We start from the raw sequence: 60,948 nt of genomic DNA, 5'->3' as shown, positions 1-60,948 counted from the left end.
GTGTGCGAGAGAGCGCGTGTGTGAGAGCGATTGAGAGCATGCATGTGCACGTGTGTGTGTGTGTGTGTGTGTGTGTGTGTGTGATTGAGAGAGTCCATGTGCACGAGAGAGTGTGTGTGCGCGAGCGATTGAGAGAGTGCGTGTGTGTGAGTGAGTGTGGCTGTGAGTGTAGGATGGGGCCAGAGAGAAAGTGCGGGACAGTGGGATTAGTTTCGAGGTTGAATTAGGGCTGCAATGCAATGTGTACAATTTCAGTGTAACATTCACTGCCGTGTTTTATTTCAATCCGCGTCTGTTTAACAATCTTTCATTCACTGCCCCTCCCCCAAAAACTGTGGGTCCCCTCACTTCGTTCCCCCTGAAACCATGGGAGTTTTGAGTGACCCCGAAGAATTGTATCCAGGAGATTTATTGCCCAACTGTCCCGGTTGGCTGTTTAAATCGCGGATAGGTCCGTCCCATTGAGTTCCCAGATCCTGGGGAGGGTCCCACGGGTTTTGAGGGAGGTCGGAGCGGGCGAAGTCTGCTCTGGGCTATCAAACTGGCCCCTGTTTCCACCACCTCCACTCCCCTCCTCCGTTACCAGCATCCTTCCTCCACTCTTCCCGCTACACCTCTGTCTCCATCACACTGTTCGAGGTTTGAGTCGGGGCTTGGACTTCACAGAAGTCAGTTTCTGCATCGTTGAGCTGGGAGGGTGAGTCGGGAGGGACTGTGGGCTCAGTCTGCTCAGTCGCAACCTGTAATATTGAGTCCGGAATGAGTGTTTGGAGAGGGGGAGAGAGAGAGAGAGAGAGGGAGAGACGGAGGGAGAGAGGGGGAGAGAGAGAGAGAGATAGAGAGACAGAGAGGGAGAGACAGAGGGAGAGAGAGAGGGAGACAGAGAGAGAGAGATGGAGACATACAGAGAGAGACAGAGTCAGAGAGAGAGAGAGATGGAGAGAGACAGAGAGAGAGAGAGAGATTTGGAGGGAGAGAGACAGACAGAGATAGAGAGACAGAGAGGGAGCGAGAGAGACGGAAACATACAGAGAGAGACAGACAGAGTCAGAGAGAGTGAGAGAGATGGAGAGAGACAGGGAGAGAGACAGAGAGAGAGAGACAGAGAGAGAGAGACAGAGAGAGAGAGAGAGACAGACAGGGGGAGAGAGAGAGAGACAGAGAGAGAGGGAGAGAGAGAGATGGAGAGACAGAGACAGACAGAGAGAGAGAGACAGAGACAGAGAGAGAGAGAGAGACACTTAGACTCCATACAAGAGAGTGGCGCTGTACAATCTCACGTGTGGGAGTGAGGAGACATGGTTGAATTTGAATGAGGCTTTTGATGGGTCAGGTCTCAAAATCACGTCGCAACTTGATAGAAACTGTTCTCCGAATGTTTAAAAACCTCAAAGCATGAGCAAGCATACATTCCGAGAGACTTGCAAACAAAGTGAGGGATGAAGAACCCCAGAATGAAGGGTCTGACAATGACCATCTGTCATCGATTGGTCAGAAAACCCTAACAGGCCAATCGGCCCAAAGAGTCTGTACTGATCCTCCCACCCTGCAATTCCCATGGGCAATTTAGCCTGGCCAATCCACCCTAGCCTGCACATCTTTGGACTGTGGGAGTAAAACGGAGCACCCGGAGGAAACCCACGCAGGCACAGGGAGAACGTGCAAACTCCTCACAGTCACCCTGAGGCTGGAATCGAACCCAGGTCCCTGGCACTGTGAGGCAGCAGAGCTAACCACTGAGCTACAATGGCTGCCTAATGTCTTTTAGAGAAGGAAACTGCCATCCATCCCTGGGCGTGGCCCTCATTTTGGGGATAAATAAGTAAAATTACAAAAAACCCACATCTTTTACAGAGATAATGGGAACTGCAGATGCTGGAGAATCCATGATAACAAAGTGTGGGGCTGGAGGGACACAGCAGGCCCAGCAGCATCTTAGGAGCACGAGCCTCTGATGAAGGGTCCAGGCCCGAAACGTCAGCTTTTGTGCTCCTGAGATGCTGCTGGGCCTGCTATGTTCATCTAGCTCCACACTTTGTATTCTTTTACAGTGAGCCTGGGCTGCAGGATCGAGGCGGACGATGACGGAGGCTACTTTAGATGGGCACTGGATTGATTCCGTGCCAGGTTACGGGAAAAGGCAGGAGATGGGCACTTGGGAATGGAAGTAGTTCAGGGCCGAAGAGCCTCTTTCTGCTGCGTGACAGTTCAGTGACTGTGGGACCTGGAGGTGGAAACGGAGAGATAAGGGCCCAGTGGCCTCGGGGCTAATGATTTGCCCAGGAAGCCGCAGCTTTCGGGCACTCTGGGAAGGAGATTGGATGCTGGTCATGGGCAGGTAGCAATAAATACATAAAGCACAGGATGAACACGGGAACAGACCCTTCAGGTCCATCCAGCCCATGCCGACCCAATATCCTAAATTAATCTAGTCCTATGTGCCAGCATTTGGCCCATGTCCCTCTAAACCCTTGCTATCCATATCCCCATCCAGATGCCTTTTAAATGCTGTAACTGTACCAGCCCCCACCACTTCCTCTGGCAGCTCGTTCCATACACGCACCACCCTCTGTGTGAAAAAGTTACCCCTCAGGTCCCTTTTAAATCTTTCCCCTCTCACCTTAAACCTATGCCCCTCCAGGTTTTAGATCCTTGTCTATTCACCCTATCCATGCCCCTCATGGTTTTATAAACCTCTATAAGGTCGCCCCCTCAGCCTCCAACGCTCCGGGGAAAATAGTCCCAGCCTCTCCCTGTAGTTCAAACCCTCCGACCCTGGCAACATCCTCGTAAATCTTTTCTGACCCTTTCAAGTTTCACAACATCCTTCCTGTAGCAGGGAGACCGGGATTACACACAGTATTCCAGAAGTGGCCCTAACCAATGTCCTGTACAGCCGCAACATGACCCTCCCAGCTCCCTGTACTCAATGCACTGACCAATAAAGGCCAGTGTCCCGAACACCTCCCTCACCGCCCTGTCGACCTGCGACTCCACTTTCAAGGAGCTATGAACCTGCCGCCCCCCCCCCCCCCCCACCCCCCCAGGTCTCTTTGTTCAGTAACACTCCCTAGGACCTTCCCATTAAGTGTATAAGTCCTGCCCTGATGTCCCTTTCCAAAGTGCAGCCCCTCATATTTACCTAAATTCATCTCCATCTGCCACCCCTCGGCCCATCTGATCGAGGTCCTGCTGTACTCTGAGGTAACCTTCTTCGCTGCCCACTATAACACCAATCTCACTGACATCTGCAAATTACTAACCATCCCTCCTATCTTCCCATCCAAGTCATTTATATAAATGACGGAAAGCAGTGGGGCCAGTGCCGATCCCTGTGGCACACCGCCGGTCACAGGCCTCTTGTCTGAAATGCAGCCCCCCGCCCGCCGGTCTCCCACCTTCCAGCCAGTTCTGTATCCAATTGGCTGGCTCTCCCTTTATTCCAGGGAATCTAACCGTGTCAACCAGTCTACCATGAGGTCCTGAATTTAGAAAGTTCCATCAACCTTCATAACCTATCAGTTTCCCCAAGCTAGGCTTCAGCCTGGTGTAGGCCGAATGCACAACAGGGTGTGATCAGGGTGAGGCCCCAAGCCTAGCTCCAGCAGATCAAGGGCCCTCGAGCAGGTAGAGCACTCGCAGCATTGATCACAGAATGGTTCCATCGAGGTCAACTTGAAGGGAAATCCTCCAGAGACTTGGGGGTGGGGGTGTTGGGTCGTGAGGGGGCACATCGAGGTGCATAGGAAGAGCCCGGTAATCAGCGTGATGGCTGGGAATTTCCAAACCCGCACTCGATCTGATGCGTCAAATGTATCCCAGACACGGGCCATTGGGAGGCAATGATTGGCTCCAACTCTTTAGAAAGGCCTTGGGGAACGATAGTGATGGATTGGATTGGTTTCAGAGGGAAGGTGTGATGTGCATTAGTGTGAGGCGTTAGTGATCGGAGAGAATTGACACCCTTCCTTACGATACGCTGTGTTCCGGTGTCAGACAATGGACTTCGGATTGTGAATGAGGATTTAGGGAAAGTCAGGGACTAACTGGGGGACACCATCTCCCCTCCATCGTCAGTCGAAAGAGAGGAGCAGACCAGACTGTGAGGTGATGGATCACTCAGAATCTAGAACGGGGTTCCATCTCATTCCGAGACAGAGCCAGTACCACAAAGGAGCTCAGGATTAGCAACAGCCTCTGAGATAAACAGAGAGCTTGATACTTCATCTCCCAGGGGAACTGCGTGTGGGAAGGACATAGAACATAGAACATTACAGCACAGTACAGGCCCTTCGGCCCTTGATGTTGTGCCGACCTGTCATACCGATCTCAAGCCCATCTAACCTACACTATTCCATGTACGTCCATATGCTTATCCATTGACGACTTAAATGTACCTAAAGTTGGTGAATCTACTACCGTTGCAGGCAAAGCGTTCCATTCCCTTACTACTCTCTGAGTAAAGAAACTACCTCTGACATCTGTCCTATATCTTTCACCCCTCAATTTAAAGCTATGCCCCTTCGTGCTCGCCGTCACCATCCTAGGAAAAAGGCTCTCCCTATCCACCCTATCTAACCCTCTGATTATTTTATATGTTTCAATTAAGTCACCTCTGAACCTTCTTCTCTCTAATGAAAACAGCCTCAAGTCCCTCAGCCTTTCCTCGTAAGACCTTTCTTCCCCTTCCGTAAAGGATGCCGTAAATACTCGCACCCTGTGGCCTAGAACACAACCTGGGGCGAACATAACCTTCTCAAGACTGTGAGAAGATAAAGCAATGAGCGAAAATCAACAGAGGTAAGCAGCAGGAGGTACGTGAGTCTAGACATGGGTTTAAACTCTGTCAGGCTAAATCCCAAGCAGAAAATGCAGTGGAGGGACTTCAGGAGGTGAAGGGACAGTGATCAGAGAGACTGAGTTCTGGAGAAGGGTCCAGGCCTGAAACGTCAGCCTTCCTGCTCCTCTGATGCTGCTTGGCCTTCTGCATTCATCCAGCTCCACACCTTGTTCCAGGATTGACATTCTACTTCCTCAGACCGCGGTCAAAACTGAGACTGATGAAGGTGCAGTGTAGTTTCCAGCAAAAAGATGTGGTTTACTTGGATTTTCACAAGTTTGGGGTTGGGGTTCCGCACTGACCTGGAAAAGCGAACTGACTGGCAAACAGGGAACACAAAACAGATGGGGGAGTCTTCATCTGAGCGGGACTCACTGACCAGTGGGATTACCGCAGGGATCAGTGCGGGGACCCCCAGCCAGTCACATGGTACACACTCACCATTTGGATGTGGGAACGAAATGCGATATCTGCGAGTGTGCAGGGGACACAGAGCTGGGTGGGAGGGCGAGCTGTGGGGAAGATGCTGCCGAGATGTCACAGTGCGATGTGAACAGGCTGAGTGAATGGACTAATGCAGTATAATGTGGATTGCTGGGAGTGAATGCAGGAAGGCAGATCATTATCTGAATGGAGATAGATTGGGGGCGGGGTGCGGAGGTACAATGAGAGCTGGGCGTCCCTTGTACACCAGGTGCTGAAAGTAAGCATTGCAGCTGGAGCAGACGTTGAAGGAGATAAATGGTGTGTTAGTGTTCCTAACGAGAGAATTGGCGTACAGGAGCAGGAATGTCTTCCTGCAATTGTACAGGGCCCTTGGTGACACCACACTGGGAGGATTGCACGCTGTTTCAACCTTCTTATTTGAGAAAAAACATTCTGGTGATGGAGGGAGTGCAGCAAATGTTCACCAAACTGTATCCTGGGATGGCAGGACTGACCTATGAAGAGAGACTGGGGTCGGTTATATTCACTGGAGGTTCGAAGAATGAGGGGGGATTCTCATAGAAACCTGTAAAATTCTGACAGGACGAGGCAGGGTCAACACACTAAGGATGTTCCCGATGACTGGGGAGTCCAGAACCAGGGAGTTACAATCTAAGGATACACGGTAGGCCATTTCAGACTGTAAAGGGGAGAAATGTCTTCACCCAGAGAGTGGGGAGCCTGTGGAATTCTCTGTCACAGAACAGAGCTGAGGCCAAAACCTTGAATGTTTTCAGGAAAGTTTTCCTATTTCTGAAGAGATTGGAGATTATGGACAAAATGGGAACAGGGGACGATGTTCGATGATCAGTCATGAAATGGGACAGCAGGCTCGAAGGGCAGAATGGCCTCCTCTTGCTCCTATTTTCTATGTTTTATACCTCTGAGTTGTACTCATTCTTGCATCCCCTTTATCTCCATTTGACTGACTCACCCTCTTACTCTATCTCCTTACCTCTGTCTCTCTAAGATATAATCCCTCAGTTACACCCACTCCCTTCACCCCATCCAGGACAAAGCAGCCCCTGCTCAATTGGCACCACATCCACAAACATCCCACTCCCTTCCACCCCCCGCCGATGCTCAGTCGCAGCAGTGTGTACCATCTACAAGACGCTCTGCAGAGATTCACCAAAGATCCTCAGGCAGCACCTTCCAAACCCCACAACCCACTTCCATCCAGAAGGACAAGGGGCAGCAGGTACATGGGACCCCCACCCCCTGCACGTTCCCCTCCGAGCCCCTCCCTATCCCGACTTGGAAATATATCCCTGTTCCTTCAGTGTCGCTGGGTCAGAATCCCTGGAATTCCCTCCCGAAGGGGACACTGTGGTCAACCCACAGCACATGGACTGCAGGGGTTCAAGAAGGCAGCTCATCCCCCACCTTCTCAAAGCGGGGCAACTAGGGACAGGGGACAATAAATGTTGGGCCCACATCCCAGAAAAGATTAAACTAAGAGAACGCACTTCCTTACACACATTCACACACACAGGCAGTCTCACACTCACCTGGGGAACATGGTCTTTGTCTTCCTGATGTTGTCCCTCCATCCTCTTCTTCTGGCTACTAACTAACACTGTCAGATCAAGGCGAAAGGTCAGATTTCAATCAGATTCCTGTCCATAGCCACCTACCCATCCTCTGTGACAACGTCTGTGAGTATGCTACTGGAGTCTATCTCTGACCCTCTCTCTCTCCCTGTCTCTGAATCTTTCTCTCCCTCTCTGAGTCTCTCTCACTCCCTCTCTATCTCTGACTCTCTCTCTCTCTCTCTGTATCTCTGACGCTATCTCTCTCTCTTTCTCTCTCTCTGTATCTCTGACGCTCTCCCTCTCTCTGTATCTCTGACTCTCTCTCTCTCTGTATCTCTGACGCTCTCTCTCTCTCTCTCTCTCTCTCTCTCCCTCTCTCTGACTTTGACTCTTTGTCTCTTGGTCCCTCTCTCTGTCCCAATCTCCATCTCTCTCTCTCTCTGTCCCAATCTCCATCTCTCTCTCTCTCTGTCCCAATCTCCATCTCTCTCTCTCTCTGTCCCAATCTCCATCTCTCTCTCTCTCTGTTTGTCTGACTCTGTCTGTATCTCAGTATTCCCCCTTCCCTCTCCCTATATCTCATTTTCCTTCTGTCTGCCTCTCTCTCTGTTTCTGTCTCTCTCTGTTTCTCTATTTTTCTTTCCCAGTTTCTCTCTCTCTCTCTGTCTCTCTCTTCCTAAATCTGTCTCTCTTGAACCCCTCTTTCTGTCTCTCCCTCTTTCTGTCTCTCCCTTTTTCTGTCTCCCCACCCACACTCTCTCTCCTTCTCTCTGTCTCTGTCTCCCTGTATCTCTCTCACCACCTCTCTGTGTGTCTCTATCTCTCTCTGCATCTCTTGCTCTCTCTCTATCTCCTTCTCTCCACCTCTCTCTCTGTCTCTCTCACTCTGTTTGTCTCTCTTTCCCCCTCTCTCCCACCTCCTCCTCTCCCCCTTTTCTGTCTACCCACCTTCTACCCTCTCTTTCTCCCCCATCCTCCTCCCTCTCTCTTTCGCTCCCTTTCTCTCTCCCCCCTCTCTCCCCATCTCTCTCCCTCACCCCCCTCTTCTTCTCCCTCTCCTCACTCTCCTCCTCACTCTCTCCCTCCCTCTCTCCCCCCAAGTCCTCTCTCTCTCTTCCTCCCTCCCCTCCTACCTCCCTTCCCCCTCCCTTTCACTCTCTTTCCCCCTCCTTCTCCCTCCATGCTCTCTCTCTCTCTCTCTGTCTCTCCCTGCCTCCGCCTCTCTCTACCCCTGTCTCACCAGCAACCCCCCCCTCCTGATCCCTCTGAGAGAGAGAGAGAGAGAGAGAGAGAGAAGTCGGAGGGCATGTTACTTGAGCAGGAACAGTCCCTGGAGACTGTGGGCCGCAGGAAGGAACATCTCCCACACCACCCAAAGCACAATATAACAGAATACTCCCCTGGATGGGGGCAGCCCCAGCAACGCTCAAGAAGCTCGACACCATCCAGGACAGAGCAGCCCCCGCTCGATTAGCACCACATCCACAAACATCCCACTCCCTGCCCCCCCCCCCCCCACCCCCGACGCTCAGCCACAGCAGTGTGTACCATCTACAAGACGCTCTGCAGAGATTCACCAAAGATCCTCAGGCAGCACCTTCCAAACCCACCACCCACTTCCATCCAGAAGGACAAGGGGCAGCAGGTACATGGGACCCCCAACCCCTGCACATTCCCCTCCGAGCCCCTCAGAAAGTGAGATACGGAGCAAAAGTGAGACAGGTGAAGAGCAAAGAGCAGTGAGAGAAAGTAAGAAATAGATGGGCAAGTGAGTGACAGAGACATAGAGAGAGAGATAGAGACAGCAACAGAATGCAAGGGGGGAGTGATTGAGAGAAAGTGACAGTGAGAGACAGAGAGGGGAGTGAGAAACAGAAAGAAAGGGAGAGTGAGATGGAGAAGGAAACAGAGATGCACTAGAGTAATATAGCACAGAAACAGACCCTTCGGTCCAACCTGTCCCGATATCCTATATTAATCGAGTCCCATTTTCCAGCATTTGGCCCATGTCCCTCTAAACCCTTCCTATCCATGTCCCCATCCAGGTGCCTTTTAAATGCTGTAACTGTACCAGCCCCCACCACTTCCTCTGGCAGCTCATTCCATACACACACCACCCTCTGTGTGAAACAGTTACCCCTCAGGTCCCTTTTAAATCTTTCCCCTCTCACCTTAAACCTATGCCCCTCTAGTTTCAGACTCCCCCTACCCCTGGGGTAAAGGACCTTGTCTATTCACCCTATCCCTGCCCCTCATGGTTTTATAAACCTCTATAAGGTCCCCCCCCTCAGCCTCCGACGCTCCGGGGAAAGTAGCCCCAGCCTCTCCCTGTAGCTCACACCCTCCGACCCTGGCAACATCTTCGTAAATCCGTTCTGACCCCTTTCAAGTTTCACAACATCCTTCCTGTAGCAGGGAGACCGGGATTACACACGGTATTCCAGAAGTGGCCCTAACCAATGTCCTGTACAGCCGCAACATGACCCTCCCAGCTCCCTGTACTCAATGCACTGACCCATAAAGGCCAGTGTCCCAAACACCTCCCTCACCGCCCTGTCTACCTGCGACTCCACTCTCAGGGAGCTATGAACCTGCCCCCCCCCACCAAGGTCTCTGTGTTCAGGAAAACTCCCCAGGACCTTCCCATTAAGTGTATAAGTCCTGCCCTGATGTGCCTTTCCACAATAGGGAGAGAGTGAAAAGTGGAGACAGTGAGACAGCTGCAGAATGAGATCCAGCGTGATGGAGAAAGAGAGACAGTGAGAGAACGAAAGAGAGAGATATGAAGTCTGACAGAGGGCAGGAGAGAGATGGAGAGTGGAAGAACAAGAGATGGAGAGTGAGAGAGAGCGAGAGACAAAAGACTCACAGACAGTGAGTGGAAAATGGAGAGAGAGTAAGGGACAGCAAGAACGACAGAGGGAAAGGCAGAGGGCGAGAGAGAGAGAAATGGAAAGGGAGAGGCTGAGTGAGGTTTAGAGGGCGAGAAGCAGGAGAGAGAGTCAGAGAGAATGGGAACTGCAGATGCTGGAGATTCCAAGATAATAAAGTGTGAAGCTGGATGAACACAGCAGGCCCAGCAGCATCTCAGGAGCACAAAAGCTGACGTTTCGGGCCTAGACCCTTCACCAGAGAGAGTCAGAGAGGGTGGGAGGAGGGGGTGGAGAGTGACTGAGTTGGGGAAGGCTGGCGGTAGCTAGTGCAATGAAAGGAAGGCTCCCATCGCCTCTCACCTGGGGCTCTGTTCACCCAGCGGCCCCTCCGGCTCCGGTGTGTCCAATAGACAATGCTGGCTGCCAACAAGAGGAAAAAACATCCTCCGAAACTCACAATCGAGATGGAAAATGGTCCCGAGCTCAGCAGGGCAGTCTCTGAAAGGCAAGGGTGAGAGAAATGCAGTGAGGGAAGCTCCCAGTTGATGGTGGATTGTGTGGCCTGCGATAGGAAACGCTGTGATGTTGTGATAAATCGAGACCATCTCTCGCACACAAACAGAATAAATCGAGTCCCCGTCGCAGGAAGATGATCGAGCGTTTGTAAAACCATCGTTCGCTCACATGGACCGTGAAAGGTTCTGGTTCCTCACACCATCAGATGAGGTGCCTGGACTGGAAGAGGGTGGGGAGGAGATTCACTGGGACACACTGGCTCTCTACAGCTGATCTTCCACATGGTTTCTCCCACAACTGCTGCTTTCTCCCTTCCCTCCCGTCTAAAGCATTTGATCTTTATTTTTTTTAAGAAAAGGGAGTACTTTGGAAAATAATTATTACTTCTGCACGGAAAACAGCTCCGACACTGAAACGAAACCCCAAATGAAAAAGCAGGTCCAACAGAACGTCTCTCTCCGGCCAACCATTTATCACAGGTCGACAGGGCGGTGAGGGAGGTGTTTGGGACACTGGCCTTTATGGGTCAGTGCATTGAGTACAGGGAGCTGGGAGGGTCATGTTGCGGCTGTACAGGACATTGGTTAGGGCCACTTCTGGAATACTGTGTGTAATCCCGGTCTCCCTGCTACAGGAAGGATGCTGTGAAAATTTTGTGTATCTCTGGGAAATCTACCCCAGTGTGTCCAATCTTTCTCCATCGCTAAAATGGAAGTTAGAGAGGGAGAGGAGAGAGTATAGGGAGGGAATTCGGCAGCTCAGAGCCAAGGGAGGTGTAAACACCGGCCCAGAGGGATGTGAATCAGAGCGTGGTCAAGGGATTGGAATCGGACAAGATCACAAAGGGGTGTAGGGGCTGTAAGAGGTTATAGAGATAGGGAGGGGGTGTAGGGGCTGGAGGGGGTTACAGAGATAGGGAGGGGGTGTAGGGGCTGTAAGAGGTTATAGAGATAGGGAGGGGGTGTAGGGGCTGGAGGGGGTTACAGTGATAGGGAGGGGGTGTAGGGGCTGGCGGGGGTTACAGACATAGGGAGGGGGTGTGGGGGCTGGAGGGGGTTACAGAGATAGGGAGGGGGTGTAGGGGCTGGAGGGGGTTACAGAGATAGGGAAGGGGTGTAGGGGATGGAGGGGGTTACAGAGATAGGGAGGGGGTGTAGGGGCTGGAGGGGGTTACAGAGATAGGGAAGGGGTGTAGGGGATGGAGGGGGTTACAGAGATAGGGAGGGGTGTAGGGGCTGGAGGGGGTTACAGAGATAGGGAGGGGGTGTAGGGACTGGAGGGCGTTACAGAGATAGGGAGGGGGTGTAGGGGCTGGAGGGGGTGTAGGGGCTGGAGGGGGTGTAGGGGCTGGATGGGGTTACAGAGATAGGGAGGGGGTGTAGGGGATGGAGGGGGTTACAGAGATAGGGAGGGGGTGTAGGGGCCGGAGGGGGTTACAGAGAGAGGGAGGGGGTGTAGGGGATGGAGGGGGTTACAGAGATAGGGAGGGGGTGTAGGGGCTGGAGGGGGTTACAGAGATAGGGAGGGGGTGTAGGGGCCGGAGGGGGTTACAGAGAGAGGGAGGGGGTGTAGGGGATGGAGGGGGTTACAGAGATAGGGAGGGGGTGTAGGGGATGGAGGGGGTTACAGAGATAGGGAGGGGGTGTAGGGGCCGGAGGGGGTTACAGAGAGAGGGAGGGGGTGCAGGGGATGGAGGGGGTTACAGAGATAGGGAGGGGGTGTAGGGGCTGGAGGGGGTTACAGAGATAGGGAGGGGGTGTAGGGGATGGAGGGGGTTACAGAGATAGGGAGGGGGTGTAGGGGCCGGAGGGGGTTACAGAGATAGGGAGGGGGTGTAGGGGATGGAGGGGGTTACAGAGATAGGGAGGGGGTGTAGGGGCCGGAGGGGGTTACAGAGATAGGGAGGGGGTGTAGGGGATGGAGGGGGTTACAGAGATAGGGAGGGGGTGTAGGGGATGGAGGGGGTTACAGAGATAGGGAGGGGGTTACGGAGATAGGGAGGGGGTGTAGGGGGATGGAGGGGGTGTAGGGGGATGGAGGGGGTTACAGAGATAGGGAGGGGGTTACGGAGATAGGGAGGGGGTGTAGGGGGATGGAGGGGGTGTAGGGGGATGGAGGGGGTGTAGGGGCTGGAGGGGGTTACAGAGATAGGGAGGGGGTTACAGAGATAGGGAGGGGGTGTAGGGGGATGGAGGGGGTGTAGGGGGATGGAGGGGGTGTAGGGGGATGGAGGGGGTGTAGGGGGATGGAGGGGGTGTAGGGGGATGGAGGGGGTGTAGGGGGATGGAGGGGTAATTTGGTTTTGAAGTGACTGTGTTGATGTGGTGAATCGGTCGAGTTTCTGGTCAATGATGAGCCCGAGGGTGTGGATAATGAGCGACAGTCTGTGATGGTGATGGCACTGACCATGAAGGGGCTGTGGGCACAGATGGTCAGAGCCTGGTCATTGTCTGGCCTGTATGTTCCTTCCGAGGGGTCAGCACGGACCTGGGGATTGTCCAGATCCTGCAGCAACGGGACAGGGACAGCTTTGGGATCTGGGGAGCTTGTGATGCTGTTGGACATTGCACAGTCTTCGTCTCGTCTGTGATTGAATAAATTCCTGTTTTCCATCAGTTTCCAGAGAGGGCACAGGGACACGTGGTTTCCAACGGGAATACATGGTTCCTAACGGGAATAGGTGGTTTCTAATGGGAATACGCGGTTTCTAATGGGGATACGTGGTTTCTAACGGGAATACGTGGTTTCTAATGGGAATACACGGTTTCTAACGGGAATACGCGGTTTCTAATGGGAATACGCGGTTTCTAACGGGAATACATGGTTTCTAACGGGAATACGTGGTTTCTAACGGGGATACGTGGTTTCTAACAGGGATACGCGGTTTCTAATGGGAATACGCGGTTTCTAACGGGGATTCCCGGTTTCTAATGGGGATACGCGGTTTCTAACGGGAATATGCGGTTTCTAACGGGAATACGCGGTTTCTAACGGGGATACGCGGTTTCTAACGGGGATACATGGTTTCTAAAGGGAATACACGGTTTCTAACGGGGATACGTGGTTTCTAACGGGGATACGCGGTTTCTAACAGGAATACGTGGTTTCTAACAGGAATACGCAGTTTCTAATGGGGATACGCGGTTTCTAACGGGGATACGTGGTTTCTAACGGGAATACGCAGTTTCTAAAGGGAATACACGGTTTCTAACGGGAATACGTGGTTTCTAACGGGGATACGCGGCTTCTAACAGGCATGTGCGGTTTCTATTGGGGAATACGCGGTTTCTAACGGAGATACGCGGTTTCTAACGGGGATACGCAGTTTCTAACGGGGATATGCGGTTTCTAGCGGAAATACATGGTTTCTAATGGGGATACGTGGTTTCTAAGGGGGATACACAGTTTCTAAGGGGGATACACGGTTTCTAACGGGGATACGCGGCTTCTAACAGGCATATGCGGTTTCTATTGGGGAATACGCGGTTTCTAACGGAGATACGCGGTTTCTAACGGGGATACGCAGTTTCTAACGGGGATATGCGGTTTCTAGCGGAAGTACATGGTTTCTAATGGGGATACGTGGTTTCTAAGGGGGATACACGGTTTCTAAGGGGGATACACGGTTTCTAACGGGGAATACGCGGTTTCTAACGGCGAATACGCGGTTTCTAACAGGGATACGCGGATTGTAATGGGTATACGCGGTTTCTAACGGGGATACGCGGTTTCTAATGGGGATACGCGGTTTCTAACGGGGAATACATGGTTTCTAACAGGGATACGCGGTTTCTCACATGAATATATGGTTTCCAGCGGGGATACATGGTTTCTAGCGGGAATACACGGTTTCTAACGGGAATATGTGGTGTCTAATGGGAATACGCAGTTTCCAACAGGGATACATGGTTTCTGTCGGGAATGTTGGAGCTATTCTCTGGAATAGGGAGTGTGTGGAGAGTGGGGTGAGGTGGAAAACCCGGCTCTGTATCTCAATGTCGAAGGGAATGGATTCAGTCAATGTTGTGACTGTGTTGAACAGCAAGTCCAGACTTTCTGTCTGTGGGATCAGCTCTGGCTTATACTGGGACAGTTTGTACCTGGATATTCGACTACACAAGTCGTCGTCAGGTCGACCGTGGCATTTTGCGAGCTGACAGGGTTCGAGGCGATGCACACCAGAGCTGACAGGTTGGAGCTTCCATTCAGTGAAACCTGGAGATGCTCCTTCGACCCCAACACAGTCTCCCACTGGACCCCTGTCCTCCAGGTGTAACTCACTGTGCTTCCCCCCTCAGTCAAACAGCTGAAGGAGGCGACACAGCTCTGGTTGGTGAAGATGGCATTCTCCGTTCGGATCACAGTCCGTCTGATTGGCTCTGAGGAGGGAGGGACGGAAAGTAACAGGTCAGTAACCCCTCCCTCAGCACTGACCCTCCGATAGTGCCCGCTCCCTCAGCACTGACCCTCCGACAGTGCTCGCTCCCTCAGCACTGACTGTCTGACAGTGCCCACTCCCTCAGCACTGACACTCTGACAGTGCCCACTCCCTCAGCACTGACCCTCTGACAGTGCCCACTCCCTCAGCACTGACCCTCCGAAAGTGCAGCGCTCCCTCAGCACTGACCCTCCGACAGTGCCCCCTCCCTCAGCACTGACCCTATGACAGTGCCCACTCCCTCAGCACTGACCCTCCGACAGTGCCTGCTCCCTCAGCACTGACCCTCCGACAGTGCCCGCTCACTCAGCACTGACCCTCCGACAGTGCCCACTCCTTCAGCACTGACCCCCTGACAGTGCCCACTCCCTCAGCATTGACCCTCCGACAGTGCGGCACGCCCTCAGCACTGACCCTCCGACAGTGCCCACCCCCTCAGCACTGACCCTCCGACAGTGCCGTGCTCCCACAGCACTGACCCTCCGACAGTGCCCACTCCCCTGGCACTGACCCTCTGACAGTGCCCGCTCACTCAGCACTGACCCTCTGACAGTGCCCACTCCCTCAGCACTGACCCTCCGACAGTGCCCCCTCCCTCAGCACTGACCCTCCGACAGTGCCCACTCCCTCAGCACTGACCCTCCGACAACGCCCGCTCCCTCAGCACTGACCCTCCGACAGTGCCCACTCCTTCAGCACTGACCCTCTGACAGTGCCCACTCCCTCGGCACTGACCCTCTGACAGTGCCCGCTCCCTCAGCACTGACCGTCCGACAGTGCCCACTCCTTCAGCACTGACCCTCTGACAGTGCCCACTCCCTCGGCACTGACCCTCTGACAGTGCCCACTCCCTCGGCACTGACCCTCTGACAGTGCCCGCTCCCTCAGCACTGACCCTCTGACAGTGCCCGCTCCCTCAGCACTGACCCTCCAACAGCACCCACTCCCTCAGCACTGACCCTCCAACAGTGCGGCACTCCCTCAGCACTGACCCTCCGCATGTGTGTTGCGTATGACATTCTTGGTGTCACGTCATTAGCCTTCAACCCAGCCACCATCTCTGAACCTCCCCCCTCCTTTGCCGCTGTGCTATTTGAACCGTGTGAGGTGCAGCTCTTTGGCATCATCACACCCACCCGCTGCGGGGACCCGGAGCTCTTGCGCACTGAACTGCCGGTGCACCTGGTGGGTGGACGATGCTGACCCTGTGTCTGTGAGGCGACCGCACTGAAGGATCGTCCCTCGTCACCCCCCCCCGTATCTCCTCTCTCCCCCTCCCCGGGTCCTCCGGCTGCTCCATCCAGGTGGGGAATGGGATTGTACTCACCGAAGATGAACAGGTGGGTGGATCCTGTCAACTCCCAGGGCCCTTCGCTCAGCGTCACCGTATATTCTCCCGCGTCCTTCGATGTCAGGTTCTCGACCTCCAGGCTGTAGTCTGGGAAGACGTGACTCCTTCCCGAAAATGGTGTTGCTGGGTGGATAAGTGATTTGTTGGCGTCCAGCCTGAGCTCTGCAATTTTCACTGTGATGCTGCCCTTGTGCCTCCAGGTGATGGTGCCCTTGCTCGGGGCTGGGGTCATGCTAACCGCCCACCGCACTCTCCCTCCCAATGTGGCAATGGAGTGTCCCTGGTCAATAGTCACATTCACAATCTCACTTCCTCCCAGGCTCCTGGCTGAAGGGCAGAGGGTCACAGTGAGATCGCTACCAGTAGGAGATGGGGTGAATGGCCTGAGAGGGAGGGAGAGAGGCTGAGGGAGGGAGACAGTGAGAGTGAGAGGGGTCCTGGGAGAGAGAGGGAGAAAGAGAGATGTGAGGGAGAGAGAATGAGGAAGAGAGCGAGAGAGAGTGAAGGAGAGACAGTGAGGGAGAGAGAGTGTGAAGGAGAGAGGCCGAGAGAGAGTGAGGGAGCAGTAGTGTTGGGAGAGAGAGAGTGAGGGAGAGAGTGAGAGAGCGAGCGAGGGTGTGAGGGAGAGAGAATGTGAGGGAAAAAGGCCGAGAGAGAGTGAGGGAGCAATTGTATGGGGGAGAAAGAGAGAGTCAGGGAGAAAGTGAGGGAGCGAGATTGTGGGGGAGAGAGAGAGAGTGAGGGAGACAGTGAGGAAGAGAGAGTGAGGTCGAGTGAAGAATAGTCAGTGAGGGAGAGACAGTGAGGGAGGCTGAGAATGAGGGACATGGAGAGTGAGGGAGGGAGAGGGACTGAGAGAGAGAGACAGAGTGAGAGAGAATGTGAGAGACAGTGAGTGTGGAAGCAAGAGAGACAGAGAGAGATTGAGTGAGACGGTGAGGGGGAGAGTGTGTGTGGGAGGGGGAGCGAGCAATAGAGACTGAGAATGAGTCAGAAAGTGAGAGCATGAGAGTGTGGGATGATAGAGAGCAAGACAGACTGAAAGTGTCATTGAGTCATAGAATCATAGAAACAGAACCTTTATCCAACCTGTCCATGCTAACCCAGTATCCTGTATTAATCTGGTCCCACGTCCCAGCACATGGCCCATGTCCCTCTAAACCCTTCCTATCCATGTCCCCATCCAGATGCCTTTTAAATGCTGTAACTGTACCGGCCCCCACCACTTCCTCTGGCAGCTCATTCCATACACAAACTGTGTGAAAAAGTTACCCCTCAGCTCCCTTCCCCCTCTCACCTTTAACCTATGCCCCTCTAGTTTTGGACTCCCCCACCTCTGGGGGAAACACCTTGTCTATTCACCCTATCCATGCCCCTCCTGCTTTTATAAACCTCTATAACGTCCCCCCCTCAGCCTCCGACGCTCCGGGGAAAATAGCCCCAGCCTCTCCCTGTAGCTCACACCCTCCGACCCTGGCAACATCTTCGTAAATCTTTTCTGAACCCTTTCAAGTTTCACAACATCCTTCCTGTAGCAGGGAGACCGGGATTACACACAGTATTCCAGAAGTGGCCCTAACCAATGCCCTGTACAGCCGCAACATGACCCTCCCAGCTCCCTGTACTCAATGCACTGGCCAATAAAGGCCAGTGTCCCAAACACCTCCCTCACCGCCCTGTTGACCTGCGACTCCACTCTCAGGGAGCTATGAACCTGCACCCTCCCGCCAGGTCTCTTTGTTCAGTAACACTCCCCAGGACCTTCCCATTAAGTGTATAAGTCCTGCCCTGATGTCCCTTTCCAAAGTGCAGCCCCTCATATTTATCTAAATTAATCTCCATCTGCCACCCCTCGGCCCATCTGATCGAGATCCTTCTGTACTCTGAGGGTAACCTTCTTCTCTGCCCACTATAACACCAATCTCACTGCCATCTGCAAATTACTAACCACCCCTCCTATCTTCCCATCCAAATCATTTATGTAGAAGATGAAAAGCAGTGGACCCAGCACCGATCCCTGTAGCACACGGCTGGTCACAGGCCTCCAGTCTGAAAAGCAACCCTCCCCCACCACCCTCTGTCTCCTACCTTCCAGCCAGTTCTGTATCTAAGTGGTTACTTCTCCCTGTATTCTGTGTGATCTAACTTTGCGAACCAGTCTACCGTGAGCAACCTTGTCGAATGCCATACTGAAGTCCATATCAACAACAACCAAATTTGCTGGAATATCTCAGCAGGCCTGGCAGCTTCTGGGAAGAGAAATCAGAGTTACTGTTTTGGGCCCGGTGACCCCTCCCCAGAACTAATGGTAGCTGGGAAAACGTCAGATTATGTGCAGTAGATAGGGAGGAGGGAGGGGTTTCGGAGTAAATGATAGGTCTGAATGATTGGGCTTAAACAAGGCCTGGTGTGTGGGGTTGAAGGTCAGGGCATGGGAGAGTTCAGGCCCTGAAATTATTACACTCCATCCCATTCTCTCAGTTTCCCCGTCTCCGTCGCATCTGTTCAGATGAGGCCAACTTCGACAAGGAAGCCTCTGAAATGTCCACATTCTTTCTCAACCGAGGGTTCCCCAGCTCCGTTGTCAACAGGACCCTCAATTGGGTCCAACCTATCTCCCGCACTTCTGCCCTCACCCCTTCTCTTCCCTCCCACAACAGCGATAGGGTCCCCCTTGTCCTCACAGACCATCCCACCAGCATCCACATCCAGAAGACCATCAGACGCCATTTCTGCTTCCTCCAGCAAGTTGCCACCACCAGACACATATTCCCCTCCCCTCGCTTGTCCGCCTTCCGCAGGGACCGTTCCCTCTGAGACACCCTTCTTTCACACTTCCTTCAACCCAAACACCTCCACATAGTCCTACGGCACCTTCCCCTGTAACCAGCAAAGGTGCAACATCTGCCCATTCTCCTCCTCCCTCCCCAGTATCCAAGGGCCCAAACATACCTCACAGGTGAAGCAACACTTCACCTGCACTTCCCAGAATCTAGTCTACTGTATTCACTGCTCACAGTGTGGTCTCCTCTACACTGGAGAAACGAAGCATAGACTTGGCGACCACCTCGCAGGACATCTACATTCTACTTGCAAAAAAAAAGACCCTAAACTACCTGTGGAGCTGGATGAACACAGCAGGCCAAGCAGCATCTCAGGAGCACAAAAGCTGACTTTTTGGGCCTAAACCCTGCTCCTGAGATGCTGCTTGGCCTGCTGTGTTCATCCAGCTCCACACTTTGTTATCTTGGATTCTCCAGCATCTGCAGTTCCCATTATCACTGACCCTAAACTACCTGTTGCCTGCCACTTCAATGCATCACCGTGCTCCCTGGCCAACATGTCCGTCTCTGGCTTGCTACAATGTTCCAGTGAAGCCCAACGCAAGCTGGAGGAACAACACCTCATTTTCCACTTGGGGACCCTACAGCCGTCCAGACTCAATATTGAGTTCAATAATTTTAGGGCCTAAACTCTCCCATGTCCCAGCCACCAACCCCACACACCAGGCCTTGTTACCACATAGCCTGCCACTACACACCCCCTGTTATTAGTCACTAACAGTCCCCATTAACAGCTACTCACCCTCCCAGCCTCATCGTTAGCAACTCCTTTGTCTGTCCAACTCTTTTTCTCCCTGTTTGGGATCTATCCTATCGTTTACTCCCCATCCCTCCCACCTCCCTATTTTCTGCATGTAAACTGACATTTTCCCAGGCACCATCACTTCTGAGGAAGGCTCACTGGACCCGAAATGTTAACTCTGATTTTTTTCTTCACAGAAGCTGCCAGACCCGCTGAGCTTTTCCAGCAACTTTGTTTTTGCTCCTGATTTACAGTATCCGCAGTTCTTTTTCGGTTTTAATTCCATGTACACAACATCCACCACTCTGCTTTCAACAATTTTCTTTGTCACAACCTCAAAAAATTTAGTGTCTACAAAATTACACCTAAATTGTACCAACGCTGATGTTTATTTCGTCTCGTGTCTGAAATGTTTACTAGGCCAGTACAAAATTTCTTCCAATCTACTGAAAATATAATCCCCGTTGGAAAATAACTCAAGTCTGGATTTGATACCAAGATGATATCTCCAGTGTTTTAGTCGCTCCTTACATTATTGCATTAACAAGTATTTCTGTGACTCACGTACATCTGCGACAGGTTTGGAGTAAGGTTAATTTGAACAGAAAGCTGACCTCCAGCTCATTTCCCGTGATTCATTCATGAAATGAGGGCATCGTTGGTTAGTTATTGCCCCATCCCTAATTGCCCAGAGGGCAGTTTGGAGGTAACCACATTGCTGTGGGTCTGGAGTCAAATGTAGGCCCAGACCAGGTAAGGATGGCAGTTTCCTTCCCTAAAGGACATTAGTAGCCAGATGGGTTTTTCCCCTGATAATTGGAAATGGTTTCATGGCCATCACTAGATCTTTAATTCCCGATTTATCTTTTAAAACTGAACTCGAATTCCACCACCTGCTCTGGCAGGATTTGAGCCCAGGTCCCCCAGAATGTTGTTGAGTTCCTGGATTAACTGTCCAGTGATAATACCACTGGGCCATCGCATCCCCAGTGAGTAGGTCATCGAGTGAAGACAAAAGATGCTGCTCACACGCACTAACACACACGCACGCACACGCACACTCGTTCCCACTCTCTCGCACACGCACACACACACACTCTCTATCACAAACACACACACACACGCACACACACACTCGTTCCCACTCTCTCGCACACGCACACACACACACTCTCTATCACAAACACACACACACACGCACGCACACACACACTCGTTCCCACTCTCTCGCACACGCACACGCACGTACACACACACTCGTTCCCACTCTCTCGCACACGCACACGCACGCACACACACTCGTTCCCACTCTCTCGCACACGCACACACACACACTCTCTATCACAAACACACGCACACACACACTCGTTCCCACTCTCTCGCACACGCACACACACACACTCTCTATCACAAACACACACACACACGCACACGCACGCACACACACACACTCACATATACTCTCTCTCTCACAAAGTCACACGCACTCACACAGACATACACACACACACAGACACACACTCTCACACACACTCTGTCACACATACACACACACACTCTCACACACACTTTCTCACACATACACACACACACTCTCACACACACACTCACACATACACACAGACACACTCTCACACACTCTCTCACACACACAGACACACACTCACACACACAGACACACACACACTCTCTCACACACACACACACACTCACACACTCTCTCACACACACACACACACATACACACACACACACTCACACACTCTCACACACATACACAGACACACACACACACTCTCACACATACACAGACACACACTCTCTCACACACAGACACACACTCTCACACACACAGACACACACTCTCTCACACACACTCACACACACAGACACACACACACCCACACACACTCACTCATACTCACCCACACACACACACACACACACATACAAACACACACACACATACTCTCACACACATACACAGACACAAACACACTCACACTCACACACACACTCACCCATACACACACACTCTCACACACACTCTCACACATACACACACACACACACACTCTCACACATACACACACACACACACACACACACACACACTCTCACACACACTCTCACACCCTCTCACACCCACTCTCACATATACACACACACACATACACACACACACTCACACACACATGCTACTGGATTAATAGTGATTTTAACATCTTCACAGATGTGCGCCAATCATCATTCCTCATCACTGATAGATAGGCAAGCCTGAGCCACTCACATTTATAGGTTTAAGAATTCTTGCCATGCCCAGCACCTCAAATCCTACCTCAGTCTTTGTTCTGTAAGGCAGTTCTCTAGCCTCGCATCATGGCACTCGATTCTCACCCTGGGTTTTCAATTTGAACAGAGATCTGTTTCCATGCTTCTCAGATCCCCACTGAAAACCACTGGGCGTTAGTTTAGAATTTGAGATAGATCTGCCTCAGAATGCCCTTCAGCCCTACCTGTGTGGTGGCTCAGTGGTTAGCACTGCTATGTCAGGGTGCTGGGGACTTGGGTTCAATCCAGACTTCGGGTGGCATTTTCATGCTTTTGCCCATGTCTGTGTGGGTGCCCCAGTTCCCTCCCACGGGCCAAAGATGTTCAGGTTAGGTGCTAAAAATTGCCCCGTAGTATCCAGGGATATGCAGACCAGGTGGGGTTATATGGATCCTTCAGAGGGCCGGTACAAACCTGACGGGCCGCTTTCTACGATTCTGTGTTCTTCCTGATTAAACCTGGGGAATTCCCAGTGTCCGGACCATTCTTCAGACTGTATACCAGAGCAAACACTGAAGCATTGCTCTGCCTGGACAATTCCTGCGGGTTGCAGCACAGTGTGACTTGGCTGCTTGTGATCCACTCGTGATCCACTGTCGTTTCCTGGTTTCCCGTTCAGTAAAGGAGTGATCACCCAGTAGGGGTTGGTTTCGTCGGCAATGGTCGGTCGGTATGTTTAATAACAGCCCAGCTTTCCTCCTGTTGACCACTTCTCCTATACTTCAGTTTCGGTATGTTGCCCATTCCCCTTCCTCAAACACGCCTGTTTCACGCCACCTTTTTGATGCATACCAGCAATTCTCTCCCAAAGTGTGGCAGTTGGAGTTTAATTTGAATAAATGCAAGGTATTATGTTTTGGAAAAACAAAGGCATGGCTTATACAGTTAAAAGTGGGGACCCTGGGCGGTGCTGAATGACAGCGGGACCTCAGAGGGCAGGTACATAGTTATTTGAAGTTTGTGTCACATGTAGACAGGGGGGTTAAAAAGGTGGTTAGCACACTTGCCTTCCTTACTCAGACCCTTGATTATAGGAGTTGGGGACGTTGGTGAGGCCTCTCCTGGAGCACTGTGCCCAGTTCTGGTACCCGTGTTACAGGAAGGATATTATTAAACTGGAGAGGGTTTGGAAGGGATTTACCAGGATGTTGCCAGGAATGCAGCAGGACAAGCGGCATTGTAGGAGCACAAAAGCTGATGTTTTGGGCCTAGACCCTTCCTAGGCCTGAAGCGTCAGCTTTCCTGCTCCTGAGATGCTGCTTGGCCTGCTGTGTTCATCGAGCTCCACACCTTGTTATCTCGGATTCTCCAGCATCTGCAGTTCCCAGTATCCCTGTTGCCAGGAATGGAGGGTCTGAGTAAAAAGGAGGGGCTGGGACTTATTTCAGTAGATTGTAGGAGGCTGAGGGGGTGGACTTACAGAGGTTTATAAAAGCACGAGGGGGAAAGATTAGGTGACTAGCAGGTGTCCTTTCCCTAGGGTGGGGGACTCCAAGTCTATGGGAGCATTTTTTTTTCAGGTGAGAGGAGAAAAATTTAACAAAACTGTGAGGGACAAATTTTCTTAAACAAAGAGGGTGTTTCCCGTGTGGAATGAGCTTCCTGAGGAAGTGGGGACAATTACAACATTTAAAAAACATTTGGATAAGCCCATGAATAGGGAAAGGTCTGGAGGGATATGGGCCAGGAGCAGGTAGGTGGGACTAGTTTAGTTTGGGATTAGGGTTAGCATGGGCTGGTTGGGCCGAAGGGTCTGTTTCCCTTTGACTCTATGACTATTTGCTGCTCCCTGGCCTGTTCTCCCACACTGATGGCGGTTCTGGTCCCATATTGGTTTACATCTCTCAGCCAACTCTCACCATTGGAGAGAATTAGCTAGCCTTTTCCAGCGAGCTTCTCCTTGGCAGCTATTTCCAGGCTTTCCTTCCAGTCTAGCTTCCTCTTTTCTTCAGGATTGCCTCACATCTTCAACCACGCACCGATCTGCATGGCTTCTGAATTTGCAGCGTTCTGCAGGCTTGCACATGTTTCAACACTGTCTTTGCTGAGTCAGCATTTCAGCAAAAACTGATGGTCTTGGTGAAAAACAGCCCCATCCCATCACATTCTTGCTATTTGCTCTCAGATTTTGGAATTGGCTCCTGTGCACGTTGCAGAGTCTTCCCCAAATAATGCTCTGGGAAGGCGATAATCTGCTTTGATCTTTGTTGGCCTTAATAAGATAATAGACTCTCTCTCCCCTGTGACAGCTCCAACATTTTCATCCCACCGCTTGATGGGACCAGAAGTTCCCACATCTCGTTTTTAATAGGGATGTTGCAAGATGCATCGTGGAATTTTTAACACAAGCAAAGCTTCTCTTGTGGTGGCCTCTTTCTGTTTGTGTTTGCAACCCCAGCACCGGGGAATTCCCTCCCTGTACAGTATCTCCAAGGTGTGTGAGAGGAGGCCTTTTGGTCCATCAAGTCTGCACTGGCCCTCTGGAGAGCATCACACCTAAACCCATCTCCCACCATCTCTGTAACCCATGGCCATCCACCCTAACCTGCACATCCTGGGCACTACGGGACAATTTAGCATGGCCAATCCACCCTAACCCGCACATCCCTGGGCACTATGGGACAATTTAGCACGGCCAACCCATCCTTACCCGCACATCCCTGGGCACTATGGGACAATTTAGCATGGCCAACCCACCTAACCTGCACATCCCTGGACACTATGGGACAATTTAGCACGGCCAATCCACCCTAACCCGCACATCCCTGGGCACAATAGGGCAATTTAGCATGGCCAACCCACCCTAACCCGCACATCCCTGGGCACAATAGGGCAATTTAGCATGGCCATTCCACCCTAACCGGCACATCCCTGGGCACTACGGGACAATTTAGCACGGCCAATCCACCCTAACCCCATCCCTGGGCAGTATAGGACAATTTAGCATGGCTGATCCACCTAACCTGCACATCTTTGGACTGTGGGAGGAAACCGGAGCACCCGGAGGAAACCCACGTAGACACGGGGAGAATGTGCAAACTCCACACAGTCACCCGAGGCTGGGATCAAACCTGGGCCCCTGGTGCTGTGAGGCTGCAGTGCTAACCACTGTGTCACCCCATTTCTTTTATTCCTTTTGCTCTCACCTAATGAGTGTTGATCTCAAGCCAGTTTTTATGGCCATTACCAAGATCTCTTCTTGCATTAATGTTTTACTCACAGACATTCAACATTGCGATGGAGATTTTTGCATTTCATGCAGCAAGCTTAGAGAGGGACTATCATCTGCTCAAAACTGCCCATTTTGCAACGTGAGTGGTCTCTTCAAGTGATAGTTGTGACAATTATCTGGCTTTTAAGAGCTGTATTTTGTCCTTTCGTTTGAATTGGAAGAGAGGTTTTGAGCCATAGGTACTGAGCTGTTCCTTCAAACGAGTTTTGAGAAGATTTGTAGCTCAGGTTGAGGTTCTGGATGTGAGTTTGCTCGCTGAGCTGGAAGGTTCGTCTTCAGACGTTTCGTCACCATTCTAGGTAACATCATCGGTGAGTCTCCAATGAAGCGCTGGTGTTATGTCCCGTTTTCTATTTCTGTTTAGGTTTCCTTGGGTTGGTGATGTCATTTCCTGTGTTGGTGATGTCATTTCCTGTTCTTTTTCTCAGGGGATGGTAGATTGGCTCCAAATCAATGTGTTTGTTGATGGAGTTCCGGTTGGAATGCCATGCTTCTAGGAATTCTCGTGCCTGTCTCTGTTTGGCTTGTCCTCGGATGGATGTGTTGTCCCAATCAAAGTGATGTCCTTCCTCATCTGTGTGTAAGGATACGAGTGATAGTGGGTCATGTCGTTTTGTGGCTGGTTGATGTTCATGTATCCTGGTGGCTAGCTTTCTGCCAGTTTGTCCAATGTAGTGTTTGTCACAGTTCTTGCAAGGTATTTTGTAGATGACGTTCGTTTTGCTTGTTGTCTGTATAGGTCTCCTTCAAAGCCAATAAATGACCCGTGAGGCCCTGGAATTTTTTTTTTGAAAGTTGGAACAAAAGAAGCAGCATGGACAGGTGGAATCAGGCTCCCACAGAACCAGGGTGTTTTTTTTTATCAGTATAGCTATCAAAGTTGCTGAGGTTTCAAAGTTGGATATGGAAGCCATCTCTCTCTCTCTCTCTGTCTTAAAGATTGGAGTTCTCTCTTCCTCCAGAGTTGCATGTGGGCACCTCGGCTTCATTAACTTTACTCTTGCCAAGGGTGTGCTTATGGGATGTTGCTAGTTTGGAGCAGTTACTGTTTAGTTGTCAAATAATCTGTTATTCTGTTAAGTTTTCTAATAGAGTTAAAGTTATACCGATTCTTCTTTCTTTTGTTTGTATTTCAGTTGGAGAGAAAGCCAAGCGATTATATCTGGAACACAGCACCTTACACTTGCTTTAGGGTCCAGGCTATCTCCTTGATATATTTGAAGGGGATTAGGTCCACTCTATAAAAAGTTCGAGCCTCATCTGGGATCAAAATCTCCAATTCCTCTTTGCATTTAGGGCTATTGGGCTCAAAGGCACTGAGTCATGTGTTCTCTTTTTGGGTGTCAAATTCCATTTATTTAAACTGGGTGTGCCCTGTATAATAATGGCTCCCCCAGTCACGAAGAGTTTCCCAGTGTGAATGTAGTCACTCGGTAGTGGGGGGAAGGCGGGGGGGAGTTCGTTTGACAGAAAGTGAGAAACGCAAAACTTTCAGAATCAGCAAACAAGCTGGGGTCGGAGCTGCTTCCGTCTGCGAGGTCGGGGAAGGTATTTGCAGCAAAAACGCCCCATTTACAATCACTGGGAAGTCATTGGTAGACGGCTAAAATGCTTTGTAAATGAAGCAGCTTGAATGTGAAAAGGAAATTTAATTTCTATTCAGAGATAATGGGAACTGCAGATGCTGGAGAATTCCAAGATAATAAAATGTGAGGCTGGATGAACACAGCAGGCCAAGCAGCATCTCAGGAGCACAAAAGCTGACGTTTCGGGCCTAGACCCTTCATCAGAGAGGGGGATGGGGAGAGGGAGCTGGAATAAATGGGGAGAGAGGGGGAGGCGGACCGAAGATGGAGAGTAAAGAAGATAGGTGGAGAGAGTATAGGTGGGGAGATAGGGAGGGGATAGGTCAGTCCAGGGAAGACGGACAGGTCAAGGAGGTGGGATGAGGTTAGTAGGTAGCTGGGGGTGCGGCTTGGTGTGGGAGGAAGGGATGGGTGAGAGGAAGAACCGGTTAGGGAGGCAGAGACAGGTTGGACTGGTTTTGGGATGCAGTGGGTGGGGGGGAAGAGCTGGGCTGGTTGTGTGGTGCAGTGGGGGGAGGGGACGAACTAGGCTGGTTTAGGGATGCAGTAGGGGAAGGGGAGATTTTGAAACTGGTGAAGTCCACATTGATACCATTGGGCTGCAGGGTTCCCAGGCGGAATATGAGTTGCTGTTCCTGCAACCTTTGGGTGGCATCATTGTGGCAGTGCAGGAGGCCCATGATGGACATGTCATCTAAAGAATGGGAGGGGGAGTGGAAATGGTTTGCGACTGGGAGGTGCAGTTGTTTGTTGCGAACTGAGCAGAGGTGTTCTGCAAAGCGGCCTCCAAGCCTCCGCTTGGTTTCCCCAATGTAGAGGAAGCCGCACCGGGTACAGTGGATGCAGTATACCACATTGGCAGATGTGCAGGTGAACCTCTGCTTAATGTGGAATGTCATCTTGGGGCCTGGGATAGGGGTGAGGGATGAGGTGTGGGGACAAGTGTAGCATTTCCTGCGGTTGCAGGGGAAGGTGCTGGGTGTGGTGGGGTTGGAGGGCAGTGTGGAGCGAACAAGGGAGTCACGGAGAGAGTGGTCTCTCCGGAAAGCAGACAGGGGAGGGGATGGAAAAATGTCTTGGGTGGTGGGGTCGGATTGTAAATGGCGGAAGTGTCGGAGGATGATGCGTTGTATCCGGAGGTTGGTAGGGTGGTGTGTGAGAATGAGGGGGATCCTCTTAGGGCGGTTGTGGCGGGGGCGGGGTGTGAGGGATGTGTTGCGGGAAATACGGGAGACGCGGTCAAGGGCGTTCTTGATCACTGTGGGGGGAAAGTTGCGGTCCTTAAAGAACTTGGACATCTGGGATGTGCGGGAGTGGAATGTCTTATCGTGGGTGGAGGCGGAGGAATTGGGAATAGGGGATGGAATTTTTGCAGGAGGGTGGGTGGGAGGAGGTGTATTCTAGGTAGCTGTGGGAGTCGGTGGGCTTGAAATGGACATCAGTACATGCTGGTTGCCTGAGATGGAGACTGAGAGGTCCAGGAAGGTGAGGGATGTGCTGGAGATGGCCCAGGTGAACTGAAGGTTGGGGTGGAAGGTGTTGGTGAAGTGGATGAACTGTTCGAGCTCCTCTTGGGAGCAAGAGGCGGCGCCGATACAGTCATCAATGTACCGGAGGAAGAGGTGGGGTTTGGGGCCTGTGTAGGTGCGGAAGAGGGACTGTTCCACGTAACCTACAAAGTTCGCAACAAACAACTGCACCTCCCAGTCGCAAACCATTTCCACTCCCCCTCCCATTCTCTAGATGACATGTCCATCATGGGCCTCCTGCACTGCCACAATGATGCCACCCGAAGGTTGCAGGAACAGCAACTCATATTCCGCCTGGGAACCCTGCAGCCTAATGGTATCAAAGTGGACTTCACCAGTTTCAAAATCTCCCCTTCCCCTACTGCATCCCTAAACCAGCCTAGTTCGTCCCCTCCCCCCACTGCACCACACAACCAGCCCAGCTCTTCCCCCCCACCCACTGCATCCCAAAACCAGTCCAACCTGTCTCTGCCTCCCTAACCGGTTCTTCCTCTCACCCATCCCTTCCTCCCACCCCAAGCCGCACCCCCAGCTACTCTACTCATCCCACGTCCTTGACCTGTCCGTCTTCCCTGGACTGACCTATCCCCTCCCTACCTCCCCTCCTATACTCTCTCCACCTATCTTCTTTACTCTCCATCTTCTGTCCGCCTCCCCCTCTCTCCCCATTTATTCCAGCTCCCTCTCCCCATCCCCCTCTCTGATGAAGGGTCTAGGCCCAAAACGTCAGCTTTTGTGCTCCTGAGATGCTGCTTGGCCTGCTGTGTTCATCCAGCCTCACATTTTATTAATTTCTATTCATATTGTCATTGAAATACGAAAGAGAAGGCATGTTAACTCGAAAATTGATGGTGTCACGGGAGGTGAAGAACGTTGTCCAAGATTACAAAGTGATCTTGATCAATTGTCTCAACGGTTGGGGAGGAGCTGATGGAGTTCAATCTGGTTAAATGTGAGGCGTTGAGGTTTGGTAAAATGAACAAGGGCAGGATTTGTACAATTAAAAGCAGAGCCTTGGGTAATGTAGTAGGAAGGAGAGGACTAAGGGTTCAGGTACATAATTGTTTCAAGTTTGAATCACATATGGATGGCTAAGAAGGTGTTTAACACACTAGCCTTCATTGCTCAGGCCTTTGAGTGTAGAAGTTGGGGAAGTCATGTTGAGGTTGTACAGGGACGTTGGTGAGGCCTCTCCTGGAGCACTGTGTCCAGTTCTGGTCACCCAGTTACAAGAAGGTTGTTATTAAACTGGAGAGAGACCGGGAGGGATTTACCAGGATGTTGCCAGGAATGGACTGAAACAAGGATATGCTGGGACTGGTGTGAGAGGTGACGTTATAAGGGGTTATAAAATAACGAGTATATGATGGATATACAGTTATGTTAAAAGATGAGCAATAGAGAAATTCTCTCTTTCACAGATTCAGTTTATCCCTCAGGACTGATGTAGCTGGATCACAGGCCAGAGTGACGCCTGCTGTGGTTGAACGGCCAGCAGAAAATCAGGCAACTGAGATGTTACAGGAAGCGCATCTGACTGACTAGTAGCAAGGTCTCAGACTGAAATAGGAGCTGAGGCCTCAGAATAAAGATCAGGAAGTCGAAGTTCAATTTATCAGAAACTGTTTTTGATCGAGCGGTTGAGGAGAAACAGGAACAGGAGGAGGTCAAAGTGGGTACTTTTAGTTCAGCGAAATTAGCTTGAATACAACAGAAAGATGATAAACTAAAGCAATTGCGACAAAAAACAGAAGAAGAATCTGAGCGTATCCCAGAATGTCACTGTCCCCTTGACGACGAAGTGGAGACCACCACATCCTCAGGTAGATGGGAAATGGGTACAGGTTCATCAAGTTGTATTATCGGTAGGTAATAGAAAGTAGGTGTTGCAGGTAGAACATGGATTACCAGCAGGAAGTCATTTGGGAGTAAGGAAAACTCAAGCCAATGTACGAAAACATTTTTACTGGCCTGGACTGCGTAAAGATGTAATGGAGTTTTACCAGACACGTGGGAAAACTTCAGGCAGCATTTAATATCCATTCCCATGTCCGAGGGACCTTTTACAAGGGTCTGAATTGATTAAGAGCCCCTCCCTCAAACAAAAGCAGTATTCTTTGACCATATCCACTAGATTTATGGAGGCCATTCTATGACCCAATATCACAGCTGAAAGGATTGTAGGAGAGTTACTCAAAATGTTTACGAGATATGGACTGCCCACAGAGATAGAATCAGATCAGGGGTCAAACTTTACCTCAAAATTATTCAAAGGAGTTACCGATAGCTTAGGAATAAAACACTTCAAATCCACGGCACATCACCTAGAACCGTAGGGAGCATTAGAATGTTGGCATCGAACTTCAAAAACCATGTTGAGAGCTTCTAGTCAAGACTATCCACAGAATTGGGATAAAGGAATTCCATTTGCACTCTTTGCAATTGGAGACGCACTTAAACTGAGTCAGTGAGCCATCCAGCATGGAAACAGGCCCTTTGGCTCAACCAGTCCATGCCGACCATAATCCCAAACTAAACTAGTCCCACCTGCCTGCTCCTGGCCCATATCCCTCCAAACCTTCCTTAATCATGAACTTATCCTAATGTCTCTTCAACATTGTAACTGTGCACTCATCCCCAACTTCCTCAGGAAGTTCATTCCACACACAAACTACCCTCCGTGTCAAGACATTGTCCATCATATCCTTTATAAATCCTCCTCCTCTCACCTCAAAAAGTGTCCCCTAGTTCTGAACTCCCCCCACTCTAGGGAGAAGATGCTTGTCATTCACCTAGAACATAGAACATAGAACATACAACAGTACAGCACAGAACAGGCCCTTCAGCCCACGATGTTGTGCTGACCATTGATCCTCATAAATCACCTTATCTATAACCCTCATGATTTTATAAATCTCTGTAAGGTCACCCCTCAAACTCCTAGGCTCCAGTGAAAAAAGTCCCAGCCTATCCAGCCTCTCCTTATAAATCAAATCCTCCATTCCTGGCAACATCCTGGTAAATCCCTTCTGAACCCTCCCCAGTTTAATAATATCCTTCCTGTAACAGGGCGACCAGAACTGGGCACAGCGCTCCAGGAGAGGCCTCACCAACGTCCCTGTACAACCTCAACATGACGTCCCCAACTCCTACACTCAAAAGGACTGTGCAATGAAGCCAAGAGTGCTAAACGCCTTCTTAACCCCGCTGTCTGTATGTGACACAAACTTCAAAGAATTATATATCTGTGCCCTAGGTCTCCCTGTTCTATAACACTGCTCAAGGCCCTGCTTTTAGTTATATAAGTCCTGCTCCTGTTTGTTCTCCCTCACATTTATCCAAATTAAACTCCATCTGCCACACCTCAGCCCATGGGCCCCACTGATCAAGACCCCTCTGACCCTGAGATAACCTTCTTCTCTGTCCACCATATCACCAATCTTGGTGTCATCTGCAAATTTACTAACCACACGTTCCATATGCTCATCCAAACCATTTATACAAATGACAAACAAAACTGGACTCAGTCCCGATCCATGTGGCACACCAATGGTCATGGGCCTCCAGTCTGAAAGGCAACCCTCTGCCACCAACTCCTGTCTCAAATGAATCAACTAAATTCAGTCCATTTGCATTGAAAGGACCACTAAAATTAATTAGGAACACATTGGTTAAGAGACCATATATTTGGACAATACGTCAAAATTTAGGGAAAGATTAATTAGAGCTGCTGAGTTAGCTAGACAGCATTTGGAAATAGGACAGTGTATAATGAAACAGGATGCAGACAGGGAATCAAAAGTTCATCGTTTCGCCAGAGGAGGTGATGTGTTAGTGTTTCTTCCGGTAGCAAGTGAACTTTTAAAAGCAAGGTTTAGTGAGCTTTAGCAAATCAAAAGGAAATTGGTGAATTATTCGATAAGAACATCAGATAGAAGGAGAAAACACAGCGAGTGTGTCATGTGAATATACTCAAATGGTATTTAGGTGGGGGAGGAGAAGGAAAATGTCTATGTGCTATTGGTTACAACTCGCAGTGAGGAACCAAAAACAGAGCAATCTGAATATGATATTCCTCAAATTAAATTGGATAATGAGGAAGTTTTCAAACATTAGGATCAATTATAAAGTTACATTAAGGAAAAACGAAATGACCCGAAAGAGTTATCATAATCACTGGGAGAGATTTGTGGGAATAAATTGGGAAGCACTAACATGATTATGCGTGATGTGGATCTAGGGCATGTGGTTCCAATTAAGCAACATCCTTGCAGACTTAATCCTCTAAAGTTGGCATAGGTTCAAGAAGAGATTGAAACCATGCAGGGACTGGGGCTCGCCCCTGTCATGTTGTCAAAACCAGATGGTACCCAATGATTATGTGTTACTGCAAAATTAATGCAGTTACTGGTTCATATCCTATTCTATGGCCGGAAGACTATACTGAGAAGTGGGACCAGCAGCTTATATTTCAGAGCTGGGCTCCCTCAGAGGATACTGGCAGGCACCTTTATCCAAAAGATTGAAGGAAGCTCTGGCTTTTGTGACACTGAATGGACTACATCAACTTAAAGTCAGGTCATTTGGTGTGAAAAATGCACCAGCTACATTTCAGAGACTAACCCATAAAGTCATCTCTGGATTACCCCGTTGTGTGGTGTACATTGGTGACCTGGTGATTTTTAGTCACACACGGAAGGAATATTTGGAATCTCTATCGGAATTGTTCAGCCGAGTTTGGGAGGCAAGTTTGGTGATAAACCAAGCCAAGAGTAAATTTGCAAAAGCCCAAGCCACATTCCCGGGCTTTGTTATTGGATGTAGACAGATGACCGCACAGGATGTGGGGACAAAAGATAATTGTGGAGCATCCCATAGTACTGATGAAGGAAACAGTACTACAATCCCCAGGATTGAGTCATTTTTATTGGAAAGTCACACCAAACATTACCCCACTGACTGGCTTGTTGACGAAACACAGAAAATGTCAGTGAGCAGCTGTCTTTTGAAAGAATTTCTACAGATGGAAAGCTCCATTAGTCACCAGCATCCAGTGTTAGCCGTAGCAAATCACACAAAGTCAGTATTGATGAGAGTCATGTGGGTTTCAGTAAGAAGGTACAAAGATCTATTTCCCGAAAAGCTGAAAATTCATTTTTGCAAAAGTATTCCACAATTAAGAAAGAGACCTTGAGTTTTGTGTTGGCATTGTATCTTTTCAACATCTATATTGCCAATAACAAGGACAATTGTCCTTGACCCCTTAACATGTTTGGAACGATTCAAGAATTTTTAAAAATGCCAGATTATTTAGATGGGGTTTACTATTACAGCCATTTAATTGGAAAATTATACAGGTGGCAGGATAAGAAAACATAAGTTTCCCAATTTATCGGGAATGAACTGCCTTCCCAACTTGTGTTTTAGACCTTGAATCAAACTCAAGTAAATTTCTCCCATATTATGGTCACTCTTCCCCAGAGAATCCTTTACTACAAGGTTATGAATTAACCTTTTCCCATTTCATTATATCCTTTCCATTTTATCTTTGTACACCATTCCATGCACTTGTCGTCCATTTGAATGAAAATAAATAAAGACCCCTTGATTATCAAAGTACTCTCATTCCAAATGCACCAATTTCCTGATTTAATTATGCCAGTTTCTATAAACAATCCCAGTTTCTGAGTTAAGAATCTAACCCAATTCGCACTAAGCCTTAATTGGCATTATCCTATTTTTGCTTTTCTCTTTTAAGAGTTTCATGCCCTGAAACAGCCAGTTCCAAAGTTTGGTCACTTTGCAACCATGTCTCGTAACAATGATAAATCGAGCCCCTCACTTTCCGATCTCTCATTAGCTAAAATAATTCACTATGGATACTTTTATTCAGTTGAAGGGGACAAGTTTTTGACCCCCCCTGAATTTTTTTACAGTTATTATACTCAGTCTCTTTCTGATCCACTTTGCTTAATTTCGAACTTTCCGATCTTAATCTTTCAATATCTCCCTTGATATGTGGAAATTAATCTTCCTGTTCCACCATAACTGACCTCATCCTGACTCTTCTACCTTCCCTTTATCATGTGCATTTCGGCTTATCAACCTCTGTCTCCCAATCTTTCAATCTCTCTGCCCCCATCTCGGTTTTTCACACACACTATCTCTCTCTCTCTCTGTCTGTCTCTCTCTCTCTCCTTCCCTCTGTCTGTCTGTCTGACTCTCTCTCTCTGTCTGTCTTGTCTCTCTCTGTCCATTTCTCTCTCTCTCTCTGTCTATCCATCTGTCTCTCTCTCTGTCTGTCTGTATATCAGTCCCTCTGTCTGTCTGTATCTCTCTCTTTCTCTCTGTCTCACGATTCCCTCTGACTGTGGATCTCTTTCTCTCTGTCTCTGGTCTCTCAATCTCTCTCTGGCCTCTCTCATTCCCTTGCTCACTGTGATTCACTAGCTCTCCCTTTCTCTTTTTCAATCTCTTTCTCTCTCATCATCTCCATTTCTCTCATTGTCTTTCTCACTGTCTCTCACTCTGTCAGGTCTTTCAGCCTCTTGTCTCTCACACTGTCTCTCTCTCTTTCTCTTTCTTTCTCTCTCTCACACACTCTCAAATCCCTCTCAAGGCCCATGCTGCCTCTCTGTCTGTCTCTTACATCTCTCTTATCTCTCTGTTTCTCCTTCTCTCTATCACATACACACTCTGATATCTCTCTTGTCTCATTCTGTCTCTCTCACACAATCTCAAACCTCTCACACTCTCTCGCACACTCTGAAACATTTTTTTCTCACATTGTCTCTCTCCCTGTGTCTCTCACACATACTTTCTCACATTTCTCTTGTCTCTGTCACTCTGACATTCTTTCACACTTTCTGCCTCATTCTCTCTCCCACACCTTTCTTCTCTCTCCCTCTCTCTCTCTCACATGGAGACACACACTCACACTGCTTTTATCTCTCACACTGTCTCGCTCCCTCTCTCTGTCTCCAAAGCCCCTGTAAATAGACCCTTACCTTGATCACAGCCCATGATCAGCGGGAGCAGAAAGGCCAGCAGTCCTGTTTTGTTAGGCTTGGGCTCCATACCTGCCCTTGAGTGTGAGAGAGAGATCCGAAATAGAGACCAGGTAGGTTTGTAATAGGCAAACAGGAAATGAGCATCTCCTACTCACCTACATTTAATGTCAGAATGAAAGTTCAGTGGAAGGTTTACATGATCAAAGTGTGACATTTCACTGAGATCAGTTTGTGATTGGACTCACGTTAATTCCAGCCATTTGGTTTGTCTTTAGCACCATCTTATTTCTGGAAGAACACAGCAAGCCAGGGCAATGTGCCACTTTTAATTACCTGGAATGATCCTGCCATTATCTCTCTGCCTGTATATTCTGTGCCTGTGTGCCTCCCTCCACTTCACCTGACAAATGCTTGTGATGTTAAGCAAACCTGTTGGATTATAATATGATGCGGTGGGACTTCAGATTCTGGGTTTTCCATGTTTTACTAGGATCGTCTGGTCTCAGACGACCAGCTCCTTGGTCCTGGGGCTGGACATAAAGGAGACTGGGGTCCCAACCCCCAGGAACAGAAAAGGTTAAGGGACAGACAGTGGGAAATGCAGATGCTGGAGAATCTGAGATAACAAGGTGTGGAGCTGGATTAACACAGCAGGCCAAGCAGCATCAGAGGAGCAGGAAGACTGACGTTTCGGGCCGAGACTCTTCTCTCAGAAAATCTAAAGAGGGTCCACACCCGAAATGTCAGCCTTCCCACTCCTCTGATGCTGCTTGGCCCGCTGTGCTCTACACCTTGTTATCACAGGTTTAAGGGAGGTTCAGTTTGAGGAGTTCAGGGAAGGGGACTGTGAGGACAAACCATTTCCAACTTCAGGAAGTTTGGAAAGCCAGAGGGGCTCACATTGGAGGGAGAATCAGGAGGAGAGGGGTGGGGATGGGGAGGGGGATGTATTTTGACGTAGCATAGTGACTGGGCACTCAGTGTCTGAGGGGGCACAGGGGAACCTGATTTCATAGCAAAGACCAGGAAACATTGGAATGGGATGTATTTGCTGAGCAATGGGACAAGGGCAGGGGAGTGGTGGGGAGTGGGGGGGGGGGGGGGGGCTCTGGGATTAATTAGAACAGTCTGTCAGAGCTAGCATAAACTCAATGGGCCAAATAGACTCTTTTGAGGTTGTGTGTTTCCATGACACTGTGAAATGTTTCTCCGTTCTCATTAAAAACAGGATGTGGCTTGAAGAAATGACATATATTTAACAACTTATTTTTTGTTCTCTCTCTCGTTTTGTCTCTTGCACTCTGGATGCACATCTGTGTCAGTTACTCTTTGGCTCTACATCTCTCTCTATCTCCCTCATTATCACACCTTCTGTCTTTCATATCTTTCTGTATCACCATCTCAGTTTAAATCTCTCGCTCTCTCGCTGTCTAGTCCATTACCAGATGCCAATAAAAATCTACATCTCCATCTCAATCTGACTCTCCTTCACTCTCTCTCTCTCCCTCCCTCCATCTTATAATCACATGTCTGACTTTTGCACATTCTATATCCGCATACAAATCTGACTCTCTCCTTCTGTCTCTCTGTCTCCCTCACTATCACATTGCCTGTCTTTCACTCCATTCTACATATCAAATTCAGGCTGGATCTACCTCTCTCCCTCTCCTGGTCTCTCTCACTCCGTCTTCCAGTTTCTATCACGCTCTCTGTTCCCCTGCCTGTCATTTCCTCTCCCTGCCCAATGTCCCGTTCTTGCCCCTAGCCTGACTGGGCCGAGACTCTTCTCTCAGAAAATCTAAAGAGGGTCCACACCCGAAACGTCAGCCTTCCTGCTCCTCTGATGCTGCTTGGCCCGCTGTGCTCTACACCTTGTTATCACAGGTTTAAGGGAGGTTCAGTTTGAGGAGTTCAGGGAAGGGGACTGTGAGGACAAACCATTTCCAACTTCAGGAATAATGGGAACTGCAGATGCTGGAGATTCCAAGATAATAAAGTGTGAGGCTGGATGAACACAGCAGGCCAAGCAGCATCTCAGGAGCACCTGTGCTCCTGAGATGCTGCTTGGCCTGCTGTGTTCATCCAGCCTCACACTTTATTATCCAACTTCAGGAAGTTTGGAAAGCCAGAGGGGCTCACATTGGAGGGAGAATCAGGAGGAGAGGGGTGGAGATGGGGAGGGGGATGTATTTTGACGTGGCATAGTGACTCTAAAGGTTGCTTGTGGAATGGGTGTGAATTGATGTGCGCTCCATGCTAAAGTGTCTAGTAGTAATGACTCAGAGTTTGACCAGGCTCAGTCTCTGTCTGGAACTCCTCAGATCAATGAGCTGACTTGGAAGGTGTTTGGAATGTGTGAACTGTAACAGCCATTCGATGTCCCCAGTACATGTGTGGGCCGCATCTGACTTATTTTCATTTCAGTTCGGCAGAAAAGGGAAACGTTATTCACGTCTAAAAATAGATGAGTGCAAACAGCGCGAATGTTTTAGAAATACGCTCTACTCCTGGGTCTGCACAATTTCCTAATAACCCAGCTCCAGTTCCAACTGGAAAGTTCCGATGACGTCCCAAATCACAAAAGCAGCAGCAATAAACAACTGCACCTCCCAGTCGTGAACCATTTCAACTCCCCCTCCCATTCCTCAGACGACATGTCCATCCTGGGCCTCCTGCAGTGCCACAATGATGCCACCCGAAGGTTGCAGGAACAGCAACTCATATTCTGCTTGGGAACCCTGCAGCCTAATGGTATCAATGTGGACTTCACCAGCTTCAAAATCTCCCCTTCCCCTACTGCATCACAAAACCAGCCCAGCCTGTCTCTGCCTCCCTAACCTGTTCTTCCTCTCACCCATCCCTTCCTCCCACCCCAAGCCACACCTCCATTTCCTACCTACCACCTCATCCCGCCGCTTGACCTGTCCATCCACCCCGGGCTGCCCACCTCCCATCTCTAACTCCCCACCTACACTCACCTTTACTGGCTCCATCCCCGCCTCTTTGACCTGTCTGTCTCCTCTCCAACTATCTTCTCCTCTATCCATCTTTGATCTGCCTCCCCCTCTCTCCCTACTTATTTCAGAACAGCCTTCCCCTCCCCCATTTCTGAAGAAGGGTCTAGGCCCAAAGCATCAGCTTACCTGCTCCTCTGATGCTGCTTGGCCTGCTGTGTTCATGCAGCTCCACACCTTGTTATCTCGGACTCTCCAGCATCTGCAGCTCCTACTATCTCCTCCCCAGCGGAAGGAAGCCGTTCAGCCCATTGAACCTGCCCCATGGCTCAGCAGCGTATCTGATAACTCCCCAACTCCACTTTCCTGCCTTTTCCCCTCGTTTCCCTCCACTGATAGAAAATCCCTGTTGGCTTTGAGTGACCGGACCTCTGCGCAAAAGAATCCCACAAGCTCGCTCCCCTCGGGTAGAAGAGATTTCTCCTTGTCTTCCGTTTCAAATAGGGCACCCATTATTTGGAAGTGACACTCTCTGGCCACCTAGGATTTCCCAAAAGAGTAAATGATCTCTCCACATCTATGGCTGTCAAACTCGCCTAAGTATCCCATAATTTCACTAAGGTCACCTCTCCAAACTCCATCGAGTACAGGCTCATCTTACGCCAACCTCTCCCTCATTAGACAGTCCCTCCATCCGCAGGATCGGCCTAGTCAAACTTCAATGGGCTACCTCAGCTGTCAGCCTGTCTTAGATATGTGGCCGCCAAAACTGTTCGCAGTGTCCCAGCTGCAACCTGACTAGTGCCTGGAATAGTTTCGGCAAAAACCTCCCTGATTTGACGTTCCATTCCCATTGAATGGTCTACGGCTTCAATCGAGGGTCTCCGGGTTCTGACCTCCTGCTCCTGCCACCAGCCCAACCACCACCCCCAAACCTCCTCCTCTCTGGAGGGGATTACAGATAGGGAGGGGGTGTAGGGGCTGGAGGGGGTTACAGAGATAGGGAGGGGGTGTAGGGGCTGGAGGGGGTTACAGAGATAGGGAGGGGGTGTAGGGGCTGGAGGGGGTTATAGAGATAGGGAGGGGGTGTAGGGGCTGGAGGGGGTTACAGAGATAGGGAGGGGGTGTAGGGGCTGGAGGGGGTTACAGAGATAGGGAGGGGGTGTAGGGGCTGGAGGGGGTTACAGAGATAGGGAGGGGGTGTAGGGGCTGGAGAGGGTTACAGAGATAGGGAGGGGGTGTAGGGGCTGGAGGGGGTTACAGAGATAGGGAGGGGGTGTAGGGGCTGTGGGGGGTTACAGAGATAGGGAGGGGGTGTAGGGGCTGGAGGGGGTTACAGAGATAGGGAGGGGCCGTAGGGGCTGGAGGGGGTTACAGAGATAGGGAGGGGGTGTAGGGGCTGGAGGGGGTTACAGAGATAGGGAGGGGGTGTAGGGGCTGGAGGGGGTTACAGAGATAGGGAGGGGAGCAGTCTCGAAATGTAATACAAGGTAACACATTGTTTTCTTCATTGTAATTACAGAGTGGATCGCATCGCTTGGGAGCCTAGGAGAGCTAAGCAATTCGTGAAGTGACATGTTACCTATTGTTGAGCTGTGCAGCATCATGTTGCTTTCTAGAAGATGGAAAAGAAAGAATTCCACACGTAAATCTTTGAGTTAGCCCTCTGATTGGTTCAACAGTGAAATGGGAAAAAACATCTAGACCCTGTAGACAGAACACATCCATCTCTCTCCCTCTCTTCCCCCTCTCTCTTGTTCTCTCTCCGTCTCTTCCCCTCCATGTTTCCTTTGTCCTGTCTCTTTCTCTCCAACTCCCCCCTTCGTGCCTCACCCTCTCCTCCCTCTCCAACTCTCTCTCCCTCTCTTTTGTTGTCCTTTCTCTGTTTCCCCATCCCTCTCTCCCTCTTTTCTTCTCCCTCTCTGCCTCTGTCCCCCCTCTCCCGCCTTCCGCTCCGTCTTTCTCACAATCTCTCTCCCGCTCTCTCCCCCCTCCTGCGCTCTCTCCCTCTTTCTCTCTCTCTCTCTCCTCTCCTTCTGACCCCCACCTGTCATCCTCTGCCTCTCTGTTTATCTCCTCCTCTTCTTTTCCTTCTCTCATCCTGTCCATCTTCTCTCTGTCTCCTGACCACCTCTTTCTCTCCATGTAGGAAAAAGACAGAAATGCCAAGGAAACATCGCATTAAGAACACTGTCAAGGAAAGTTCACTTGTTCAACTATTGAGATAACAATCTCATCGCAAAAGTCAAGATGATAGTGGAGAAAATTACTTTCCATTTTGTGGACTTGTGATCTTTGGAATTTACTTTACCTTGTCTCTATTATTCCTCCCACATTATACACATTAATCCATTTGTCCCTTACCTGCCTTAATCATGATTGAACGCAAGTTCTGAGCTTTTGAAATTACATTATTTAAGGTCCATAAATTAGAAAAAAAATTTCCCACTCCTGTTGAAGTTGTGCTCTAATACTATGTAGAATTATCTTTTACTGTTACTGATGTGACTTGCTTTGTCCTGAGTAGCAGATTGTCAGGAAAATTTATATTTTTGATGGTCTCCCTGGAGGGTTGTACATTTCAATGTTTGAGATAGTTTCTGGAACAGTGGGGCATGCTTATCCGCAGTCCTCCTAATTGACTCACAACAAAAAGCCAAAGAACTGCGGACGCTGTAAATCAGAAACAAAACCAGAAATTGCTGGAAAACTGGAAGCATCTGTGGAGCATCTTCAGGAGATGGGTAGGAAGACCCGAAACGTTAACTCTGCTTTCTCTCCACGGATGCTGTCAACCCCATTAAGCTTTTTCAGCAACTTCTGATTTTAAGTCCTAATAAAAGTTCGGGGGCTCATGGGTCCAAGATCAAAATTGGTGGTTTAGTGGTCAATGAAGAAGGTTATCTGAGATTACAAAGAGACTTTGATCAATTGGGTCAATGTGCTGAGGTGGAGCAGATGGAGTTAATTTGGATAAATGTGAGGCATTGCATTTTGGTAAAATAAACAAGGGGCAGGACTTATACAGTTGAAAGTAGGGCCTTGGCTAATGTTGTAAAACAGAGAGATCTGGGGGTTCAGGTACATAGGTCTTTAAGAGTTGCAGGGTAGTTAAGGTATTTAGCACACTAGCCTTCATTGCTAAGTATACGAGTTGGAACATCATGTTGGGGTTGTACAGGGACGTTGGTGAGGCCTCTTATGGAGCACTGTGCCCAGTTCTGGTCGCCCTGTTATCGGAAGAATATTATTAACCTTGGAGAGGGTCCAGAAGAGATTTACCAGGATGTTGCTGGGAATGGATGGTTTGAGTTAGAAGGAGATGCTGGGTAGGCTGAGACACTTTTCACTGGACCGTAAGAGGGCGAGGGGTGACCTTATAGAAGTTAATAAAATCATGAGAGGTACAGACAAGGTGAAAAATGAAGACCTTTCCCCTAGAGTAGGTGAGTTCAAAACTAGGGACATGCCTTTAAGATGGGAGGAGAAAGATTTAAAAGTGACCTGAGGGGTAACTGTTTCACACAGAGAGTGGTGTGTGTATGGAACGAGCCGCCTGAGGAAGTGGCTGTTCCAAGTACAACTACAAATTTAAAAGGCATTCGGCTGAGTGCATGAATAGGACAGGTTTAAAGGAGGCACAGGATGGACATGTTGTCCAAGGAATGGGAGGGGGAGTTGGTACAAGCCAAGTGGAGGCTTGGGGACCGCTATGCGGAACACCTACGCTCGGTTCACAACAAAAAACTGCACCTCAGAAAAATCTGAAGAAGGGTCTCGACCCGAAATGTCAGCCTTCCTGCTCCTCTGATGGTGCTTGGCCTGCTGTGTTCATCCAGCTCCACACCTTGTTATCTCAGGTTCACCAGCATCTGCAGTTCCTACTATCCCTGAAAAAAAATCAAAAAAATTCTGCCTGACAGTAGCCCTCCGATTGGTAGAGCTGCAGAACATTGAAGAAATTCTGCCTGTCAGTAGCCCTCTGATTGGTTGACCTGCAGAACATTGAAGAAATTCACCTTATTTGGTTGAGTTACGAGCATGAAGGAAATGCTGCCTGACAACAGTCCTCTGACTGGTTGAGCTGTAAGTTCCAAGAGCAGCAGTTCAGGAAAAGAATACACTCAGAGTCTGTGGACAACAAACACCCACCTCTCCCTCTCCCTCCCAGCTTGTGGGGAGAGGTGTCTAAGCCTGACATGACAGCTTTCCTGCTCCTCTGATGCTGCTTGGCCTGCTGTGTTCATCCAGCTCTACACCCTGTTAGCTTAGGTAGAAAACCTGGAAGTTCACCTGATAAGCCATCACATTACAGAATTACCCTAACTGTGGAAACAACACCTTGCAGAAATGAAAAGGATGGTGAGGAAATTAACTTCCCAGCTTGGTGTCTGGGCATTTGATCTTCTCAACTTTCTTCACCCTGTGCCTACATTCTTTTTCCACTCACAGTATCTGTGTGAAACCATTTGTCTTTTGTCTGTCTGAATCCAGGTGTGTGTTTTTTTGAAGGCTATTCGTTTCACTCCTCCCGCGAAAACTAACTGTCTCACAATAAACAGAGTTATTTTCTTTGAGTTGGTGTGAATTTGTATTGCCATGAGCAGTGGTCCATGGGGTGAATTGTTATTTTGACAGCTTCATCGCAATTTCTACGTTTTGTGAAATTTGCCTCAGTTTAGTTCTGACAATGCGTTTGTAAAGGACACAGCATCTGTACATTTGGAACGCTGAGCTTGAAGAAATTAGCCTTTATTTTCTCTTCATTCCATCAGGATTTGTTTATTCACTCACTGGAGGTTGGTGTCTCTGGCTGGGCCCAGCATTTATTGCCCCCATCCCTAGTTGCCCCCCTGAGAAGGTGGGGGTGAGATGCCTTGTTGAACCATTGCAGTCCATGTGCTGTGGGTTGACCCACAATGTCCCCTTAGGGAGGGAATTCCAGGGATTCTGACCCAGCATCACTGAAGGGACACCAATATATTTCCAAGTCAGGATGGGGCGGGGCTCGGAGGGGAACTTGCAGGGGGTGGGGGTCCCATGCATCTGCTGCCCCTTAACATTCTGGATGGAAGTGGGTCGTGGGGTTTGGAAGGTGCTGCCTGAGGATCTTTGGTGAATTTCTGCAGAGCATCTTGTAGATGGGACACACTGCTGCGACTGAGTGTTGGTGGTGGGGGGAGGGAGTGGGACGTTTGTGGATGTGGTGCCAATGAAGCAGGGTCTGCTTTGTTCTGGATGGTGTCAAACATTTTGAATCCTGTTTGAGGTGCACTTGTTCAGGATCCTCACTGAGTTATCCCACAGGCTCAAAAACAAAAAAAAATCATGGCCATTGCCTACTTTAGGATAAAATGCTATTTGTCTCTTGCCTAAATTTAGCAATGCCATCCATGATTCTAACAGAAGGACAAAACAGAAAGATAACTTGCCTGCGGCATCAGTTTTCTCCTCCCCGAAAGGACAGGGATTTGTAAACCCCAAGAGAATGTCTCATCGTTCCGAGTGGAAGGGACCTCAAAGAGACTTTTCCAGAAAACATGAATTCAGCCAGCCACCGAGTGACTGCAGTGATCAACCCACACTGCAACTAACTGGAAAGAACTATCTATCCTGACTTTGATGGTTACTTGGACAAAATACTTTTACAATGACATTCTGCTGAGTTTTTATAGTGTGGGTGCAAGTAAGTCTCTCGTGTGTACGTGGTCATTGTTGGTACATGGGTGTTTGCCTGTGCATCCGTATGTATCTATCCGTGTGGTGTGTTTTTGTGCACATCTGTGTTTCTGTATCTGTATGTGTCTGTCTGTGTGCTTGTGTGTGTGGGTTCGTGTCTGCTGTGTGTGCATGTTAGTCATGCGCTTATGTGTGATAGTTATGTGTCTTTGTGTTTGTGCAGGTATGTGTCTGTGTAGTCTCTGTGTGTGTGTGTGTTTGTAGTTGTGTGCGTTAATTGGAATTTGTGTGTGTGTGCGTGCACACATGTATACGTCTGTGCGGTGTGTTTATGTGTGTCCCTCTGTGTGCCTGATACCTTGTAACTATACCATTGTGTATTATACTGGGTTAACAAAAGCGCAGCTTTGGGGGAGGAGGTTGTATGATGGACTATGCAAATGAAAGAATTCATCTGAGTGAAGCTGTAGCCACACAGATTCCCAGACACAAACCAAATCCTCCTAAATTATCTGTTGGAGTCATTTCCTAATGGATACACATACAGGTTCTCTCTGTCTTCAGTTGGCAAAAGTTAATACACCTAAGGATGTTGAGACCTGAGCACAGTGATGGAGATGGAACAAATTATGTTTTGCATTGAACAATTGTTCAATTGTGGAACACATTCCAACTTGGATTTTAGAGTCAGTAGTGCAGGGGTGCTGCACTGTCAGAGGGTCAGTGCTGAGGGAGCGCTGCACTGTCAGAGGGTCAGTGCTGAGGGAGCGTTGCACTGTCAGAGGGTCAGTGCTGAGGGAGCACTGCACTGTCAGAGGGTCAGTGCTGAGGGAGCGTTGCACTGTCAGAGGGTCAGTGCTGAGGGAGCACTGCACTGTCAGAGGGTCAGTGCTGAGGGAGCGTTGCACTGTCAGAGGGTCAGTGCCGAGAGAGTGTCGCGCCGTCGGAGGGTCAGTGCCGAGAGAGTGTCGCGCCGTCAGAGGGTCAGTGCCGAGACAGCGTCGCGCCATCGGAGGGTCAGTGCTGAGACAGCGTCGCGCCGTCGGAAGGTCAGTGCTGAGGGAGCACCGCACTGTAGGGGGGCAGTCCCGAGGGAGTGCCGCACGGTCGGAGGGTCAGTGCTGAGGGATGACTTAGAGGCACGGTATTTTGGATGAGTGCAGCTGTGCAGTTTTGAGATGTCATTTTGAGAAGGGGCAGTCGCCTTGAAGATGTGCTGAGGAGGTCCCCATGCGTCTCGGGGCCAATATTCAGCATTTATCCAACATGTGCTAAATGCAGATGATCTTGTCAGTATTTGACCGTTCACAAGAGTGGTCCCAGGTAGGTGGATGGGGGTGTGTGTGTGTGTCTGTGTGAGAGAGCGTGCGTGAGGGAGGGCGCACATGAGGGCGCGCGAGGTCTGTGTGCTGTAGATTATCGGCACATGTTCCTTTGTTTCAAGTGTTTGATACCAGTTAAAACAGCCGAGCTTTAGTTCCAACAGGTTTTTAGTCAATATTCATTGGAGATAAAGCAATAACATTATTAAAAGCATTTTCAGACGACAAAACTGAAACAAGATTAAGATTAAGTAATATATTTGAGGAAGTCCCAATGAGTACCTACAGTCCTCTGCTCGGCCTCAGCGTTTGGGTTCCCTGTTGCTTTAGCAAATAGCCGGTGTTTTGGACTCGTGTAGCTGAGGTTGGAAGAGACAGAGAAGACTCCTCCTACTAAAACAGAAACCGCTGGAGAAACTCGGAAGATCTGGACAGCTTTCATGGGGAGAGGGAGAGAAACAGATTCCCAGATCTATTCTGAAGGAGAGCCGCCAGAGCAGACTCTGCTTTCCCTCTCTCCCTGCTGAGTTTCTCCAGCGGCTTCTGTTCCAGTTTTAGATTTCCAGCCTTTGGTTTTAGAGAAGACTCCTGGCTCCTGGTTCCACAGGCAGGTATCCTTCAGCTGCCCAGTTACGTCACAGTTGATCGCTCACCGTTCTGTGATGTCTCTGTCTTGCTGGAGTTCTGGGTGGATGGTTCAAGATGCCCTGGCAGCTTCTCCCTTTGTTTTAGTCTGTTTTAGCTGGCAAGGCAAGGTGACCTTTTACTCCAGGGCCTGTGAAAACTAAGGTCATGTTTCACAGCGGCATTTGCTCTCTGATAACAGTTCCTCTCGTACCTGAGATTTCATTAATTTCTTCTCGTCTGCTCCAAACTGAGGTGTTGGTGACTTTTGCTGTGCCCTGGACGAATGTTGTTCTGAGATCCCCGGTAGGTCCCTGTGGCGTTCCCATAGCGCTCGCAGTTGTTTGCAACTTGGCGAGTTGTAGCAGCCTTGAGTCTGCATACAGCAAGATGTCACATAGCGGTATTCTGTCTCTGCCTCACTGGACAGCTGTCCTTACAGAGTCACAGCTACGGTCACATTGCACGGTGGGATCAACCGTATGTATGTATTTTTTTTGTCTGCATGGATGGGTGTGTGCTGCTTGTGTGTGCATGCTCATGCATGGGGTGGGGGGGGTGTGTGTGTTGCGAATTTGAGAGTATGGAGCACAGAAAGGATATTAAGATGAACCAACGGAGATAAACTGTGTTAGAAGCACAAAGGATGAGCTGAGACGTGGGCCCAGGTTTGATTTTGACCATGGTGACGGGGGGGGAATGTTTCCCTTCGACTGTCCAGCCCCTCCAGGCAGCAGTGGTCTTTGCTGTCCTGCTGGCTTTAACTCAGATTCTGCCTTTCACGTTCTGTCTGTGCGCTGCACCACCGCGTAAACTGTGGACGGTGACTCCAGACCTGTGTCGTTTTCCTGCAAATTTCGAAGAACGGGAGGTCAAAAACACTATTTGTGGTTGTGACAGCCACCATCCTATTTCTGACCCAGAGCTGAATTTCTTGCCTCGGGCTACGGTGGTCTACTGGTGCCTCAATAGTGGTCCACTCCATTCCCTCTGCCATAACTGTGTTGGAGATGGAAAATCTGTCAAAGCTCAGGACAAGCTGACATCAGCCGCCCTCCTGCAGTTCACCCCGAACACCATCTTCCACTGTGTGTTATTATGTTCAATAAAGTCCGTTCTTGTTCACTCGCAAGAGGGTAGGCCTCACAATGCTATACAGTGGTGGGGAGATGCACAGAACCACAGTCAGGAGGTAAGAGGCCAAAGATGGTCAAGCTTGGCTCAGGCCTTCAAACTGTACCCAGAGGTCAGGGAAAATGCCCAAAGGGAAAACTCAGCGATAGCTAGGCACTGAACTGTGCAATGGAAAAACCTGCACTTATCCTGAAGGGTTGTAGCACTGTACAGGGTTAGCAACAGGAAGAAATCAATTGTCCTTGGGTAAGGAAAGTATTATGAAAACTGAGAGATGGGGAAGCAGCAAGAACTCAGAGAATGCACCAACCGCCAAGCATCTGAAGGAACAGGCTGCAGCACTGTTAATGGGATCACAGCTTTATCAATATTCGCAACTAAAGAGAGAGAGAGAGAAAGAGAGAGAGAGAGAGAGAGAGAGAGAGATGGTGTAAGGCTGCATCAGCAGGCCCAGTGTGAGGGGGCACAGAGTGGCAGCATGAACTCTTCCTGGCGTCCGTATCAGCCCACAGCAAGAATTCAACTCCCCTGATAATACATAACCACAGGCTGGATCTCAGTATGCAGAGATCAAATGGCACAGCATAAGGCACAGGATCAGAATCAGGCCTTACAGCCCATCAAGTCTGCACCACCATTCAATCATGGCTGATATATTTCTCAAGCCCATTCTCCTGCCTTCTCCCTGTAATGGTTGATCCCCCTTACCACTTTAGAACATATCTAACTGTCTTAATTACACTCAATGACTTGCCCCCCACAGCCCTCTGTGGCAATCAGTTGCACAGATTCACCACCCTCTGGATGAAGAAATTCCCTCTCATCTCATCGTTATCCCTTCACTCTCAGGCTGTGCCCTCTGGTCCCAGTTTCTCCTGCTCGTGGGAGCTTCTCCATGTCCACTCCATCCAGGCCTCTCAGTATCCTGTAAGTTTCAATCAGATCGCCCTCTCATCTTCTAAACTACATCGAGTTTATAGCCAGAGTCCTCAACCATCCCTCATCCGACAAGCTCTTCGTTCCCGGGATCATTCTTACAGATCTCCTCTAGACCCCCTCCAACACCGCACATCGTTCCTTAGATACGGGACCCAAAACTGCTCACAATATTCCAGGCGCGGTCTGACCAGAGCCTTATACAGTCTCAGCAGTTCATCCCTGCTCTTGTATTCTAGCCCACATAAAATGAATGCTAATGTTGCATTTGCCTTCCTAACTTTGAAATTAACCTGCATGTTAAGTCTAAGAGAATCCCGAACCAGGACTCCCAGAAATGTCTAATTCTAGGGGCATGCGTTTAAAGTGAGAGGGGGAAAGTTCACAAGATTTTTTATGCGGCCAGTGGGAGCAGATATGATAGGGGCATTTAAGGGGCTTTTAGACAAGCACATACATATGCAAGGCATGGAGGGATATGGGTCAAGGGCAGGCAGAAAGTATTAGTTTAATATGGCATCATGGTCGGCACAACACTGTGGATCGAAGGGCCTGTTCCTGTGCTGTGCTCTTCTGTGTTCTAATGCAATTGTATTGAGGCACAATCCAAGTGAGACATTGAGTCTCTACAGCATGGAAGAAGGCCATTTGGCCCATCAAGTCCATGCTGTCCCTCTGAAAATCACCCCATCCCCAAAACCCTGCTGACCCACCCTAACCCGCATATCCCTGGGCACTATGGGACAATTTAGCACGGCCAATCCACCCTAACCAGCACATCCCTGGGCACTATGGGACAATTTAGCACGGCCAACCCACCCTAACCCGCACATCCCTGGGCACTACGGGACAATTTAGCACGGCCAATCCACCCTAACCCGCACATCCCTGGGCAGTACGAGACAATTTAGCACGGCCAACCCACCCTAACCCGCACATCCCTGGGCACTACGGGACAATTTAGCACGGCCAATCCACCCTAACCCGCACATCCCTGGACACTATGGGACAATTTATCACGGCCAACCCACCCTAACCCGCACATCCCTGGACACTATGGGACAATTTAGCACGGCCAACCCACCCTAACCCGCACATCCCTGGGCACTACGGGACAATTTAGCACGGCCAACCCACCCTAACCTGCACATCCCTGGGCAGTACGAGACAATTTAGCACGGCCAACCCACCCTAACCCGCACATCCCTGGGCACTATGGGACAATTTAGCACGGCCAATCCACCCTAACCCGCACATCCCTGGGCACTATGGGACAATTTAGCACGGCCAACCCACCCTAACCTGCACATCCCTGGACACTATGGGACAATTTAGCACGGCCAACCCACCCTAACCTGCACATCCCTGGACACTATGGGACAATTTAGCACGGCCAACCCACCCTAACCTGCACATCTTTGGACTGTGGGAGGAAACTGGAGCACCCAGAGGTAACCCAAGCAGACACAGTCGCCCGAGGGTGGGATCAAACCCAGGTCCCTGGCGCTGTGAGGCTGCAGCGCTCACCACTGAGCCACCGTGCCGCCCCGGGACATGTTGGGCGGAGGACACCTGAAATAAAATCCAGTTGCACATTCAATGCTCACCTTGAGATATTTTCTGATCAGTTTGGGTGGGGGGGGGGGGGGGGGGAAATGTTAGATACACTTCTGAACCCAGCCTCCTGGCTCAGATATAGGGACAACACCACTGCATCATCATGAGAATTCTTTCTAATGTAGCCAATTATTGGCTGTGGGCAGATTGATGGCAATAGGCTCGAGACAGGGGGTTCTTGCGATGCAGAGGTCAGTGTGCCAACTTCTGAGCCAAGTCAGTCTGGGTTCAAGTCCCAACTGCTCCAGAAACTAGAAGAATATCCAGACTTTAAACAGCAAGAACTCTGAGTTGACTCAGGACACAGTTAAATCATTTTCTCAACACTGGGTACAACCATTAGCCACCCCAGCTGCACAGTATGGGATCTTGCTGTGTCTTAGTGTGGGCAGGAGAATTGTAAACCACTAGGCGATTACTCACGTAGTTGTTGGGGACTGTGGGGACTCGTGTAAGATGGTTATCAAACGCCGTCCTTTCTGAAATGAGAGAGAGAGAGCGAGAGAGAGAGACAGAGATCAGTGAGTGAGTAAATGATGCCAAGTCCAGTCTGAAGACCCGCATGTTAATAGCGTGAAGTTTTATGTGAATATGACATTGTGTGTCACTGACCGGAGACAATGACAGACTCGAATGTCCTGCGGCCATTTACTTGAGATGAAGATTTACCTTCCATGTTTCCACTTCCTGACTTTCGAAATAACTTCCAGTAGATAACAATAGCAAATGTAATAATCAAGCAGAGAAAGGCGATGAAAATAATGATGATCAAATTAGTGTTGAAATTTTCCACAGACCGAAAATCTGCAAATCAGGGAACAGAACAAAACAGTTACCAAATACATTTCAAATCGCTGAATGCAGCAGATAGGAGGTATGTCACAGCAATAAGCAGCTGTTAGACCGCGAAGGGAATAAAAGTTGAAACGGGAACAAGGGCAGAGGGATCATCAGGTGGGGGGGGGTTGTTCACTGCAGGGTTGCAGGTCACTACCAACAGTTACACAGGTAACCTAGAGCAAGGCAAGGAGCAAGTCAGGAACTAGGGAGCATCTCTCCACAAATGAGTCGAAAACCAGAAAGGTTATGATGAACTAGAACTGAACCTTGGTTGAACAAGCATGGAGCGCTATATCTCTCCATTAGACCTTGGAGCACTATGTGTAGATCTGGTCTCCATATCCTTTAGTTCGACAGAAAGACAGACAGAGCCCTTGAAGAATACAAAGGCAGCAGGAAAGACCTCAAACAAGGAGGGCTGAAAGGAGTCATGACATGTTGTTGGCAAACAGCGTTGAGGCCAACTCAAGGAGGAAGGAGGGAATTTATGTGTGGAGCTGGAGGAAGTGGATATGGCCCTTAATGAATACTTTGCATCGGTATTCACAAGGGAGACGGACATGGTGGACAGTGAGATTCGGGATGGATGTGTTGATATCATGGGGCATGTCAGTACAAAAAAGGTGTTCGGTGCTCGAGAAACATTAAGGGATACAAAACCCCAGGACCTGCTAGAATCTATCCCAGAATGTTGACCGAGGAAGGTGAAAAGATTTCTGGAGCCTTGTTCGATATCTTGGTATCCTCTGTAGCCACAGGTGAGGTCCCAGAGGCCTGCTTAAGGAGGGCAACAGGGATAATTCGGGAAATTCCACCCCAGTGAGGCTAATGTCGGTGGTAGGCAATTGTTGAAGAAGATTCTTCGGGATAGGATTTATTCGCATTTGGAAATATATGGACCTATTAGTGACAGGAAGAACAGTTCTGTGTGGGAGAAGTTGTGTCTCACAAACTTGATTGAGACTTTTTGAGGAGGTGAGAAGGATGGTGAGGGCAGTATGATGAGTATATCGTTTATATGGACTTTAACAAGGCCTTTGATAAGGTCCTTCACGGAGGCTGATGCAAGAGGGGATCCGTAAGATGGAGACCGAATTGGTTTAGAAAACACAGAAGTGTGTTTTTCAGTTTGGAGATCTGTGCCCAACGGTGTTCCTCAGGGATTACTGACTGGATGCCTGTTGTTTGTAATCTATACTTGTTTATGGATGACACAAAGACTGTGGGAACTGCATATACTGAGGAAGAGGGACACAGGATGAAGCAGGGTATAGACAGTCTAGAGACTTGGGTAGGGAACATGGAGTTTAATCCAGACAAAAGCAAGGTGATGCATTTTGGAAAATCTAATGCAGAAGGGAACTATACAGTAAATGATAGGACTCTTAGTAGCATCAACATTCAGAGGGATCAAGAGGTATTGGTCCACAGTTCCCTGAAAGTGGCAACACAGTGGATAAAGTAGTCAAGGCAGCATATGACATGCTTGCCCTCATTGATCAACGCAATGAGTATAAAAATTGGCAAATCATGTTGCAGCTGAGCAAAATGAGGAGGGCAAAAAGGGGACATGAGATAGCTTTGGTACATGAAAATTATAGAGAATCCAAGAGACTCTACAAAGACACTGAGGATAAAACAGTAATTAGGGAGAGAATGGGGCACCTTAAAGATCAATGTGGCTATCTATGTGTGGAACCACAGGAGATGGGTGAGATACTAAACAAGTACTTCACGTCAATATTTACTGTGGAGAAGGAAATGGAAGCTAAGGAGCTTGGGGAAATAAACAGTGATTCTTGAACAGTTCATACTACAAGCAAAAAGATGCTCGACGTCTTAAGATGCCAAAAGGTAGATAATCCCTGGGACCTGATCGGATGTTTCCCAGAACGTTGTGGGAAGCTAGGCAAGAGATTGCACGGCCCCTTGCTGAGATTTTTCTATCATCAACAGCCATGGGTGAGGTGTCTGAAGACTGGAGGTTGACTAACGTATTATTTCAGAAAGGCTGTAAGGAAAACCTAGGGAACTACAGACCGGTGAATCTGACATCGGTGGTGGGCAAGTTATTTCTGAGGGACAGGATTTACACATACTTGGAAAGGCAAGGACTCATTAAGGACAGTCAACATGGCTTTGCGTGTGGGAGATCATGTCTCACTAACTTGATGGAGATTTTTGAAGAGGTGATGAAGAAGATTACTGAAGGCAGAGGGGTGGACAATATCTAAATGGACTTCAGCAAAGCGCTAACAAGGTTCCATATAGTAGACTGGTTAGTAAAGTTAGATCAAATGGATTACAGGTGTAGCTAACTAACTGGATACTAATTTTGGCTTGAAGGTAGGTGACGGAGGGTAGTGGAGAGGGAGGGCTGCTTTTCAGACTGGAGGCCTGTGACCAATGGACCAAAGAATCAGTGCTGGGTCCATTGCATTTCATCATTTATATAAATTATTTGGATGTGAATATATACATGGCATGGTTTGTAAATTTGCAGATTGCATCAAAATAGGTGGACAGTGAAGAAGATTATCTCAGAGCACAACAGGACCTTGATCAAATGGGCCAATGGGCGGAAGAATGGCAGATGGAGTTTCGACTTATACAGATAATGGTAAGGTCCTGGGGAGTGTTGCTGAACAAAGAGACCCTAGAGTGCAGGTGCAGAGTTCCTTGAAAGTGGAGTCGCAAGTAGATAGGACAGTGAAGGAGACATTTGGAAGGCTCTCTGATGAAGGGTCTAGGCCCCGAAATGTCAGCTTTTGAGCTCCTGAGATGCTGCTTGGCCTGCTGTGTTCATCCAGCTCCACACTTTGTTATTTGGAAGGCTTGCCTTCATTGGTCAGAGCATTCAATATAGTAGTTCGGAATTCATGTTATGGTTGTACAGGGCGTTGATAAGGCCACTTTTAGAACACTGTGCACAATCCTGTTTGCCCTGCAAGAGAAAGAAGGTTGTTAAATTTGAGAGGAAAAGATTTATAAGTATCTTGCCAGGGCCGAAGAGATTGAGTTAAAGGGAGAGGCTAAATAGGTTCTGTAGGTATATAAAATCATGAAAAGACATGGATAGGGGAAACAGCCATAGTCCTAAGCTGGGCGAATCCAAGTCTAGAGGGAATAGGCTTAAGGTGAGAGGGGAAAGATTGAATAAGGACCTGAAGGATAACTTTTTTACGCAGTAGGTGATGTGTGTATGGAAAAAGCTGCCAGAGGTGGCAGTGGAGGCAGGTACAATTACAACATTTAAAAGGCATCAAGATGGGTACATGAACAAAAAAGGTTCTGGTCATCACATCACGAGGAGTACTGAACACACTCAATGAGTTCATGGCTGATGGGTGAGCTAAATTAATTTGCCACTTGGCTCTATATCCTTCCATAGTATTGTTTGCCGAAATTTACCAATGTTAGACTTCAAGCGAACAGCTGATGAAGCATTAAGTGGTGTTTGTCATCTGCAGAAATATTTCCCAATTTCCTTTCTGAGAGGCCACGCTCTCATATTTAAACTATGTTACCTCGCCCGAGACTCTGCAACTAGTTTTCTTGACCTACTCTCTCTGCACCACTCGACAGAATGAAAGCTGACCAGGTCAGACAAGAACATTTTAATATCCAGGGAATGCACTGGTCTGATTGTGCCTCCCCGTACGTTTTATGGATTCCAGCAGTTCTCTCATGTTATTGCTGCTGATCTCTCCTCAAGCATCTCTCCATGAAGTTTAGGGTACACACTGACCTGTTGGTGTGGGGTTTAGGATACACACTGACCTGTTGGTGTGGGGTTTAGGATACACACTGACCTGTTGGTGTGGGGTTTAGGATAGACACTGACCTGTTGGTGTGGGGTTTAGGATAGACACTGACCTGTTGGTGTGGGGTTTAGGATACACACTGACCTGTTGGTGTGGGGTTCAGGATACACACTGACCTGTTGGTGTGGGGTTTAGGATAGACACTGACCTGTTGGTGTGGGGTTTAGGATAGACACTGACCTGTTGGTGTGGGGTTTAGGATACACACTGACCTGTTGGTGTGGGGTTTAGGATAGACACTGACCTGTTGGTGTGGGGTTTAGGATATACACTGACCTGTTGGCGTGGGGTTTAGGATACACACTGACCTGTTGGCGTGGGGTTTAGGATACACACTGACCTGTTGGCGTGGGGTTTAGGATAGACACTGACCTGTTGGTGTGGGGTTTAGGATACACACTGACCTGTTGGTGTGGGGTTTAGGATACACACTGACCTGTTGGTGTGGGGTTTAGGATACACACTGACCTGTTGGTGTGGGGTTTAGGATACACACTGACCTGTTGGTGTGGGGTTAGGATAGACACTGACCTGTTGGTGTGGGGTTTAGGATAGACACTGACCTGTTGGTGTGGGGTTTAGGATAGACACTGACCTGTTGGTGTGGGGTTTAGGATACACACTGACCTGTTGGTGTGGGGTTTAGGATACACACTGACCTGTTGGTGTGGGGTTTAGGATAGACTCTGACCTGTTGGTGTGGGGTTTAGGATACACACTGACCTGTTGGTGTGGGGTTTAGGATACACACTGACCTGTTGGTGTGGGGTTTAGGATAGACACTGACCTGTTGGTGTGGGGTTTAGGATAGACACTGACCTGTTGGTGTGGGGTTTAGGATACACACTGACTTGTTGGTGTGGGGTTTAGGATACACACTGGCCTGTTGGTGTGGGTTTAGGATACACACTGACCTTCCTGTGATTTTGTGCAGGGTGTCTCTATCCTGAACTCAGCGCTCTCCTCACTGACAGGGTTCCACACTGTACAGCGATAGTGGATGGACTGAGACCGTCCCACTGACACTTCCAGCTCCCCTGGGTTCCCAGAGACCTGCTCCATCGGCCCATCATTCACATTGGACCCCAGCCACGTCCAGGTATAGTGAATGTGACTTCCACTGCCCACAGAGCACCGCAGAGTCACATTACACCTCTCAGCTGAGACGTTCTCTATCAGCTCCATGGTGGGCACAGACACAGGCTCTGTGTGAACAAGGAAAGGCTGTTAGTAACCTCCAGAAACATCCCACTGTCTCCCAACTCCAGGCTCCCCCAGCAGTGACGGACAGGGACACAGAGAGACTCCCCCCTCACTGAGGGACAGGGACACAGAGAGACTCTCCCCTCACTGAGGGACAGGATGACAGAGAGATGCCCCCTCACTGACGGGCAGGGTCACAGGGCCCTTTCACTGAGGGAAAGGGGCACAGGACCCCCCCTCACTCAGGGACAGGGATACAGGGCTCCCCTCACTGAGCGACAGGGACACAGGGCCCCCCCCCTCATTGAGGGACAGGGACACAGGCGGCCTCCCCCCTCCCCCCCATTGAGGGACAGGGACACAGGCACACCCCCTCACTGAGGGACATGGACACAGGGCCCCCCCTCACTGAGGGACAGGGTCACAGAGAGGCTCGCCCTCACTGTGGGTCAGTGACACAGACTCCCCCTCACTGAGGAACAGGGACACAGACTCCCCCTCACTGAGGGAGAGGGGCACAGGGCCCCCCCTCACTGAGGGAGAGGGACACAGACTCCCCCTCACTGAGGGACAGGGACACAGACTCCCCCTCACTGAGGGACAGGGACACAGAGAGACTCCCCCTCACTGAGGGACAGGGACACAGAGAGACTCCCCCTCACTGAGGGACAGGGACACAGAGAGACTCCCCCTCACTGAGGGACAGGGACACAGACTCCCCCTCACTGAGGGACAGGGGCACAGAGAGACTCCCCCTCACTGAGGGACAGAGACACGGACTCCCCCTCACTGAGGGAGAGGGGCACAGGGCCCTCTCCAGCCTGTACTGAATAGACTCACCATAAACCTGGAGAGAAATCTCTTCTGTATAATCTTGTCTTGCTGTTACAGTAACTGTGTAAGTCCCTCCGTCACTGACCCGCAGGTTGTCTATCTGGAGGGTGTGGTTGTGGTGCAGTGTCGTTCTTCCTTCAAACTCAGTTTGTGGAAATATCTTTGATTTATTCTCACCGACATCAAATCGAGCGATGGATACCTGGAGAGATTCTACACTGAATTTCCAGGTGATTTCTGCACGCTGTGGGATCGGGTCGATTTCCACAAGTAACCAGACTGAGTGTCCCACGGTCCCGTTCACAAGGAAATGTGGAATTTTAATATTCACTTCCCTCTGACCTTCAAATGGAAAAAATTATATGTGTTAGTATACCATGCCTCCCTCCTGATATCTCTCAGTTTTCTCTCTGAGGGTCTCCCAATGATACACTGGGGTGGGTGCCAGGGGGAGAGGGCAGGGAGCTGAGAGCAGGCAGACCCAGATGGGGGGCTGGGTTACCCCAATACAATGGCCTTTGATCCCTGGGGTTGCTGTGCTATCAGGGTGATGTGGAATTTTCACATTTTGTCTGTTCTGTATCACTGTAAACCTTGTTCTCTCTCACTCTCCGATACTCTTGTTCAGAATTCAGACCAGGAATTGGCAGGGTTACTCTCCTGCTCTCCCACCCTGTAATAGTCTCATTCTGTCCATCTCATGGGGTGCAGGGAGAGTAACACTTGGCTCTTGGGACTATAGAGGGCCATCTGGCCAAACATATACCCCAGGACACCGATGCCACCTGTCAATGCCAACTACTCATTCCCTGTCCCCTGGCAAGGCTGGAATATCTGTCCAGGGCAATGACCTACACAGGCTGAGAAAACAGCTCCTAAATGGGCCATTTCTCCATCAGGCATCAGTTGTACTCACTTCACCTCATCGAAACCAGAGCTCAAAAGTAAAAGTCAGCACCTACGGTGAAACATCAGATGTTGTGGCAGAGCTCCCGTTTGGTGAGGTGTAGTGGTGGCATTTCTACCTGGACATCATACCAGGATACACGCTGCACAGTGCCGAGGGAGCGTCACGCCGTCAGAGGGCTGCATTTTTCTAGGGTTTGTTTTCAGGGAGTGCTGCATTGTTTAAGAGTCCGCAGTGAAGAATTACTGCCTGTTTGGAAGGGCAGTATTGCGGAAATACAGAGCTGTTGGAGGGGCTGCAGTGAGGGGGAGTGAACTGTGCGTAGTTTAAGATCATATGAATTAAGATAAGGCTGTTCGGCCCCTCAAGCCTGTTCCACGATCAGTGGGATCATGGCTGATCTGGCATTCCTCATGTCCACTTTCCTGCCATTTCACTGTAACCTTGGATTTCCCAATCAATGAAGAATCTATCTATCCCAGCTTTCAATATACACAAGAACTCTGCCTCCCCAGGTCTGTGTGGCAAGGAGTTCAAAAGTTTCACAACCCTCTAAGAGGGGAAATTCCTCCTCATCGCAGTCTTAAATTGGTGCCCCTTTATTCTGAGACTGTGCCCTCTGATCCCAGACTCTCAGCTTTGACACTGTCAAGCCCCTTTAACAATCCTGCACTTTTCAATGAGATCACCCCTCATCCTTTTAAACGCCAGTGAGTAATGTCCCAACCTGTCTAACCTTTGCTCATAAGACAGTGCCTCCCATACCAGGGATCATCCTGGTGAACCTTCTCTAATGCCTCCAGATGTGATCTCACCAGCACCTTGCACAGATGCACTAAGATTTCCACATACTTATACTCCAAACCCTTTGAAATAAAGGTCAACATTCCATTAGCCCTTCCTGATTACCTGCTGCCCCTGTGTGTGAGCTTTCTGTACTTCATTCACAAGCGTCCCCAAGTCCCTTTGGCCTGCTGTGTTCACCCAGCTTCACACCACGTTATCTCAGATTTTCCGGATAGGCAGTTCCTACTATCTCTGTCCCCAAGTCCCTTTGTGTTGCTGCTTCCTGTTATTTTTCCTTCATTTAAATAATACTGTTCTTTTCTTTTCCCTTTCAAATTGAACAACCTCAAATTATGCTCCACGTGCCAACTTTCTGCCCAGTTATTTAATCTGTCATTATCTCTCTGTAAAACTTTTTTTTAATCTCTTGGGCAACTTGCCTTGCTGACTACTTTTGAGTTATCTCCAAACTTGGTGACAGTACATTCACTTCCTTCCTCCAAGTCATTATTACTGAGAGAAGTCTGCACTGATGAAGTGGAATCTAAATGGGTGCAGATAGCAAATAACAAGGGTAAGGCACTGGTGGTTGTATTCTACAGGCCCCTCACAGCAGCTGTTGTGTAGGATAGAGAATTAATCAGGAAATAATGAGGGTGTGTATCAGAGCTGTACATTAATTAAGGGTGACTTTAATCTTCATTTAGATTTGGAAAATGAAACTGGCAAGCATAGCCTTGAGGAAGAATACATCAAGCACATTCAGAACAGTTTCCTGGATCCAGACAGGGAACAACCTGTTTTCGATCTAGTAAATTTTAATCTGGCAGGTTTACTAAATGATCTTAGAAAATGAAGTTTCCTAGGGAAGAGTGACCATAACATAGTTGAATTTAGCACTCCATTTGAGGGGCAAAAGCTTGAGTCAGAAACAACCATGACCAATGTAAATCAGCTAATTATATACAGATGAGGGCTGAATTTGTTAGAGTGGACCAGGAATAGGGTACAACAGGAAAGGCGGTTGCAGAACAATGACATATGTTTATGAAAATAGCTCATGACTAGCAGCAAAGATATGTCTCAGTGAGGAAGAAGGCTTCTGGAAATGGTACGTACCAAACCATGATTAAGCAAGCAAGTTCAGGATTGTATCAAACTGAAACAGTGAGACATACAATGTGGCAAAGATTAATGGTAAACCAGGAGGATTGGGAAAGTTTTGAAAGCTAACGAAAGATGGAGCAAAATAAAGAGAGTGAAAACAAATTAAGGACAAATATCAAAATGAACAGCAAGAGCTTATTTAAATACATAAAATGGAAAAGAGAGGTCAAAGTGAACATAGGCCTCTTAGAGAATGAGGATGGGGGAATAATAATGGGAAATGGCACAGGAGTTGACTAAATGCTTAGTATTAATCTGCATGGTAGGGAACATTATTTAAGATTTTTGGAATGTAATTAATCAAGGAGCTAAGAGATAGCAGCAACTGCAGATGCTGGAGAATGTGAGATAACAAGGTGTAGAGCTGGATGAACACAGCAGGCCGAGCAGCATCAGAGGAGCAGGAAGGCTGACGTTTTCAGCCTAGACCCTTCTTCAGAAATGACTCCAGGCCCCGAAACGTCAGCTTTCCTGCTCCTCTGATGCTGCTTGGCCTGTTGTGTTCATCCAGCCCCACACCTTGTTATCTCTTAATCAAGGAGCTAAATGGGTTAGGAAAAAAAATACAAAAACTGTCACAAATGAAACCGATAGGGCCAGTCGCATCCTAGGATTTTAAAGAAAGTACAACAGGGGAGACCTAGGGCACAGGTATATAGTTCTTTCAAGTTTGTGTTACATACAGACAGGGTGGTTAAGGCAGCATTTAGCACACTTGCCTTAGAGATAACGGGAACTGCAGATGCTGGAGAATCCAAGATAATAAAGCGTGAAGCTGGATGAACACAGCAGGCCCAGCAGCATCAGAGGAGCACACAAGCTGACGTTTCGGGGAAGACCGAAACGTCACCTTTTGTGCTCCTGAAATGCTGCTTGGCCTGCTGTGTTCATCCAGCTCCACACTTTATTATCCAGCACGCTTGCCTTCATTGCTCAGTCCTTTAAGTATAGCAGTTGGCACATTATATTGAGGTTGTACAGACATTGGTGAGGCCTCTCCTGGAGCACTGTGCCCAGTTCTGGTCCCCCTGTTATAGGAAGGATATTATTAAGCTGGAGAGGGTTCAGGAGAGTTATTCCAGGATGTTGCTGGGGTTGGAGGGTTTGAGTTATCAGGAGAAGTTGGATAGGCTGGGATTATTTTCATTGGAGCGTAGGAGGTTGAGGGGGTGACCTGTGTTTAAAAGACATTTAGATAAGTACATGAGTAGCAGAGGTTTGGAGGGATATGGGCTGAGCATAGGCAGGTGTGACTAGCTTAGTTTTGAACTATGGCCAGCATGGACTGGTTGGACCGAAGGGTCAGTCTCCATGCTGTATGACTCTATGACTATAACTCTAAGTAGTGGATGCACAGGTCGTAAACTTTCAGGAATTTTTAGATTCAGGAAAAGTCCCTGAGGATTAGCAAACTGCCAATATAACACCTTTATTCAAAAAGACAGGTTGATAAAAACAGGCAACTATTGGGCAGTTAGTTCAAGATCTACCATTGGGAAAATGCTAGAGTCTACTATAAAGGACGAAACGGTACAGCATTTACAAATACATAACAAAATCAAACCGAGTCAGCAGAGCTTCGTGAAAGGGACATTGTGCCTGACCAAACTCATTCCAATTTTTTGAGGGGGTAACAGGCAGGATAGATAAAAGGGAATCTTTAGATGGATCTTTCATAGATTTAATTGGATTTACAAACAGTACCACATTAGACTACTTAATATGGTGAGATCATGTGGTGCTGAGGGTAGTAGATCCACATGGATGAAGGATTGGGGCAAATGAGGCATTTTCAGGATGGCCAACCTG

General features: G+C 49.2%; 1 protein-coding gene across 2 annotated transcripts; it reads right to left on the bottom strand.

Moving 5' to 3' along the window:
- Positions 1 to 296: 296 nt before the first annotated feature.
- Positions 297 to 35,437, bottom strand: LOC125449639 (SLAM family member 7-like). Of its 2 annotated transcripts, none has more exons than XM_059642834.1 (6): positions 35,310 to 35,437; positions 16,016 to 16,366; positions 14,351 to 14,629; positions 10,095 to 10,232; positions 6,838 to 6,905; positions 297 to 740 (listed from the first exon to the last, which is right to left on the bottom strand). In XM_059642834.1, the coding sequence occupies exons 1-6, from the start codon at positions 35,377 to 35,379 to the stop codon at positions 609 to 611; spliced, it is 1,038 nt and encodes a 345-aa protein (XP_059498817.1). In that variant the 5' UTR covers positions 35,380 to 35,437; the 3' UTR covers positions 297 to 608. The 2 variants fall into 2 exon arrangements, with proteins under 2 accessions (XP_059498817.1, XP_059498818.1); XM_059642835.1 differs by having other exon boundaries at positions 16,016 to 16,162.
- Positions 35,438 to 60,948: the final 25,511 nt, after the last annotated feature.

The sequence above is a fragment of the Stegostoma tigrinum genome, chromosome 46 (assembly GCF_030684315.1).
Source record: "Stegostoma tigrinum isolate sSteTig4 chromosome 46, sSteTig4.hap1, whole genome shotgun sequence".
NCBI lineage: Eukaryota > Metazoa > Chordata > Chondrichthyes > Orectolobiformes > Stegostomatidae > Stegostoma > Stegostoma tigrinum.
Note: the sequence above shows the minus strand (reverse complement) of the source record. Positions and strands in the feature narration are given on the sequence as shown.

Coding starts and splice junctions, on each gene's coding strand:
- LOC125449639 (XM_059642834.1), bottom strand. CDS start 35,379: ATGGAGCCCAAGCCTAACAAAACAGGACTGCTGGCCTTTCTGCTCCCG. Junction 10,233..14,350: donor TTGTGTAGTCGAATATCCAG/GTACAAACTGTC, acceptor CTTGCCTTTCAG/AGACTGCCCTGCTGAGCTCG. Junction 6,906..10,094: donor CTGGGTGAACAGAGCCCCAG/GTGAGAGGCGAT, acceptor TTGATCTGACAG/TGTTAGTTAGTAGCCAGAAG.